We start from the raw sequence: 71,937 nt of genomic DNA on the forward strand, positions 1-71,937 counted from the left end.
TGTGGGCGTTGATGCTTATGTTGTCTTTAGTTCGAGTACTTTGCATCTTTGTGGCATGGTGGGATGAAGCGGCTCAGGCTAACTTTACATGACCGCGTTCATGAGACTTGCTCCACGTTCGACATGCAACTTGTATTGCATAAGTGGCTTTGCGGGTGTCTGTCACTCCCATCATAGTGAAGATTCAATTTACTCTTTCTATTGACAACACTAGTATCACCGTTGTGGTTCATGTTCGTAGGTAGATTAGATCTTACTCGAAAACCCTAAACCACGTTGATGGCGTGTATTTCACACGTTCGTTGGGCAACCCCAAGAGGAAGGTATGATGCGCACAGCAGCAAGTTTTCCCTCAGAAAGAAACCAAGGTTTATCGAACCAGGAGGAGCCAAGAAGCACGTTGAAGGTTGATGGCGGCGGGATGTAATGCGGCGCAACACCAGAGATTCCGGCGCCAACGTGGAACCTGCACAACACAACCAAAGTACTTTGCCCCAACGAAACAGTGAGGTTGTCAATCTCACCGGCTTGCTGTAACAAAGGATTAACCGTATTGTGTGGAAGATGATTGTTTGCGAGAGAAAATAGTAAAAACAAGTATTGCAGCAGATTTGTATTTCGGTATTAAAAGAATGGACCGGGGTCCACGGTTCACTAGAGGTGTCTCTCCCATAAGATAAAAGCATGTTGGGTGAACAAATTACGGTCGGGCAATTGACAAATAGAGAGGGCATAACAATGCACATACATGACATGATAAGTATAGTGAGATTTAATTGGGCATTACGACAAAGTACATAGACCGCCATCCAACTGCATCTATGCCTAAAAAGTCCACCTTCAGGTTATCATCCGAACCCCCTCCAGTATTAAGTTGCAAAACAACAGACAATTGCATTAAGTATGGTGCGTAATGTAATCAAAAACTACATCCTCGGACATAGCGCCAATGTTTTATCCCTAGTGGCAACAGCACAACACAACCTTAGAACTTTACATCACTTGTCCCAGGTGTCAATGCAGGCATGAACCCACTATCGAGCATAAATACTCCCTCTTGGAGTTAAAAGCAAAAAACTTGGCCAGAGCCTCTAGCTACTAGTAACGGAGAGCATGCAAGATCATAAACAACACATATGTAATAACTTGATAATTAACATGACATGGTATTCTCTATCCATCGGATCCCGACAAACACAACATAGAGTATTACAGATAGATGATCTTGATCATGTTAGGCAGCTCACAAGATCCAACAATGAAGCACAATGAGGAGAAGACAACCATCTAGCTACTGCTATGGACCCATAGTCCAGGGGTGAACTACTCACTCATCACTCCGGAGGCGACCATGGCGGTGTAGAGTCCTCCGGGAGATGAATCCCCTCTCCGGCAGGGTGTCGGAGGAGATCTCCGAGAATCCCCCAAGATGGGATCGGCGGCGGCGGCGTCTCGGTAAGGTTTTCCGTATCGTGGTTTTTCGCATCGGGGGTTTCGCGACGGAGGCTTTAAGTAGGCGGAAGGGCAGAGTCGGGGGCACGACGAGGGGCCACACCATAGGGCGGCGCGGGCCCCCTAGGCCGCGCCGCCTTGTGGTGTCGCCACCTCGTGGCCCCACTTCGTATGTTCTTCGGTCTTCGGAAGCTCCGTGGAAAAATAGACCCTGGGTCTTCGTTTCGTCCAATTCCGAGAATATTTCGTTACTAGGATTTCTGAAACCAAAAACAGCAGAAAACAGGAACTGGCACTTCGGCATCTTGTTAATAGGTTAGTTTCAGAAAATGCACGAATATGACATAAAGTGTGCATAAAACATGTAGGTATTATTATAACCTATATAAAAGCTGACTCCATTTGCTGCAAGGAGAGCATTTTGGGTACTGTTTAATTACAGATTTTAACGAATCAGTTGAGGCCACGTTCACTTTTTTCACTGTAGAGGAGCGATCAGGGCCTGCAGATGTGCGATGGTGGTTTTGCTCCACCTTTTTCTGCGTGTATACAATGGGTGGTTACCGGGAGGCTTCCGGTTGCTCTACACAGATGCATCCGGTTATGTAGGGTTTCTGTTTATTTTTTCCTCTATTTTACCTTAGATGTCCGGTCTTGCCGGTTCTGTCACACGATCGTGATCTTCCTCCCTCTAGAAATAACTACCGTGTGGGCCTCATCTCCCACCGCTTTGACCGAAGAGCCTACGAGACCAAATTCTGGAGCGCCTCTTCCCATCGCCCAAACTCTCGCCGATATATCCGCCTCCCACGTTTTGCTTCTCCTACCTCTCTTCGCCGTCCTCCATAGCCGATCTCCTTCGTCGGTACGTGCGGTGGCGCGGCAGCCATCGGCGAGGAAGAAGGCCCTCCATGGCCGCTGCTACGGGAATTTCTTGATGTCATCATCTGCCGGTATGATCATCTCATCGCCGCCGCCGAAGACTACAGGAGACCACCATTCACTTGACTGGACGCCCGTGCCGCTAATCTTCATGCGACCAAGGTGCGTTCAGCTGCTGCCTGCATATTCATGATTTCACGCCTCTACATATTTTTCCTCTTTTCTCACTGATTTGTTTATGCAGTAAAAAGAATGAATTTTGCATCTGCCTGCCCTGATAAGGATTGGTGGTTGGGCCGGAGGTAAGAGAAGGTCGGGTTCTCTTTCTTAGATGTGTTCCTTCTTGATCGTACCAGTACATGCATTCACCAATTTCTCCAACTCATCATTTTGTTTTCTTGACAGATTTCTTTGTCTGGTTCGGTGATGTGCTCTCATCATGGATGTTCTTGCATCTTCATCAGGCAACGTGGCCTGGAAACCATCTAGACGATGACCAGGGTGCCCATGATGTTGTTGAAGAAGAGGTGAGCGGTGCTCGGCTGCTTCGTCCCCTCACCAGCCGCTCTAGCCTCTCCAGCATTGGAGAGGCTGAGATTCCCGGTCAGCCGCGGCCTAGATTCTCATCCTCGCCACCTTCTCTGTTCCCTACTTCGCCTGGTTAGAGAGGTGTCCTCATCCCGGTTGTTCTTCCATCCGCATCAGGTGATGGTAATCTTTAGTTCATTTGGTTTTTTAGCGATGTTTTAATTTCTCTTCTTTTTTTGTTGGTGTAGCTCCAGCCTGAGCCCCACAACTTCTTGGTTATCGACGCCGCCGTGATTTCTGGGTTGTCGGAAAAATCGTACTCGGCCACTGACGCAGGTTGCTCCTCGCCATCGCTCGCACTTATTGGACTACAGGGTGAGGTGGCACATGTCACCTTGCCGGCTGTCATTTTCACGGCATGGAGTTTTCGACCACTGCGAGTGACAGCGGTAACGCTAAATCAATCTGCTTGCTGCGTTGACCGCTATTTTGATGCCATGAAGTTTTAAGCCACCGCAGCCAGGCGGCGCCCTCTTCAGTAGAGGTATATATCGCCTCAACCTTTCCAGGTTTTGCACTTCAGCGAAGGACATGTTTTTTTCTTCTGAAAACAGCAATCTAACTGCAGGTCCTAATGTCAAATTATCTATGTTCAGACAAGTAGGCAACTGAAAGACATGTGTTTTTTCTTCTGAAAACAGCAATCTAATAGCAGGTCCTAATGTCAACTTATCTATGTTCAGACAAGTAGGCAATAAGAAACTTATGTTCAGTGTAAACATACATACAAACATGAGTATAGGCATGATGTACACGTGTTATAGTTGCATGATAAGATGTTCTGAACTGTGTTCTAATGTTCCCCACCCCCCGGCACGATGTGCATTGATGTGTTTTCTTCTTATATGATCATTTCTTGCTTTCTAGCTTTAGAATAAGGCCTTTGTACTGCATGTCTTTACCTGTGTTTCATTGCATTGTTGCTCGCCTAGATTTTGGGTATTATGCATTGCCAGTGCTCCTGCTTTGCAGATTCAGATATGCATAGTGATTTGGGTTGGCTATATTTTAACAGTTTTCATTGCCTGGTTTCGCTTTGATTGAGTTTGTTTTAGGTATAACTGCAAGTACGCACAATGGTAAGAAGTAAAGCTATTTATCTATCTGCAATGTGATTGACTGTTTAGGTCTTTCTTGAGTAAACAATTAACCATATAAATAAGACAACAAATTTTCTGCATGGGATTTTGTTCTTTATTACAGGTGTTGCTTTCAAACAAATTTTTTGTTTCTTATTTACGGATGTGTTTGCTGAGCAGTTTCTACAAGGTTTAATATAATTAGCCATTCATATTATTTTACGTGTCAAATATGAACATAATGAAGATATTCCATGTTTACCTATGTTCTAGACTTAGGCATTGCTCGAATGACCAGCCTAGACATGTATTACTTTTGGGTTCCCTTTTATTCTTATATACTATACAGTCTATCTGATTTACACACAGAGAAGTTAAATTTAGCATGACTCAAAATTTCAGGTGCATTTCACTTTATTTTAATAAGATGTTTGGAAGGCTCAGGTAATTTATTTGACTTAAGACATATAAAACCTTATTCATGCAGGTATTTCATTGTACCTTGGAGAGGACGACAGAGACGAGCGCAATGATGACAATATCACCCAGGAGTTCGCCGACTGGAAGTACCACATGCTCGGCAAGTTCGGGCGCCGCATCATCCTCCATCATCAAAGCACCGACAACCTGCCCTGGAACCTCTACCGCCTCCCCTCTGCGCCCCTCTTGGAGATGGACGCTGCCGGTTTCCAGCCAGACCTGCAGCACCGCAACAATTTACAGCAAGTTATTTTCTCTACTACGAGCTTCCATATATTGATCACAGAAATTTTTCAGCAATACTTTTCAAGTTGCATACGTTGGGACAACTTCTGAATTTTGCATTTACCATACTATCTCCAGAGCAATTGATCATTATTTTTTTGGATTTAGTCCTTGGCTAAAAAATACTCTCAACAAAAAAAAAACGAAGGAAAGAAATATTGTGTTAGCAAATCTACTGCTACAAATTTATACCAAGGTATTGAACAACTGTGATAAGTTTCAATCTTTTCGTGCTAAAAAAACCTATACTTGGAATTTTTTTAGTTAGCATAGATGTTGTTTAAATTTGTGAACCAATGTACTGATAAATATAGATGTTATAATCTGTCTCGCTACTTTCCTTTAGACAACCTTAAAAAGGAAACGAGGGACCATAGAACTCCGTTGGACAAGATAATACACACACCGCAAACAAAGAAAACATGCTCTTAACAATTTAGGCAAGAGAGTTATACCAATTAATATCAGATCGGCCCAACTCAGCTTTCGTGGTTCTGTATTCAATGTAACTATATGCTTCCCCTTGCTCTTCTTTATCCACAAGCTCACTGGCAAAATCAGCAGCACCCCCCGCCACAGCACGTAGAGGCTCTCCCAGGCCCAGCCAGCGTGGCGGCGCTCTCCCGCTCCAGCACTACCCGCAGCTTCATCTTGAGCCCGTGCGGTGGTGCGGTTCGAGCTTCGGTGGCGCCTCGTGCTCCAGCCAGCGACGGCAGGACTAACAGATCTCCCTGTCCAGCTCGGTGCTTCTGTTCTTCTCCATGGTTCGCCTTCCACCCCTCACTTCTATAACACCAGCCAAGAAGAGGAAAAATCAGGAGCTAGCCACTGAGTCGACTAAGAATAGGTAACTGTCTAAAATTAGTGGTGCTACAAGAGTGTAACTGATCACACCTATATAATCAACTTTTCAGCTGCCTACCCTTCGCAGTGCAATGCATGATAAAAAAAAGTAAACAAGGAGCTATTCGCTCCCAAAAAACAACATCGTTTGCCACATAAGCACTCCAAATATACGCCTATAGGACAAATTACAGGAATCATCGCAATATAGTAACACAGCTCTGTTCTTTTCCCCAATCAGATGGCAAACTCCATTAGATCAGCCTGCCCCAGACAAAGACAACAAAAGCAAGAGCAGAACCAATGAAGAAGCAATTTCGTTTGAAACTTTTGTTCCATCAATCCCAATTATCAGAAGAAGAAGAATGCAATGACATTGTGAACCTATGTACCTTTCTTTTAGTATTCTGTAAAACTAGGTACCTACCTATCCATGTATAATCATCTCAGTTATGCTACTCTGTTCCTATATGACTCTGTTTGCTAAAACTAGAAGCTGCCTTCCTTATGAAAAATTATATCCATGAAAATCACATGTACTTACTAGGCCGAGGCACTCCAACCAGAATCTACTTCACTCACAAAGAAACTGCATGCAACGAATTATAAATATACCAATAATCTATCTGTTTAATTGTTTACATATGATATAGAAATCCACACAATATCCAGTTGTGCTATCCTTCTTTTATGCTGCTCCATTTTCTCTAAATAAATAAAACCATGTTGATTTGGTTCGGTTACTGCAGCTGTTACTAAATTTATCAACTCTCTGCGTTGTTGTTTAAAGCGTCTGTGTAGTAATGCTAATGTAGCTGTAGGAAAACTGGAAAAGTACCTCCTTTTGTCTGTGTTCTTTATATTATGTGGGTGTTTTTCTAAAAGATTTAGTGCATACAGACTAAACACAGTATGTCAAAATTAATGTGAAGAAAACGCGAGAGGCTTCTGTTCATCCACTTAGATTTGAAGCACACAGCTGATGTAGCCAAATTATTAGAGGACAAATTACACAACAGCCATATCTTAACACACGCTCAACTAAATTTGGGATACTTCTTGCTATTTTTGTTTCAGCATATTTACATAAGCACAGAGATCAGAGGCACGATACTCAAAACGAGAATGAAACTGTGAACTCCAGCCACTTACGTATGCTAGGGAGGAAAAGAGCAGCACACCAGCCAATGTGCCGAATCTTGGCCGAAGGTAGATCTCCACCACCACATACACCGTCAAAATCGAACTTCTCCCACTCAATACTCGACTCCCCCCGCTCTTCCCAGGTATCGGTCGCCGACCTCGCCCTCCCCAGCAGCTCGGCTCTACACGTCGGCGCCACACCAGCGGCAGCGTCACTCTTACCTCCGGATCCGCGGGCGGAGTTGCCGCTGCATCACACAACGGTGGTGATGGAAGACAACTCGCGGTCAGCACCCGCGCAGGGATGCCGTTGGTCTGTCGGAACGAGGTCAATCAGCGCGCTCGGCGCTCCTCTTGCGTCTGGCGCAGCCACACACTCCTTCTCCCGCGACCAGCTAGAGCCGCCCCAAGGTACACCACTCCACCTGGGTCTGGCCGTGCGCCGATTCTGCAACTCCGTCCTGACTCCACTCTCATCTTGACTTCAATTATTGGATTTTGCAACGACGCCTCCTGCTATGGCTTATCCTCTGCTCCAGGCTTCTCACTCTCTCTGCTCAAGTTGACTTCTTATTCTTTCTTTTTCCTTATTCACTCCCCTCTGCGTGTTTCAGTCAATCATTGTGAGCACCTGTGGTTGTACTCTGTTTCTCAAAAAAAAAAAATTAATCATTGTGCCGTATAGTGGTACGACACATTACTGTAGGCTAAAGTGTGTAACACGGCCCACCCATCAATAATGCCGAACCAATAGAATAGTATAAGGTAACCGTTTTTGGGCCGACTAGCGAACATGAGCCCTCTGTTGGCCTCTTAATTTCTACACAAGTATTTTTTCTTTGCTAAAGAAAATATAAGTAATTCCTTTATACCCTTAAAAAAGTAATTTCTTTACCTAAAAAAGTAGTACCTATGTCCGTAAAAAGATGTCGCAAGTTTATCTAAATTTAAGTGTATTTAGATACTTTTAGTGTATAGATACATCTGAATTTAGATAAATCTCTAACATCTTCTTAAGGACGGAGGAAGTATTTTTTTTCAGAGACTCAAAGTTATCATTTTTCCTTTATAATTAATCATATTTTTGCAGTTTAATTTGCAGTATAATTTTTTTAGGTACAATCTAGCAATGATAAACAACAGCATGGGGTTGCATCAACATATTTACTATGTACGACATGACCGCAATACACGGGAACCTTATGTGCAACTTCGCCTCACATGGGAACCTTTTATAAACAAATCAAATCCTCTACGATATAAATAAATCCTCCAGAAGCAATCTCTTCTTTCTTAAGCTCATCAATAATATGTCTCTCATACCACCATCAGCGTTCCTCCTCAAACAATAAAATCCATCAATGATAAAATATGTATACCACACCGTAGACAGCACGGGCGCGGCGTGCGCCGCGCCGCACACTTCCTAGTCATCAATAATATGGCATAGAACATAAGAAATTATCGATACGTCGGAGACGTATCAAGCATCCCCAAGCTTAGTTCTGCTCGTTCCGAGCAGGTAAAACGATAACAAAGATAATTTCTGAAGTGATATGCCATCATAACCTTGATCATACTATTTGTAAACATATGTAGTGAATGCAGCGATCAAAACAATGGTAATGACATGAGTAAACAAGTGAATCATAAAGCAAAGACTTTTCATGAATAGTACTTCAAGACAAGTATTAATAAGTCTTGCATAAGAGTTAACTCATAAAGCAATAAATCAAAGTAAAGGTATTGAAGCAACACAAAGGAAGATTAAGTTTCAGCGGTTGCTTTCAACTTGTAACATGTATATCTCATGGATAATAGTCAACGTAGAGTAATATAACAAGTACAATATGCAAGTATGTAGGAATCAATGCACAGTTCACACAAGTGTTTGCTTCTTGAGGTGGAGAGAGATAGGTGAACTGACTCAACATAAAAGTAAAAAGAATGGTCCTTCAAAGAGGAAAGCATCGATTGCTATATTTGTGCTAGAGCTTTTATTTTGAAAACATGAAACAATTTTGTCAACGGTAGTAATAAAGCATATGAGTTATGTACATTATATCTTACAAGTTGCAAGTCTCATGCATAGTATACTAATAGTGCCCGCACCTTGTCCTAATTAACTTGGACTACCGGATCTTTGCAATGCACATGTTTTGACCAAGTGTCACAATGGGGTACCTCCATGCCGCCTTGTACAAAGGTCTAAGGAGAAAGCTCGCATTTTGGATTTCTCGCTTTTGATTATTCTCAACTTAGACATCCATACCGGGACAACATGGACAACGAGATAATGGACTCCTCTTTAATGCATAAGCATGTGGCAACAATTATTATTCTCATATGAGATTGAGGATATATGTCCAAACTGAAACTTCCACCATGAATCATGGCTTTAGTTAGCGGCCCAAAGTTCTTCTCTAACAATATGCATGCTCCAACCATGAAGGTGGTAGATCTCTCTTGCTTCGGACAAGACGGACATGCATAGCAACTCACATGATATCCAACAAAGAATAGTTGATGGCGTCCCCGAAACATGGTTATCGCACAACAAGCAACTTAATAAGAGATAAAGTGCATAAGTACATATTCAATACCACAATAGTTTTTAAGCTATTTGTCCCATGAGCTATATATTGCAAAGGTGAATGATGGAATTTTAAAGGTAGCACTCAAGCAATTTACTTTGGAATGGCGGATAAATACCATGTAGTAGGTAGGTATGGTGGACACAAATGGCATAGTGGTTGGCTCAAGTATTTTGGATGCATGAGAAGTATTCCCTCTCGATACAAGGTTTAGGCTAGCAAGGTTATTTGAAACAAACACAAGGATGAACGGTACAGCAAAACTCACATAAAAGACATATTGTAAACATTATAAGACTCCATACCGTCTTCCTTGTTGTTCAAAACTCAATACTAGATGTTATCTAGACTCTAGAGAAACCAAATATGCAAACCAAATTAGCAAGCTCTAAGTGTTTCTTCATTAATGGGTGCAAAGTATATGATGCAAGAGCTTAAACATGAGCACAACAATTGCCAAGTATCAAATTATCCAAGACATTTTAGAGTTACTACATGTAGCATTTTCCAATTCCAACCATATAACAATTTAACGAAGAAGAAACTTCGCCATGAATACTATGAGTAGAGCCTAAGGACATACTTGTCCATATGCTACGAGTGGAGCGTGTCTCTCTCCCACAAAGTGAATGCTAGGATCCATTTTATTCAAACAAAACAGAAACAAAAACAAACCGACGCTCCAAGCAAAGTGCGTAAGATGTGACGGAATAAAAATATAGTTTCGGGGGAGGAACCCGATAATGTTGTCGATGAAGAAGGGGATGCCTTGGGCATCCCCAAGCTTAGACGCTTGAGTCTTCTTAGAATATGCAGGGGTGAACCACCGGGGCATCCCCAAGCTTCGAGCTTTCACTCTCCTTGATCATATTGCATCATACTCCTCTCTTGATCCTTGAAAACTTCCTCCACACCAAACTCGAAACAACTCATTAGAGGGTTAGTGCATAATAAAAATTCACATGTTCAGAGGTGACACAATCATTCTTAACACTTCTGTACATTGCATAAAGCTACTGGACATTAGTGGATCAAAGAAATTCATCCAACATAGCAAAAGAGGCAATGCGAAATAAAAGACAGAATCTGTCAAAACAGAACAGTCCGTAAAGATGGATTTTATTAGGCCACCAGATTTGCTCAAACGAAAATGCTCAAATTGAATGAAAGTTGCGTACATATCTGAGGATCATGCTCGTAAATTGGCTTAATTTTCTGAGCTACCTACAGGGAGATAGACCCAGATTCATGACAGCAAAGAAATCTGGAACTACGCAGTAATCCAAATCTAGTACTTACTTTTCTATCAAAGACTTTACTTGGCACAACAAAACATAAAACTAAGATAAGGAGAGGTTGCTACAGTAGTAAACAACTTCCAAGACTCAAATATAAAACAAAAATACTCGGAGTAAAAACATGGGTTGTCTCCCATAAGCGCTTTTCTTTAACGCCTTTCAGCTAGGCGCGTAAAGTGTATATCAAGTAACATCAAGAGACGAAGCATCAACATCATAATTTGTTCTAATGATAGAATCATAAGGTAACTTCATTCTCTTTCTAGGGAAGTGTTCCATACCTTTCTTGAGAGGAAATTGATATTTAATATTACCTTCCTTCATATCAATAGTAGCACCAACGGTTCGAAGAAAAGGTCTTCCCAATATAATGGGGCAAGATGCATTGCATTCAATATCCAAGACAACAAAATCAACGGGGACAAGGTTATTGTTAACCATAATATGAACATTATCAACTTTCCCCAAAGGTTTCTTTTTAGCATTATCAGCGAGATTAACATCCAAATAACAGTTTTTCAATGGTGGCAAGTCAAGCATATCATAGACTTTTTTAGGCATAACAGAAATACTTGCACCAAGATCACATAAAGCATTACAATCAAAATCCTTGACTCTCATTTTAATGATGGGCTCCCAACCATCCTCTAGCTTTCTAGGAATAGAAGTTTCAAGTTTTAGTTTCTCTTCTCTAGCTTTTATGAGAGCATTTGTAATATGTTTTGTGAAAGCCAAGTTTACAGCGCTAGCATTAGGACTTTTAGCAAGTTTTTGCAAGAACTTTATAACTTCAGAGATGTGGCAATCATCAAAATCTAAATCATTACAATCTAAAGCAATGGGATTATCATCCCCAAGGTTGGAAAAAATTTCAACAGTTTTATCAAAAGCGATTTCAGCGAGCTTTAGCAGTTTCGGGTAATTTTGCGCGCTTTGCACTAGGAGTAGAAACATTGCCAACACCGATTATTTTACCATTGATAGTAGGAGGTGCAGCAACATATGAATCATTAGCATTGCTAGTGGTGGTAATAGTCCAAACTTTAGCTACATTTTTCTCTTTAGCTAGTTTTTCATTTTCTTCTCTATCCCACCTAGCACGCAGTTCAGCCATTAATCTTATATTCTCATTAATTCTAACTTGGATGGCATTTGCTGTAGTAACAATTTTATTTTCAATATCCATATTAGGCATAACTTTCGATTTCAAAAGATCAACATCGGAGGCAAGACTATCAACTCTAGAAACAAGAATATCAATTTTATTGAGCTTTTCCTCAACAGATTTGTTAAAGGCAGTTTGTGTACTAATAAATTCTTTAAGCATAGCTTCAAGTCCAGGGGTGTATTCCTATTATTGTTGTAAGAATTCCCATAAGAATTAGCATAACCGTTACCATTATTATAAGGATATGGCCTATAGTTATTACTAGAATTGTTCCGATAAGCATTGTTGTTGAAATTATTATTTTTAATGAAGTTTACATCAACATGTTCTTCTTGAGCAACCAATGAAGCTAATGGAACATTATTAGGATCAACATTAGTCCTATCATTCGCAAGCATAGACATAATAGCATCAACCTTATCATTCAAGGAAGAGGATTCTTCAACGAGAATTTACCTTCTTACCTTGTGGAGCTCTTTCCGTGTGCCATTCAGAGTAATTAACCATCATATTATCAAGGAGCTTAGTTGCTTCACCAAGAGTGATGGACATAAAGGTACCTCCAGCAGCTGAATCCAATAAATTCCGCGAAGAAAAATTTAGTCCTGCATAGAAGGTTTGGATGATCATCCAAGTAGTCAGTCCATGGGTTGGGCAATTTTTAACCAGAGATTTCATTCTTTCCCAAGCTTGAGCAACATGTTTATTATATAATTGTTTAAAATTCATTATGCTACTCCTCAAAGATATAATTTTAGCAGGGGGATAATATCTACCAATAAAAGCATCCTTGCATTTAGTCCGAGGAATCAATACTATTCTTAGGCGAGAGATAGCAACCAATCTTTAGCTCTTCCTCTTAATGAGAAAGGGAACAATTTTAATTTTATAATGTCACCATCTACATCTTTATACTTTTGCATTTCACATAGTTCAACAAAATTATTGAGATGGGCAGCAGACATCATCGAACTAACACCAGAAAATTGCTCTCTCATGACAAGATTAAGTAAAGCAGGTTTAATTTCAAAGAATTCTGCTGTAGTAGCAGGTGGAGCAATAGGTGTGCATAAGAAATCATTATTATTTGTGCTAGTGAAGTCACACAACTTAGTATTTTCAGGGTTGGCCATTTTAGCAATAGTAAATAAGACAAACTAGATAAAGTAAATGCAAGTAAACTAATTTTTTTGTGTTTTTGATATAGAGAACAAGACAGTAAATAAAGTAAAACTAGCAACTAATTTTTTTGTGTTTTGATATAATGCAGCAAACAAAGTAGTAAATAAAATAAAGCAAGACAAAAACAAAGTAAAGAGATTGAGAAGTGGAGACTCCCCTTGCAGCGTGTCTTGATCTCCCGACAACGGCGCCTAGAAAATATGCTTGATGGCGTGTATTTCACACGTTCGTTGGGCAACCCCAAGAGGAAGGTATGATGCGCACAGCAGCAAGTTTTCCCTCAGAAAGAAACCAATGTTTATCGAACCAGGAGGAGCCAAGAAGCACGTTGAAGGTTGATGGCGGCGGGATGTAATGCGGCGCAACACCAGAGATTCCGGCGCCAACGTGGAACCTGCACAACACAACCAAAGTACTTTGCCCCAACGAAACGAGTGAGGTTGTCAATCTCACCGGCTTGCTCGTAACAAAGGATTAACCGTATTGTGTGGAAGATGATTGTTTGCGGAGAAAATAGTAAAAACAAGTATTGCAGCAGATTTGTATTTCAGTATTAAAAGAATGGACCGGGGTCCACAGTTCACTAGAGGTGTCTCTCCCATAAGATAAAAGCATGTTGGGTGAACAAATTACAGTCGGGCAATTGACAAATAGAGAGGGCATAACAATGCACATACATGACATGATAAGTATAGTGAGATTTAATTGGGCATTACGACAAAGTACATAGACCGCCATCCAACTGCATCTATGCCTAAAAAGTCCACCTTCGAGGTTATCATCCGAACCCCCTCCAGTATTAAGTTGCAAAACAACAGGACAATTGCATTAAGTATGGTGCGTAATGTAATCAAAAACTACATCCTCGGACATAGCGCCAATGTTTTATCCCTAGTGGCAACAAGCACAACACAACCTTAGAACTTTACGTCCACTGTCCCAGGTGTCAATGCAGGCATGAACCCACTATCGAGCATAAATACTCCCTCTTGGAGTTAAAAGCAAAAACTTGGCCGGAGCCTCTACTAGTAACGGAGAGCATGCAAGATCATAAACAACACATATGTAATAACTTGATAATTAACATGACATGGTATTCTCTATCCATCGGATCCCGACAAACACAACATAGAGTATTACGGATAGATGATCTTGATCATGTTAGGCAGCTCACAAGATCCAACAATGAAGCACAATGAGGAGAAGACAACCATCTAGCTATCGCTATGGACCCATAGTCCAGGGGTGAACTACTCACTCATCACTCCGGAGGCGACCATGGCGGTGTAGAGTCCTCCGGAGATGAATCCCCTCTCCGGCAGGGTGCCGGAGGAGATCTCCGAATCCCCCGAGATGGGATCGGCGGCGGCGGCGTCTCGATAGGTTTTTCGTATCGTGGTTTTTCGCATCGGGGGTTTCGCGACGGAGGCTTTAAGTAGGCGGAAGGGCGAGTCGGGGCCCGACGAGGGGCCACACCATAGGGCGGTGCGGGCCCCCTAGGCCGCGCCGCCTTGTGGTGTCGCCACCTCGTGGCCCCACTTCGTATGTTCTTCGGTCTTCCGGAAGCTCCGTGGAAAAATAGGCCCCGGGTCTTCGTTTCGTCCAATTCCGAGAATATTTCGTTACTAGGATTTCGAAACCAAAAACAGCAGAAAACAGAAGCTGGCACTTCGGCATCTTGTTAATAGGTTAGTTCCAGAAAATGCACGAATATGACATAAAGTGTGCATAAAACATGTAGGTATCATCAATAATATGGCATAGAACATAAGAAATTATCGATACGTCGGAGACGTATCACACGTAAAATATGCAAACCAAATTAGAGGCGTCTAACTTGTTTTTGCAGGGTTTGGTGATGTGATATGGCCATGATGTGATGATGAATATGTATGAGATGATCATTATTGTATTGTGGCAACCGGCAGGAGCCTTATGGTTGTCTTTAAATTTCATGTTGAGTAGTATTTCAAAGTAGTTGTAATAGTTGCTACATGAGGTGAACAATCATGAAGACGGCGCCATGGACCTTGACACTACGCCGACGATGATGGAGATCATGCCCGTTGATGATGGAGATCATGTACGTGCTTTGGAGATGAAGATCGAAGGCGCAAAGACTAAAGGGCCATATCATATCACATATGAATTGCATGTGATGTTAATCCTTTATGCATCTTATTTTGCTTAGATCGCGACGGTAGCATTATAAGATGATCCCTCACATTAATATCAAGATAATAAAGTGTTCTCCCTCGTATGCACCGTTGCACGGTTCGTCATTTCGAAGCATCTCGTGATGATCGGATGTGATAGACTCAACGTTCACATACAACGGGTGTAAGCCATGTTGCACACGCGGAATACTTGGGTTTGCTTGACGAGCCTAGCATGTACGGACATGGCCTCGGGACAACGGAAACCGAAAGGTTGAACACGAGTCATATGGATGATATGATCAACATGTTGATGTTCACCATTGAAGCTACATCATCTCACGTGATGATCGGTTTTGGTGTAGTGGATGTGGATCGTGTACCACTTAACAACTATGAGGGATGTTGTATTAAGTGGGAGTTCATTAGTAATTAGATTAAAACATGAACTAATTATCATAAACATAATCTGAGTAGTATTTTGAATTAATTTGTAGTATTGGCATCCGTTTTCTACCAAGCGCTAGTCTTGTAATTGAGATAGAAATACTGTTAAAATCTGACAAGAAACTTTACGGACTGGTACCGTATTGTTAAAGAATCAAGAAATGATTAAGTCCTATTGCAAACTTTTAGTAAACCTCACATTGTTGATTCAAAGAGCTATGGTTTCAATTAGTACCTAAAGTTATCTTGTCTCCGTGAAACTTGAAGTTCAAATCTGTTTGAAAAGTAAGGAGCTGAAAATTTTATTTTCAGAAATAATCAAGGTATGAGATATATATGATATCTAAGACATTATTGCAAGATGATAGAATATAATTTGGTGAGACTACATAAACTCATAAGTTTTATGGGAATGTAGGAAGGTTGAAGACGCAAGGCGTCCCAATCCTCCAACTATTGGGGCACTAACGATATTCGCATATCCATGAAGTGATCGTCCTTAGTATGCACCGTTGCTAAGACTCGTCGTTTCGTAGCATCACGTGATGATCGGGTGTTATAGATTCTACGTGTGCATACAACGGGTGCAAGCCAGATTTGCACATGCGGATACTGAGGTTAAACTTTACGAGCCTAGCATGTACAGACATGGTCTCGGAAAAGTCTTCATGATATGATGGATAAAATTATGAGTGAAATTGTTCATCATATTACAAAGTTATTAATAGTGAAATCTGAAACACTTGTCATATGATGATCAACTTCAAAGTAAGAACCTCAAGGTTATTGGTATTTGACCAACAAACCTAGAAGTTATTGAAGGTGAAGTATTTTCTGAATAATGAGGAAAGCTAAAAGAGAAACTACAAAAGATATTTTGGCCGAAAGAAAAGAGAAGACTAGAAAGTCTAGCTCAGGTGTATATACATGATATACATGTTATGGTTGTATTCCTAGTTTGGTCACACAATGAAATTCTTGGGTATTAGTACCATATTGGTTGGTATGAAATGTCATACAAAACAACGCAATACAAGAATACAATGGCCTAAGTGACTGACAAGGAATATGATAGGAATGCACTTCTGGAACAAAAATAAAGTGTTATTATGTTCGTCATTGGCATCCTATCTAGCCCTTAGAATTTATAATAAAGAACTTGATAATTGATATTTTGCTCTGGTCAAATGAAAACAATGAGTTGTTCAAATTATGACATTACTCCATGCACGATGGATAAGTTATTATAAATCTTAATGGTGAAACACACATACATAATACTGACGCTAAAATGCCATAAGGCAAATGATTTGAATTCCACTTATTTGTGGAACCGCAATTTAGGTCATATTAGAAAGGAACGCATGAAGGAACTCCATGCAAATGGATTTTTGGAGTCATTCGATTTTTGAATCGTTTGGCGCTTGCAAATTTTTTCTAAAGAGAATGACTGAAATACCGTTCATAGGCCAAGAGTTGAACGGGCAACTAACTTAGTGGAAAAGTACATGATGATGTATGTGGTTCACTGGGCATAGGTTGTGCGGGAGATTCTTCTACTTCATGAAAACTTCCAACAATGAATTGAGTATATATATGTGGATATATTCGATAAGGAAGAAGTTTGAAACATTTGAATGGATTCAAATAAATTTCAGCATGAGGTGGAAATCATCGTAATAGAAAAGTCAAATATCTATGATTGGATCATAGTGGAAATATTTGAATTACGAGTTTTAGCGAACATCTAAGAGAGTTATGAAATTGTTCTACAACTCACGTTTCTTAGAGTATCATAGTGATGATGGAGTATCCGAGAGATGTATCCAAACCTTGTTGGGTCAATGATGAGATAAAATATTGATGCTATTATATTTTTGTGGATTATGCTTTAGTGATTACCGCTTTTACACTAAATAGAGCATCATCATGATCCGTTGAAATGACACCATACGAGTTATGGCATGGGTATGAACCCTAATAGTCCTTTCTTAAATTTTGGAATGCATAGCATAAAGTAAATAAGTTTACAACCAAAATCGGATGAATGTCTTTGTTGGTTATCCCACAGAATTGATTGGGAATTCTTTCCACTATGGAGACAAAGACAAAAGTGTTTGTCGATGTTTCTTACTTATTTCCAAGAAATTGTTTTTAGCGAAGTATTTGAGTGGGAGAACAATAAAACTTGATAAGGTTTATGAACCTGAGCATAATGATCAGAGTAGCGCAGCATCGGAATTGGTTCCGGAAGCGGCCACGACGATCATGGCTCCCATGTCTACAGAATGTTATAGTCATGGAGATCGAAGTACTTATTGAACCTTGTAGGTATGGTTTACTTTGTGATCAAATAAATGATTTGTGAACAAAGGATTGTTTTTGAACAATGATAAACCAACTACATACAAAGAAGTTATGATGGGCCCTGACTCCGTTAAAATGGCTATACGTCATGAAATCCAAGATAGATGAATACTTTTTGAAAGTAAACGGATCTATAAAATTGATGGACTTGGATGGAATATCCTTGAATAAGCTCGACTTGTCGAAAAGTTGTTTACGACAAAGTTCAAAGAGTTGACTACGATAAGATTAGATCTTCCGTAGCAATGCTTATAGTCTATGTGGATTATTCTAGTAATCGCTACATATTTCTTTCATGAGATATGATAGTAGGATGGCAAAATACATTACTTAACATAAGTGTGTATTAAAGGTGTATACAAGATACAACCAATTGTTTTGCTAGTCCGTGGAATACTAGATAGGTAAACAAACTTCAATTGGATGAAGTGAGTATCACGGAGTTGGAATCTTCACCTGGATGAAATAGTCAAAGAGTTTTTGATTTCATCAGAAACGATGAAGAGGCTTGCATTTGCAAGAAATTAAGTGGGAGCGCTGAGACATATTTATAATACTTTATGTAGATACATATAGTTGGTTATAAATGATGTAATTATATACTTGATTATAAAAGGTTTCATTGAGAATTAACTTCAATGAAAGGATATGGACTGAAACATATTTAGTGTCAAGATCTATGAAGATAGGTTGAAACACATAATAAGTTTAAGTCAAAGTACATAGAAAGGATATTGAAGTAGTTCAATATAGAAATATTAAGAAAATGTTCTTGTCATGTGAAGTTTTAACAAAACTTGAGTGTATCTGACACTCAATGAGTAAAAACACATGAGTGATTTAGATCACAATTAATATGTACACAATCTGATGTCCTGTGCTCTAAAATGTTAGGAGCATATACCGAGAATGATTCATGTAATAATCATTGGACAAACGAGTAAGAATATCCCTGTGTACTTTAGAAGAACCAAGGATATATAAATAGTTTTGTATGGAGAAATGACAAACAAATCGCTGTAAGGTGTTGCACCGATATTGGTTTTGTCACATATAAAAATAAAATTTCAATCTCAAAATTAGGCTAAGTATTGTTTAAAAGGTAGCACACTGCTAGATTTAGAAGAGTTCTAAATGTTGTGACGGATTCTACAAACGAAGGCAGAATATGTCGTTGTTTTGACAATGACTGAGGATGTTAAGTCAAGAGGTTCTTTGAGAATTTGGTGTAGTTCCGATAGTGTCAGAACTTTGAAGCTATATTGTGTATGACAATATTAGTGACATATTTCGGACCGCGGAATTAAGGTTCCACCAGAAGACCAAACATATTTAATGCCGACTCATTTGGAAAATGAGTGATGCGTGAAGACGCAAATGAATTGCAAAATACATACGTTTCTGAGTGTGTCAGAACCGTTGACTAAAGCTCTCCCTAGGGCAAAGTATGGCCAACACCAGAATGCCATGGGTGTTAGGTACATTACAATGTAATATAGATTATTGACTCTAGTACAAGTGGGAGACTGTTGGAGATATGCCCAAGAGGCAATAATAAAAGTGGTTATTATATATCTTTATGTTTATGATAAATGTTTATATACCATGCTATAATTGTATTAACCGAAACATTGATACATGTGTGTTATGTAAACAACAATGAGTCCCTAGTAAAGCCTCTTAACTAGCTTGTTGATTAATAGATGATTAGTTTCATAATCATGAACATTGGATGTTATTAATAACAAGGTTATATCATTATGTGAATGATGTAATGGACACACCCAATTAAGCGTAGCATAAGATCACGTCATTAAGTTATTTGCTATAAACTTTCGATACATAGTTACCTAGTCCTTATGACCATGAGATCATGTAAATCACTTATGCTGGAAAGGTACTTTGATTACATCAAACGCCACTGCGTAAATGGGTGGTTATAAAGGTGGGATTAAGTATCCGGAAAGTATGAGTTGAGGCATATGGATCAACAGTGGGATTTGTCCATCCCGATGACGGATAGATATACTCTGGGCCCTCTCCGTGGAATGTCGTCTAAATAGCTTGCAAGCATATGAATGGTTCATAAGAGACCACATACCACGGTACGAGTAAAGAGTACTTGTCGGAGACGAGGTTGAACAAGGTATAGAGATACCGATGATCAAACCCCGGACAAGTAAAATATCGCGTGACAAAGGGAATTGGTATCGTATGTGAATGGTTCATTCGATCACTAAGTCATCGTTGAATATGTGGGAGCCATTATGGATCTCCAGATCCCGCTATTGGTTATTGGTCGGAGAGAGATCTCGACCATGTCTACATAGTTCGCGAACCGTAGGGTGACACACTTAAGGTTTGATGTCGTTTAAGTAGATATGGAATAAGGAATGGAGTTCGAAGTTTTGTTCGGAGTCTCGGATGGGATCCGAGGACATCACGAGGAGGTCCGGAATGGTCCGGAGAATAAGATTCATATATAGGAAGTCATATTCCAAGTTTGGAAATGATCCGGTGCATTTATGGCGAGGTTCTAGAAGGTTCTAGAAAAGTCCGGAAGAAATCACCATGGAAAGTGGAGTCCCGAAGGGACTCCACCTTGCATGGCCAGCCAAACCCTAAGGGGTGGAGTCCCGTGTGGACTCCACCATAGGTGGCCGGCCACCCCACCTAAGGGAAAGGTGGGAGTCCCACCTTGGGTAGGACTCCCCCTTGAGTAGGTTTCCCACCTATGGGAGGTTTTGTTGTTGGGGTCTTATTCGAAGACTTGGACTACAACTCTTGGGGATTTCCACCTATATAATGAGGAGGAGAGGGAGGGGGCAGCCACTCTTGGCCGCACCACCTAGGGCTGCCCATGGCCGGCGCCCTAGCCACCCCCTCTCCCCAAACCCTAGCCTCTCCTCCTCCACCACTTCTCCCGCATACGCTTAGGCGAAGCCCCGCCGGAGTTCTCCATCGACACCGCCACCACGCCGTCGTGCCGTCGGGATTCCGAGGAGGATCTACTACTTCCGTTGCCCGCCGGAACGGGGAGAAGGACGTCGTCTTCATCAACACCGAACGTGTGACCGAGTACGGAGGTGCTCGCCCGATTGTGGCACCGTCAAGATCTTCTACGCGCTTTTGAAAGCGGCAAGTGATCGTCTACCGCAAGCAACGAGAGCCTCCTCTCGTAGGCTTTGGAACTCTTCAAGGGTTAGTCTCGTTCATCCCCTCGTTGCTACCATCTTCTAGATTGCATCTTGGCTTGGATTGCGTTCTCGCGGTAGGAAAATTTTTGTTTTCTATGCTACGTTATCCTACAACCACTTTGCTGTCACGGAGGGTGGCAGTGAGGAGCGGCGCTGCGCTGCTCCCACGCGCCCCTCGGTGTCGCACGTCTGGTCCCTAGAGACGCGGCTAATGGTCATATTTTCCCTGCACCGCGTTCTCCACGTCTTCCTCTATCACTGAAGGGAAGAGGTTTTTACACTATCCTTTTACGTGCTTCGTCAGTGTTAGTTCTTGAGTGCGTATTCGATCATTTACAAAACTGTGTTGGAAGGGTAGTGTGATAGTCTAGAAGTGTATAGCAGGTTATGTATCTTCTTAGCGTCCTCGGGGATGGGGAGACCTTGATAGAGGTTCCCCTTAAGGAATGGTACCAACGCTTTTGAGAAAGGAACAATTCAGGACCTCTAGGTCTGACAAAGGGTTAACTTCGTCAATGCCCATGATGATAGACTTAGGGTTTCAGGAAGGAGGACACTAGCGAATCAACAAATCAGTTAGCCAAACTTAGGCAGTCGACGAGTATTATTATCAAGGGCGAATCGCCGAGATTACAATATGTGGAACTAGTGTTACAAGGTGTTTGCTCTGATCCAATCTCCCCCCTCTCGGTGGCTCCTCCCAGCCCTTATATAGCAGGCTAGGTCTCAGAGTCCACCTCGAGGTTGAGTTACAATGTAGGTCGGTTTACCCGATATGGTCTTTACTTTCCTAACTTGATATCTTCGAATTCTTCTAGGTTTCCTCGTGGGCTTTCATCTACTCCTTCATGGGCTTTGTACTAGTGATAGCAAGGCTTATGACTCGATATGGTATACACATGTCATTAGCATCCGAGATTCTACTCGAATCGCAAACTTGGGTCGAATCTCAAAACCTTTGATTTTCTCTTTCTTTAATCATGAAGCAATATTTCATTATTTTATGTACAAACAAATATTATAATCGTAGGTATATTGGTAAACCAGCCTGATGCATCCGAACGGATCGGGAATCAATTATTTGCCTGAGAAAATACGGGGAACCTTCTTCAAACTCGCGTCCATGTACATGAATTCGGAAACCCGGCGTAACTCAGCTCAGGCCGCAGAGGACTTATCGAGTTCCGAGTTCCAGCATAAGAGTTATACCTAACGCATCCATCATGATTTTTCATCACATTGCTGACAATGCGGGTATTTCTAGCAGAGCGTAGTCTGTGACGGTGCTAGGCCTCACAGGACATGATCCCGAGAGAATCTCGATGGTCTTACCTTCATGCTCTAGCATGGCATCTGGAGGCTCACGACAATGTGGCCCAGGCTTTTGTATTTATTTACAAATAGGATACCAAGTTTGGGTGTTGGATTGCCTGAAATTATCGGGTTGAATTTCTTCTAGATGCATGCACCCCCGATGAGTGTAAAGGACAAAGTAATGTTTGTTAAGTGTTTACCACTTGAATATGCAGTCGAAACTTTGCTCAGTCTTGTCATTAAATTGTGTTCTCCATCTTCTTTGCTTTCTATCGGGTGCGCGTTCAGCGTTCCTGATGGGAGCAACCCCCGAGGCTGTACTCGAGTACTTGTAGTCGAGTATAGGCTCGAAGTATCTTCATCTTCATATAGCTGCAATTTTTCATCGAGTGCGTGATCAGCGTTCCCGATGAGAGTAGCCTCCAAGGCTATTGTCGAGTACATGTAGTTAAACATAGGCTCAAAGAGCTCTGCACACAAAGGTAACTATGATACAAATGAAAGACTTACTTGTTCCTCCTAGATGTTGTCTATTTCATCGGGTGCACGTTCTGCGTTCCCGGTAGGAGTAGCCCCCGAGGCTATGGTCGAGTATGAGTACTCGAGCATAGCCTCAAAGAAGCTTCTTCGAGTATTCCTTACGCTGAGTATACACTCAGTGTTCCCGATGAGAGTTTTCTTGTTACGTAGACACTCGATGATTTTTCGTTGCATGTCTTGAATTTTGAACAAACCATGACGTCAGTGCTAACGATGATGGCGTGCTCGACTGTGTTCTGGCGAGACATCGCCAATGTAAAAGGGTTAACTTCGTCAATGCCCATGATGATGGACTTGAGTTTTAGGAAGGAGGACACTAGCGAATCAACAAACCGGCCAGCCAAACTTAGGTAGCCAACGAGTATTATAATTAAGGGTGAATCGTTGAGATTACAATATGTGGAACTAGGGTTACAAGGTGTTTTCTCTGATCCAATCTCTCCCCCTCTCGGTGCCTCCTCCCATCCTTTATATAGTAGACTAGGTCTCAGAGTCCACCTCGAGGTCGAGTTAAAGTGTAGGCCGGTTTACCTGATATGGGCTTTACTTTCCTAACCTGATATCTTCGGATTCTTCTGGGTTTCCTAGGGTTTCCTCGTGGGCTTTCCTCTACTCCTTCGTAGGCTTTGTACCGGGGATAGCAAGGCTTAGGACCTGATATGGTATACCCATGTCAGGTCCAACATTGAACTCACACGTGGGCTTCCATACCATAATGCGAACTCTTACAACGGCCTCGAACCTGAACTCGCACGAAGGACATCTTCGATTGGGCGCGAACACCATCCATCAGCGAACCCTATTTATCACTCACTATCAGGAGCGAATACTTATCACACGTACGCGAGAGGGGTGGGCGCTAACCCGTTAGCGGATGGTAGGCTCTAGTTTTAGGAACAGTCTAAAAGGTTATAGCGGGTTTTTTCTCTGTTTCTTCGCGTGTTCTTCGGTTCTGTCATCCTTTTTTCATTTTTTTGTCTTTTTTCTTTGTTTGATTGAAAATTCTGAAGTTTTAATCTGAACATTTTATATTTTTAAATTGAAAAAATGTTCAAATGTGACAATTTTAAGATATAAATAATTTTTAAATTTGAATAATTTTGAGATTTAAATAATATTAAATTTGAAAAATTCAGATTTGAGCAATTTTAGTTTTGAAAATTTTCAGGTCTATTTTAAACTTTTACAAATATTTTATTGGAATCTGAATATTTTCCAAAGAATATACAAATAATAGAAAAACCAAAAAATGCGGCAGGACCGTTTCTGGGCCGGGCCAACAGTAGCTCCCGCACGCACGCCTGCAGGCTATGGGTGTCCCCCACCCAGCCCTTCCACGTGGCAGCCCCCACAGCTCTTCGCGCCATTGCTCGCCGTTACCTCCCGCCAAAACATATCGGTGCCCGACCCGGACCCGGTAAGGTTATAAACGCCTACCTAATGCGAGATCTTCCACAGTAATCCTCTCCTCGCCCCCGAATCCCGACCGAACCCTCCTCGACATGGACGCCGCCACCCCATCCAAGCGGGCCAGGACCACCGCGGCGTCGGCTTCCATCGTCAGCACGCCGCAGAAGCCCAAGATCGGGGCGGCCGCCTTGTTCGCCGACCAGGTCGCGACGCCGGAGAAGCCGGCCAAGAAGGCCCCGGCGGCGGCGTATCCGATCTGGACTCCGGAGAAGACGGAGCAGAGGCGGCTGCGGCGGAAGGGATGCGCGGCAGTTGCAGAGGAGGATGAGGATGAGGATGAGGAGGAGGAGGAGGATGAGGATGATGATGATGAGCTCAGCATCGGCGCCAGCGCCAGACGCAGTCCCGTCAAGCGCAGACCCGAGGTCAAGCTGCCCGAAAGGTAAATGACGCAGATTTTGTGCTTCAGAGTTTCGTACCGTTCGATTCCTCGTTCACGCGCGCCCTCCAAAATTGGATCAGTTTTACCTAGTTTTGGAGCCTTAGACCATCATTAGTCTAGGAAAATTCAACCTTGATATGTGAATTTCGTTTCTACGATGCTAATTTGCTGCGCCCAGAGTTGGAACCGTCCGTAATGTACTTCAGATACTCTGTAAAGTAGTTTATTTTCACACCTTAATATAAAAAACGATCCTTGTGAGATAAGGCCACATTTGGCTAGTTCCGCAAGAATTTTAACGGATTTATCGTTTCCAGTGCCTGAGTAAACATGGAAAGTGGACTGCAATTTTTGTATACATATATGCACACTGATCATCACAACTCTAAAGAGCTGCAAGCAGTTGTTCCTGAAGATTAGAAAATGTCAAGTTAGAACCACAGACTTTAATTCTAACGGTGACTAGAGTCATATCTGCATTAGCTTGGGATCTAAATCTGGTTTCTGTCCTTGGTCAGCTACGAGATGCTCTGCGAGTTCTTCAACTGCTTCGAGAGCTCCACACGGCTCCTCCGCATGAAGGGATCCAAGGCGACGTTCCCCAACATCTGTGCTATCATTCAGAAATTGACTGACCGGTACTATACCCTTCTGATGAACCTAGTCAGTTAACTGCCGCTGTGTTGTTTTTTCACTGATCATCAGTCTTAATTCTCACAATTCTCTATGCAGGAGGTTTACCTACGGAAATTTGGCACAGCTCAAGTACATAATGCCCGAGGCGTTTGCGATCAACAAGGTCCTTTTGCGTGACGAGAGTACCTGTTGTATGAAGCCTGATCTTCAGGTCAACCTGTTGGTTAGTGCGGCTAAGGGCAGTGTGATGCAGAAGGGGGAAACCCGCTACTCGGCCTTGAGAAGGATCTTCAGGCAGAGGGTTTTGGATTTCTTCAAGAACCATCCTCAGGTATGATTATCTTGTATCTTTAAATTATGTTCCTGTGCAACAGTGCAAGTTTATTGTCGAATAAAAACTGATTAGGAACTGTATGTCTAGCATTAGTTCAAGATGTGCTTCTTGGTGCATGCCTAGTTGATATTTAAGTATTCATGGTGTCTTTAGTTTTAGCTGAACCATCCTTAGAGCATGTCTAACAGACCCCCTATTTTTCTGCCCCGTAAAACGCGAGTAGAGGGCCCTGTATTCACTTTCCACCGGTCGAAAACTCGTCCGAGCTAGCAGACCCCGTATCCCCACCCCTTATTTTGCCCCGTATTTAAAAAAATGCAAAACCCGGGAGAATTCATAGATAGTTCTTCACATAGATCATAGATAGGATGTACAAAATTGCGCGATCCTACTGGATCGCGACTTCTACAATGCTAGGGATGCGCCTAGTCGCCGAGGATGATGATCGGAGTGGTGGCAGCGGCCTCCTGAGCCTTCAGCTCCTCGACGGCGGCGATGGTCTGCGCCACCTCCTCCACGTCCGCCCGCGCCTTGTCGGCAGCGTCCTTCTTGGACGCGGCCACCGCCTCCAAGAAGAGTGGGTCCTCCCCCTCCTTTGCCTCCTCTTCCTCGTCGCTGGCTCGTGGCGCTCCTCCGCTGGAGCTCCCCTCCCACGCGGCCTTCCACGCGCGCTGCTGCTCGCACGCGCTCTGCCACTTCTCGAATTCGCCGCCGCTCATCGGCTTCAATGGCGGGTCGACCTTGTGGTAGCGGGTCGACCTTGTGGTAGCGGCCGCCCTCCGCGAAGTCCCGGAGCGTCGGCGGCATCCACTCGGACCCGACGTACTTGCACGCCCCACGCCGACTCCCGGCGGTGGAGAATTGGCGGCGCCACGCCTCCTCCACCGTGGCCGGCTCGTGGGAGCGCTTCGATCCGGCGGCGGGCGAGAGGCTGGTCCTACGCTGTGCGCTCATGGCTGGCGGCGGTGGAAATGCGGCGGCGCGCGCGTGCGAATTGCTCGCCGGAGTGGTGGCGGCGCACAGCGGGGCTAGGGTTGTGAGTGAGGGGTTGGACCCCCACTTGCACCTTCACCCTCTATTTGTAGGGGGCGGCGGGGTGGGATTGATGGGCCCCGTATTCTGCCGATACGGGCTGGCCCGAATACGGGGCCTGCTAGACGGCCCATCTTGCCCTCACCCCCTATCCCGCCGGAATAATACAGGGTACCAGCGTTTTGAGGGGCCTGCTAGACATGCTCTTAGGTATGATAATCTTGTATCTTTCACACTTTCAGCATAAGTACTTTTGTGAGTCTATAGTCAAACAAATGAGAACGGTTCATGTATGACAAGTGTTGTCAAGGAAATATACTAGTTGATCTATGCTTAGTTGGTATTAAGTACTCATGACCTCTATGTAATTTATCTATCAGGGAGATGACATTCCGGAGCATGAGCTGCCGCATCCCTTTACTGAAACAAAACCAAGCGTGGCTCAGATCTCTCCGAGAGCTGTTCCTATAGCTTTATCTACAGGGCCATCTCCATCTATGGCTGAACAGCAGCCTGTTGGGATGTCGCACATGCCGCATTCCTTCAAGAGAATTTTCTCGCAGAGATCTTCAACCTGCCCTGCAACTGCCAGCGCAACCAGTTCACTGGCAAATGTTGAGTCTACCGCTTCATCTCTATTGAGTAGGAAGTCGGTGCCAGGTTCTGTCTCTGGTGGCATAGATCTCGAGTCCCATGTTGCACTCAGGTTTGGTGCTTCAGAAGGAACTCCTGCCAAGTTCGCCTCTACTCCAGTGAGATTGCTGGCAGATACACCAGGCCTTCACACCCCAAAAATGCGAACCTCTGCTACAATGTGCGACAGTCCACCTCTGACAGTGGCCAAGCGATCAGCCAGGGCCAAATTGTTCATGACACCTACAAAGGATGCAAGCAGTATGCAAGAAGAGAACCAAAGCACTAGCACGTCTGTTGTTGATGGCGATGATGAGTTGCTCAGTTTTCTTCCTAAGTCCCTCTTGCAATCGGTAAGTTTTCGCTGATTGTGACCATGGTTTTCTCAGTTTGCTCTGAACAAAGGATAACACATGTGTTACTTGCAGGTAAAGCAGAAGGAAAAGAGGGTTTTAGAGGACAAGGTAACAGGCTTCGCCGATCAAGTTCAAAGGCAGAAGCTTATATCATCCCTGCCAAGTACCTTTGACACTATCTTCCTGATTTATCAGTCGAGGCAGCAGTCTGTATTGACAAAGCAGGAACTTCTTGACAAGATAATTGAAAGTAACCCAAAGATTTTGGACAAGGGTAAGTGTGCACTGTGATTTCAAATCTTTTGTTGCTTGAACTCAATCTTTTGTTGTCTGTAATGCAAATCCTGATGTTCGGACAAGGGTAAGTGTGCGCTGTGATTTCAAATCTTTTGTTGCTTGAACTCAATCTTTTGTTGTCTGTAATGCAAATCCTGATGTTCAGCTACTAAATCTATCTATCTGCAGGTGAGATTGAGGAGCAACTGAGATTACTGCAAGAGTTTATTCCAGAGTGGATCTCTGAGAAGACTGCGCTAAGTGGAGGTATCCTCTGCTGGTAAGCATTTACCGTCTGATGCGTAAATGTTTTTATTATAGCAAGACTAAACAGCTATACTCTTCCACAATTGCATCCTAATTTGTGCTACCGTTCTTTTTCAGCGTCGATACATCACTAAGCCAGTCAGAGATTCGACAAAGGTTGAACAGCGTCGAGTAGGCCGAAACACAAAACCAGAGTACCTTGTTTAGAAACTAGCAATATCATAGTGTAGTTTTGTGCCTGGAGGCTAGAGGACTGCAGAATATACCATGATTGTCCATGAGAATATCTTCAGTTCTGTTGAAGTTCAGACAGCTCTTGACTCTGCGGTGATTGACATGTGTAGCTGAGCTTTCCTAACAGCCGATTGTGTTTTTTTACTTCTTATTGTGTAAATCCACTGTCTGTGATTCTCTGGAAGAAATGATGTGTATATGTTACCTTGATGTGCTGCTAAATGCTGATGTCCTATTTTGTTTGTTTGTTTCCCTTTTCACCCTTTGTGATCAAAGCTTGTCTGATGGAAGAAAAGTCATATCAGAACTCAACTTACACAGGGTACACAATGAATTTGAACTTGTAATCTGTTGACATGTTAATTGTAATGTTCTCGTCATAGAATCATAGGTAGGAGTAGTAGCTTCATAGTTTTGAGTTTGCTTCCTGCTTTCCGCACCTTGTTGCAACACGGCGCCTGTTCATGTTGTGTTTTGAGTCATATGCTTGCGAAATTCAGATATACATTAAGCTTGTTGCCTTGGGTTGACCTGGTTCTGGAGGTGTTTCAGAACCGCACCAATGCACTGCTTTAGTTGCCTCTAGAGTCTGAGATAATTATGTCAACTGCATTATCGTCAGTGCAAATGGTTATATGTATTTTTGCATGTACTTAACTGTGGTTTTCCTCCCGTGGATTCTGTTACATTGTCCCTCAGTTGAGACTTGTGTTATTACTGCACTAGAGATTATAATTCAGATTTTATTCACTCTCTTCATCTCCTGTAGATGATGCAACACTTGTACGAGTAAGAATAAAGGTTGGTTGCCTGACTCTCACAAAATAATAAAAGAAACACGCCAGTGCCTATATTAGTGCACTGTGATTCAAACCATGGGTTCAGAGCTTTTATCAATACTGGGGTCTTAATTTGGGAGCGCAACGCCGAACTTGGCCTGCAGGAACTTGGTGAACCCGACAACCTCGTCCGTCTCCGGCAGGACGGCCTTGGCCGCGTCGACACCCACGAAGCTGCGGCTCCACTTGCTGAGGAGCGGCGTGGTGGCCTCGTCCAGCATGGCGGCGCCGCTGAGCCGCTCGCAAGCCCTGAGCGCGGGCAGGAAGCAGCCGAGCGCGATGTCGAGGAGCCCCGGCGCCTCGCCGCCGGAGAAGAATGTCCCGCCGCCGCTGCGCGCCGCGAAGGCCTCCTCGAGGAGCAGCAGCGCGGCGCGGGCCTCGGCAGCCGCCTTGGCCCTGGCCTCCGGCGTGGGCGCGAGGGAGGCGGCGTCGAGCGCCGGCCAGAAGGTGCCGTCCACGTAGGCGGTCCAGAAGCGGTGCATGGCGCGCTCGTAGGGGTCCGAAGGGAAAAGGGTGGAGGGGGTGGCGGCGGGCCAGTGGTCGGCCTCGTGGACGTAGTGCGCGATGACGGCGGACTCGCAGATGGCGCGGCCGTCGGGGAGGAGGAGCACGGGGATCTTGCCGTAGACGGGGTTGGCGGCGAGGAGGCGGTCGCTCTTGCGCGGCTCGAAGCGCTCCTCGACGAGGGAGTAGGCCACGCCGCGCAGCTCCAGCGCCATGCGCGCCCGCATCGTGAACGGGCTCATCCGCCCGCCCAGCACGCGCACCGCCGCCGCTTCCTCGTTGCCGCCCGCCGCTGCCGCCGGTGCCATTGATGATCGATCTATGCTGTGTGCTGCTGCTTCTGCTTCGGATGCTTGGCTTGATCGGGGGTCGTCGCTGCTATTTAAGCTGAGCGAGGGAGTCTGGTTGACTGCTGGGAGCACGCGCGCGAGCTAACTGGTTTTAGGTGAGACCAACCAAAAAAAACCCGTGGATGCGTGCTGGTTAGTTCGCGTGGGCTGCTGAGCGCCTGTCCGCTCTGCCCTCAGTTTTTTTTTTCTTAGGGTGAAATCTGACACTTTATTCAAATCTCATAATGTTTGGAATACACAGACCCTATTAGCCAGATCTGACGTCCAAACTCAGCAGTAGTTGCTGATCGTGTCATCCTACGAGCCTCCTGGTTCGAAGCTCTATTCTCATGCCTAAACACAGCCTCATCAAAGTGATCAGAGGTTGCTTTTATTTCTTAAAGAATCATGCTGTACTTCCCAACAAAAGATCTCTACGTATCATTCAGCACAGCAAGGCAATCAGTCGCTATGGTGATCCTTTGTAGGTGCAGGTCCTAGACAAGTACTAGGGCTTCCCTACACGCCAGCGCCTCCATCACCGCTGGGTTGGCAATGCCCCGGATGGTTAGCGTTGAGGCTCCCAGGAAATGGCCGGTCTCATCTCTGCAGACCACACCAACAGCTCCACCTGGCATGGACTTTGCCATGGCGGCGTCGACATTCAGCTTTGCACATCCCGATATGGGAGGAATCCACCTAGGGTGTTTCGGCTGAGCGGTTCCTGGAGCCACTTTAGTCGCAAAGTTGACAATATCAAGGTCTCTAAGGTAGGCCTCAATGAATAGGTGGGTCGATATAGGTCTTTGAAACTCGTCTTCATGGATCATCTTCCGACGCCCGTACCAGATCGCCCACAAAGTGACCGCGACTCTAGCGAAATCACTCATCGGTAGCGTCTCCATCAAAGCAAAAAGCCACACTTTCGCTGAGGGGGATTCATTCATGCAAATATGCTCGGCGATCCCTTCATCCGCCAGTTCTCAAACCGAGCGCGCGATAGTGCAACTAAGAGCATCTCCACCGGCGCCTTGATAGCGGCCCCGATAGCAATTTGGGGGCAGGGAGCGAAAATGGGCTCGCACCGGCGCGCCCCAAACGGCGCCGGCGATTTTTCGAGCCCAATAGAAGCGCCGGCAACCCCGTGCCGGTCCCTTCGCCAAGGGCACGAATCGGGCGCGCCGGCGCATTGCGAGGCTGAAAATTTTGGGCGTGGGAGCCATCTGTTAGCCACACAACGACAAAATATACATCTTCTCCCCCAAAACCCCATCCCCTCCGTCGCTCATTTCTCTCGCCAGCCGCTCCATCTCCCATCCAGCCTCCAACCCAAAAAAACCCTCGCCGCTGTGCCATGCCACCGAAGAGAAAGGCTACGGTGAAGGCAGCGGAGCCGCCGACGAAGGCGCCGACGAAGACGTGCACATTCGCGCCGAAGGAGAAGCCGGCGACCATGTTGCAGGAGGAGTGGGACAAGGAGATGGAACGCCGCTCCCTCATCACGACCGACCGCAGGAGGCGTCGCATCGCCGCCCTCGATGCAAAGAAAGCGGCGGCCTCTACGGAAGCGTGCCTGAGCTTGGGCGGCGGCTTCAATAGCATCTCGAGCTCCCCGTCGTCGCCGGGTTACTACACGGGGTACACCGCGGACGCGCCGTCGATCTCGCAGATGCGGCTATCGTAGATGGACGGCCGCGCCCGCTACTCCCCCGAGTACGGGGACATCGACATGACCGTCGACAACAACACGCCGTTCTCGCCGGGTTCAGCGGCTCGGGGCAGCGGCGCCTTCCGCTTCCCCGACCTGAACTCGTCACCTGACCTACGCCGCACCGAGGGCCATGTGACAGACGGCACCGGCCTTCCCTGCCACCTCTTCGCCAACGACGGCAGGCACACCCACCAGGTGTTCGTCAATGCGTCCGGCGTGTCCATGGGCGAGGATGAGGTGTGTTTCCTTACTTTTTATGTGCTGTGTGCATCATAGACACCAGCGGCGACTGAAAGTTTGTAACTTTATGCGTAGATTGCCGGTGAGGAGGAGATCCTGAACGGAATCATACGCGGCCATGCCTACGAACCCCCCGTCGATGACTATGAAGAAGAGGCCGACAAGGACGAAGGTAGGAGGAAGTTCAGGAGGAGTTGATCGACGCCGACACCGGTGTGACCACGACGACGACGCGCAGGTGTTCCGCCGGCACTCGTGGTCCGAGGTGGAGTTCCTTGGAGGATGAATGCATCATCGAGCCGTGGAAGTGAGTGAACTTTTGCCCCATCACCGGTGCAAACCAAACCGGGGGCAAGTACTACAAGCGCATCCTCGATTGCTTCAACGAGAAGAAGAACTATGGTGATTACGCCATGATAGAGATGAACCGGAATGAGTGCGCCCTCTCTCACCGTTGGAACTTGATCAAGGCGGCGTGTAGAAAGTTCCATGACTACTATGAGAAGATCAAGGCACGGAACAAGAGCGGCAAGACGATGGTGGATTGGGTATGATCTACGCCTATCTTATTTGATGATCCATCTTGTTACATATGAAATGATGATCCATTTTGTTACATATGAATTGATGAACCATCTTCTTACATATGAAATGATGATCCAACTTGTTCTATAGCTATTTGATGATCGATCTTGTTACATATCTATTTGATGATCCAACTTGTTCCATTGTTTTGCATCATATCTTGTTAGATGCTCCAAACTCTCGAGATGTACAAGCACCAACACGAGGACAAAGACTTCCCCTTCATGCATTGCTACAACAAGCTCCAAGGTTGCAAGAAATGGGACGACCTCCTCCACACTCTATTGAAGGACGGGGAAGATGGGCCGGTCGATCCAGCCGGCGCCTCCACCGGGCGCCCCATTGGCAACAAGAGAGCCAAGGCCGAGAGGAATGATGTGCCGTTATTGGCAGCCGTGGATGCCTCCCTCGAGAAGTTGATCAACTCATTCTCGGTTGAGAACAAGGAAGCGTCGGATAGGGCCGCCGTCATGTGGAAGGCAATCCTCAACAAGCACGACATGAAGATCGCGTTGGAGAGGGAGAAGGTGGAGGCGGCAAAGCTGGAAGCTCACGCCGCTGCCATGAAGGTCATCAACGAAGCGACGCAGCTATCGTTGGACAAGATGTCTCAAGAATCCAAAATCTTGATGGTCGACATGGAGAAGATGGACCTGTTGGCGCAGGCATGGCACGAGATGTACCGCGAGCGCATCGGCCAAGAGGTGATGGCGGCGCGAGCTGCGTCGGCGTCTCCCCCGGCACCGTCCGCGTTCATGTCTACCCCGGCACCGTCCACGTTCATGTCTCCCCCAGCACCGTACACGTTCATGTCTCCCTCGGCACCGTCGACGTTCATGCCTCCCCCGGTGACCGTGGATCCTGTTGCAGCGACGGAGCTGCCGCCGGCCGTCGATGAGGATGTCGTCGAGGTTGAGCCGCCCGTGACCTCCTTCATTTGATCATCTGGCTTGGAAGCCTCTTTTTTTTTGCACCGGGGACGACGATCTGGTGGCCGTGTGTTGGCCCAAACTTCTTATTCTAAAACCTATTCGAATTTGGTGGCCGTGTGTTGGCCCAAACTTTATATTCATAAACTTATTCGAATTTCTATGCTTGTGTTTGAGTTTTCAAATTCAAATTGTCTATTGAGGCTGTCGTATGAGGTGCGCCGATGTGGGAGCAGCTTCTCGAAATAAAAAATGTTGTGCCAGCGTTTCCCATACGATAATGCCGACACCCCTACCGGCGATTATTTAAAAGCGTCGGTGGAAATGCTCTAAGACTAGTCACAATGCATAGTATCATATAGAAGTATCATGCGTATGATACTACTACATGTTACTATCTCCACAATGCATGGTATCATATACTAGTATCATAGTCTCTATATATTAATTATTTTGTAGAATCTCAATGCAAATATATGTAAAGGATTTACTTGATATTAATTTTTCTAGTAGTATGTGCTATGGTACAGTATCTACCTATGATACTAGTACCCTCTCTCTCATCCTTAATTACACTGCCACATCAGCATTTTGCATGCATAGAATGCATAATACTAACTATAATACTCCCATTTTGGGTAGTCTAAGAAACGAGTGTCTCGAGGAGTCCTCCGCTCCACAAAGCGAACATGCACTCGTTTCGGCCATGTGCCTATGGCATGGCCATCTGGCCTCAGCTGGATCCGTATCCGCACCGCTCTGAGATGGGCCGGTCGCTCGCTTTGCTTTGCTGCTACCATGGGCTCAGGCCCTTTTACACCTTTCCATCGGGCCGTTTATTCGTTCGCTCCAGGAAGGGTTATGCTATAGGGCTATATGCCGACCTGGTCGGCGCCGAAACACGTCTCCGCACACCCCCTGTCCATGTGGGCTTGGGCCCATTAACGCGAATTCGTTTCCTCCCTCGTAACGTTAGGTAAGTTCTCTCAAAAAAATGTAAGTTCTGTTTCGCTACTGAATTTTCGAATCTGAACAATTGAATTTGAACAATTTTCGGATCTGAACAATTTCAAATTTGAACAATTTTCGAATCTGAACAATTTTCGAATCTGAACAATTTTTGAAATTTGACCAATTTTTGAAATTTGAACAAATTTCGAATCTATTTTTTCGAATTTCAGAATTTGTAATCTTAATTTTTTTGATTTTTTTTGAATCTGAACAATTTTCGAAATTTGAACAATTATCGAATCTAAACAAATTTCGAAATTTGAACAATTTTCGAATCTGAACAATATTCGAAATTTATTTTTTTTGAATCTGAACAATTTTCGAAATTTGAAAATTTTCCGAAAATATAAATATTTTTTAAAAGAATAAAAGAAGAAAAACGGGTCAAAAAACGAAAACCGGGCAGAAATCCAAACAGAAAAAGGAAAAACCAACTGATGCAAAAGCCAACACAGTAATGGGCCTGGCCCAATTAGGGGTGTGCGGTGTCCGGTCGGCACCGACCGGTGCGGTGTATAGGATTCGCCCTCCAGGAACGTCCCTAGCGACAATCGCCCCGTTCGTTCTGGGCTAGCAATTTTTCTTCACTGCCTAGCTACTCTATCGTGCATGGGCTTTGCGCTGGGCTTCATAAAGAAAACCAGCCACAATGACTTTTTTTTCTCTGTTTTCCGAAGAAAAAAAACATTCACATCGGCGAATGAATTATATACGTGTATGTGTATGTGGGCCATTGCTCATGCATGTAAGAATGAATACAAATCGCGTAGTGCTGTAGTGTGATCTCATGGCCCCGTCCAACACAAATAGAAACTAATTAAGGAGCAGCGACCACAAATCCGACAAGCTCAAGGTCATCGGTGTCGCCACAACGAGGCCGCCGTAGATACACCGTGGATGTGATTCGATGTTATCGCCATACATCTTCCACTACTTCCCATCCCGCGGGCCTTAGGCGCTTCACTAACGGGTGGCAATGAGAGAGCTAGTGTATGGAGAGAGGGCGAGCTGGTTGGTGGATGGAGAGAGGAGGGAGAACTGGTGGGGCTGTTGTTGTAGATCCATATCAAGCTCGGGAGTAGACCGGTATATATGGCCACTAATATGATGGGGGTGCATCTAGCTTTAGGAATAACGTAAGTGGTGTGTGTATATCTATATGGTCATGCACAATTACAAGAGCGATGTGCTCACAACTGCCCAAGCTCCGGAAGGTGAGGAAGAAGAAAGAGGGCCACCATGTGAAGTTGGGGGCTTGAAGATCGAGGGCCACATACATGTGGTTGCGGATTTTGACATGATGGAGCGAGTCGACAGAGGCGGGAGCAGGCTCGGGGTCAGCAAAGGGATTCATGCCTTAGGTGGAGGAGTGAGACGAGGCCATGACGGCGGTGGGAGAGGTGCAGGAGTGTCATATTAGATTGTTTTAGAGACGCAGATGTGTGATACCATGTAGATTGAGAAATTGGATTCAACATGTGATTGTATTGATCTTGGGTGTATTTACACCACATGATGGTAACAAAATCGATCTGCACCTAACCCTAGTGAATATCAACCTTTTATACAGATTTAGAAGGAATAAGGAAGGATAGGAACCGAGTTGTACTTACAATATTTTTTTTTTTGAATTAAGAAGCATTGCTCACCATTTCATTGATCATGAAACCCATAAAACATAGTCGTGCCCAAGAAATTCCTTGGTACATGGTGACCTACTTTTACAAATTATATTACGAATTTCCATTGTGAAGACCGGATCGACAATCTAGCTAGAACGACAGAAGGCGTTAAGAGGGAGTGTAAACTAACAACTCCGATATTCCCCCACTTAATTTCTCCTTCTTAGCTCTAAATACACGGCCTTCGCAAGCGAGCGTGCAAATCAAATCAATCCCTTGATTAACTATCACACCTAAAATGATTAAGCCCTACCCCTACGTACCTAATAAAGCGTAATTAACCTCAACGGCTAGTTACACGCACGCACACTCCACGCGCGCACACACACGCATGCATGCACCTGGAGTACAACCACAGCCATGGCTCAAAACAAAGCGTACTTGCGCCTACAGTATCAAAGAACAAACAGAAGTAAAGAAGAACATAAATGCGGTACAAGGACAGACCACCAAACTTGGGTCGATGCATGTGATCGCCATGAAATCCCACCAGCACCATTCGTACGTACATGTTCATCGCACAATTCGTTCGTATTTTTTAATTTCATAGATCATCAACAACAATAAAAAGAGCCCGAAAATAATAAAAAATATAAATAGATACTTAGACCACATAGCAACGACTATAAACACTAGCATACCAAAAGCCAGCCGCCATCCTTGCTCCTCAATCACTGAAACCGACTAAAATTTATTGCAATAGAGTTTGTCATGGTAGATACACGGAAAGTTGTCGTGCCAAGGCCCAAAAAACTAACACATCAGAGCGTTAACCATTGCCATGATAACAACCGTAGCAGATCAGATCAGAAGAGACTAACGTAAAACCACATCAATAAAGACAAAACCGACTGTATCTTAGCAGATCGGCTGGACACACGACTCCACGCGCTATACGCCGACCCTAGACGCATCACCAAAAGGATAAGGTAGGACGAACACTATGCTAGCTTTAGGATGTCGCCACCGCCTTACTATCGTGAAGAAAGCAAGGAAAAAACCTAAACCAAAAATTAAAACACTCCCACCGGTAAGATGCCATATTAATCCCCATGGATCCCATGTTGTTTAACACCACAACTAATAGCCCTCCAATGGACCCCCGCTAACCAGTACTGCAACAAGAGCTCTAAGCCCAAAGTAGTTTGGTCTGAGCAGTACGTGAGATGTTCACTCAGTTAAGTGCTCTCAGGTCCACACGCCATGTGCAGTGTTGCACCGAAACCTCTATAGCTGGACAGGATACGCACGTACGGTCAAGATGACCTGTGCGCGCACCGCATCATGGACCCTTCTCCGACCTCCCTCTCTAACAGCCATCTATCCTCGCATCAATGCTAATTATGCCGTGGACAAGCACTCACGCAGACCTAGTCGATTGCTAATTACTACCTCCGTTTCAAGGAATAAGGTGCACGCGTATTCCAAGACGAACTTTGACCATAAAAATTGAGCAACAAAATCTTGATTATATGATATGTAATTAGTACCGTTGGATTCGTATTGAAAAGAACTTTTTAATGGTACTAATTTCATACAAACAATTTTGATCTATTTGAAGTAATTCTTGGTCAAACAAAAAGCTCGTAAAACGAGGGCGCCTTATTCCTTGAAACGGATGTAGTATGAAGCAAAGGGACAAGGAGGAGCGACGAGAGAGTGAAGTTGTGTAGCTGCACTATACTGGATGGATGCATGGCCGCTGTCCTACAGTGTAGTATGCCCTGTAGCCCATCGACAACAGATTTGTCGTGTCGCCCTCCACACGTGTAGAGGCTTGCCCGGCCATGCTCTATCTGTTTGTCTGTCCAGGACGTGAATGTACCAGCTACTATATCTTTCTTTTTTTTACTTACTCTGCCTTTAATTTAGTTTGATTCATCGAATTTATATAGGAATTGTGTAGGATTTAGTTCCTAGAAAAACTTTGTATACATGTTGTTTGATTTTTAAGGAGATATCCTATAAGAATTAATCCTATAAAATTTTGTAGTGTAAATTCTATAAGGAAAGACATTAGGTCATACCTCTTGGAAAATTCCTTTGCTACAATTAAACACACTTTTTCTTCTCATAGGATTCAAGTATGCATGACATCTCAATCCTATACTTCTCTTATTCCTATTCTTTTTCTTATCCTATGAATCAAAGGAACCCTTATAAACCTAGACCAAGTATGTAGATAAAAATATCAACAACAATAATACCGAATATGTACTGCATTCCCTCCTTGGGAGGAGGGAAATATACTTCTAATGCACCACTCGGTAAGGAATTAGTATGAGCTACCATATCATAGATTCAGTATAATGGTATCCTTAACAAAACATGCTAGGATTGTATTTTAGAGGTCGGAGTATGCCCCTATTTTGAAAAAAATACATCTTTATAATAATATATTTTGTGATGATTTTAATACCATTGATTTTACATTATAGATGTTGAGAATTTTCCTAAATAATTGATTAAAATTTATAAAATTTTGACTTCAACTAAACCTAAAAGTCTTATCTTGATTCAATCACACAAAACTGGATTGACTGGCACACCGCGCATCTAGCATGCAGTTGAAGGGGGATTATAAATGGATATATATATCTTTGATTTTCACCGGAGATTGGAAATGAAGGACTTTCGTTAGGATCTATTTTATTGACAATATTTATCACTACTTTAGCTACTTTAGCAGCTAAATTTCAAAGTGTGAACGAAATTATTAGTTTCATCCACTTTTTTAGCCCGAGATCATATGGGTCAATTCTCATTCTTAATTATAGAAAGCCCTTCTCAAGGATGTGAGCCACTCAACCTCGGCCTCGAGGATCCTCCCCGTTCATTACCTAGAACTTCCACATCTCGTGACGTTTTCTTGCCACATCTTGCTACCGGCATCTCGGCGTGGCATACCATTTCTCTGGATGAGGTGGTAACGAATTCCTCCCCTTCGAAGGATGCGACCATGGCAGACACTTCGGGCGCCCACTCTGATTGGCCCTAACTTTTGGCCGATATTTGGCTGCCGATGGCTCAATCCGGGGGCCTGGGGGTGGTGCCATCGTTGCCTCTAATGACGGATAGTCATTGGTAGATCCAAGATCCACTTGCACCGACACCTTGTGGTATGTCAATTACGGCTATTAGTTGCGGTTACCATGTTCCGGGCCGAGGTGATTATACCAAGGTGAGTCGATGGTGAAGGTTCTCCTTGCTCATGTTGAGTAAGATTTTGGCGGTGACAGGGTCACAAGGATCAAGAAGGATGGGGTGACAATGTATGTGTACCTAGTGATCAACACTGCAACAATTGTAGTAGTTATTGCCAAGTGGTGGTGAGAATGACATACGTAATTATTGGTGGCTCTATTGGAGTTATGTGTCTCATTGTCTGAGGTGAAAACCCTAGGTCCGACCGTCGGTGGTTATACCTGGCAATGATGACTCCCTAGTCATCTCCTTGTTGAAGCATTATCTGGAGTTTGGACGTTCTCTAGGGTGAAATACATGGATCTAACCATGTTGCTTAGTCCGGATGACGACACATTTTGTGCACCGTTATCTTCCAGAGGCGTCGATTTTGGAGAAGCTTGTTTTGAGTCGAGGGGCCGTCTCCACTGGTGGTGCTATTGCTACCGCCAGTCTCTATTTGCTTCTACCAGGTCTTTGTTTTTCTCCTCTTGTCTTTAGGTTGTGTGCATCCGAGTGTGGTGTTTCGGAGGTTGAGATACATGTATCCCTTTATTTTCAAATTCTTAGAATTCATATTCAAAGTTTCAAAAAATTCCGAAATGAAATTCTAAAGGTAGCCAATGGTGTATTGTACGATGGTGTAAAATCTCAATGCAAACTGATTTGTACTGTAGGCTATATGAAATTAACAAATCCGACAACTATAAAATTTGTCAGATTTTATCATTTTTATGTAGCCTAGAATATGATGTAGTTTTTTGAGAGAAGAATATGAAGTAGTTTATATTGAGATTTTACATCAGTAACTATCTCTAGAATTTTGTTTTGGATTTTTGGAAATTTGCAATACGAATTCCGAGTATTTTCAAATAAATGACTACGTGTAGTTGGGCATCTGTTTTAAGTTTTCCGCGTCCATCGTTATATCTAGAGTTGCTCTATCATTTTGTTGTTGCAGATACTAGATGTAATTGATTATTTTTAGTATTAATATATTTTTTTTATCGAAAAAATTAAATAAGTACCGGCGTTGATAGATCTCATGTACGGCTCAGCACCCTGCAAAAAGGAGAGATGAAAGGTTGGCATGGAGATAAAAAAACTCAGGGTTTCAGGTGTTGGATGCTGTTTTCTTTTATTCGTTTCAATCATAGCAAAAAGCTAGGACCGTTGACCCATTTCAGTTAAGATTCCCTGCTGAAGCTCTAATTCTATTTTCAGTTTTTGTGATGAATGCTCTGCATGTTGTCCTTCCGGTGATAGATATCAGAAAGCCGGCGCATGTTCTTGGGATGATTCTCTTGGGACCAACTTGAGCTCATGGATGGTGATTCTCTTGACGAAGATCAACCCGAGCTGGCAATCACCATCTCATCTCACCCAAGTTGATGGATCGATCTCGAGAGAGAATCAAATAGGTAGATTATTCCTAGAAAGATGCAGGAAGCATCCCGTTGAAGCCGACAGAGATGGAACAGGGATACAGGGGGAGCCCTCCTGTTCACTGATTACAGGCTTGAAAACGCAGCAGCCTGACCTGTCATGATCCCACTGCCCATGTATGAGACCAGTGGCATGCATCCAAAATCCCTCCATGCTGTTATAATAATCAACCAAGAAGATGGAGTCAAAACTGCTCTCATGGTCGTAGCACACCGACAGCGAGAAGGAAAATGAAGGGGAGAGGACATGATGAACATTCGGAATATAAACCATTACAAGAGGATGTTGTGATCTTGCAAGCAATAACTATGTAGCGCTGGCTTTCCATGAACAGGTTCAGTTAACATCTGGTATTTATCAGTTATAACGTCCTGTAGATCACAGCTCAGTTCACACACATCCTGGGAAAATAACTATATAGTAGATGGTATATTACTACTATATATGCATGTGAGATCTCATGAACCGAATAAAACCATGTTTGTGTGGATGGTCAATGAAGACACAAAACAGTTAACAAGATTCTGTTGTGCTGCTGCTGCTGCTGCAGCTAATTAATCCGGCGTGAACGTGACGTAGGTATAACGGATCAATTAAGGCGATGCATCATGGGCTTGATGCAATTAGCTAGCTACTAGGTGATCAATCCAATTGTTCCCAAGCTACTAGAGCGACGTTGCATTCATGCACTTGCCAGGTCCCTTTACCAGGACCATGTCTGCCCTCTGATGCGCCAGGACAACCAGAGATAGGTAGGATGAGAGAGGATGTGCTACTAGCAGCAACAATGGCGAGCACTATATATACCCCTGCCCTCTGAAACTCCCCTCAACAAAACCACAAGCAGCAGGCAGCATTGCAGCTAGCAGCACTTCGTCTCTAGAGAAAGAGAGGGAAAGATGGGGAGGGATCATGTTCATGGGGAGAAGGTGAAGCTGTTCATGGGGGTGCTGGCTCTGCAGTTCCTGCTCGCCGGCTTCCACATCGTCAGCAGGGCGGCGCTCAACATGGGCATCAGCAAGCTCGTCTTCATCGTCTACCGGAACATCATTTCCCTCGCCTTGCTCGCCCCCTTCGCCTACTTTCTCGAGAAGTGCGTCCATTTCTTTTCTCCTTTTAAGGTTTCAGTTGGACAGACAGCAACAGTTTCTGAATCCTGGTGTCTGTACTTTTGTTTTCAGGAAAGACAGGCCGCCGCTCACCTTCTCGTTGCTGGCAGAGTTCTTTGTTCTAGCACTCATTGGGATCACCGCGAACCAGGGTTTCTACCTGCTGGGCCTGTACCACCTGTCCCCGACGTATGCCTCGGCGATCCAGAACATGGTGCCCGCGATCACCTTCGTGCTGGCCGCCGTGCTCCGGCTGGAGCAGGTAGACCTGGGCAGGCGGCACGGGGTGGCTAAGGTTGTTGGCACGGTGGTGAGCGTGGGCGGCGCCACCGTGATCACGCTCTACAAGGGCCTGCCGCTGTTCGCCGCCCACAACCTGCACGTGCAGGCCTTCCTTACCTGGACCTCCGAGAGCCCCATCTTCAACTGGACCCTGGGGTGCGTCTTCATCCTCGGCCACTGCCTCTCCTGGTCCGGCTGGATGGTCCTCCAGGTGCCGGTCCTGAAGCGGTATCCGGCGAGGCTCTCCGTGATCTCGCTCACCTGCGTCTTCGGCCTGCTCCAGTTCCTGGTCATCGCCGCGTTCACGGAGGAGGATTTGAGCAGGTGGAAGGTGCGCTCCGGCGGGGAGCTCTTCACCATCCTCTACGCTGTAAGCATCTCAACTGTCAAGTGTCAACTGACATGCTCACATGGAAGGATGATGCATGCTTCTTGATTGATGCAGATGATTAAAAATGCATGGCACTTTGTTTTTTTAGGGGCTGGTGGCGTCGGGGGTGGCGTTTGCTCTGCAGATATGGTGCATCGACAGGGGAGGCCCTCTCTTCACCGCCGTCTTCCAGCCCGTGCAGACCGTTGCCGTAGCCATCATGGCGGCCATCATCCTCGGAGACCAGCTCTACACCGGAGGGTAAGGACACGTACACACGAACACAACAAGACGAGTAGTTCTCCATTTTTCTGACGAATTCATCTCTCTACTTGTGCAGGATCATTGGCGCCGTTCTGATCGTCATTGGCCTGTATTGCGTGCTATGGGGCAAGAGCGAGGAGAAGAAGACCAGGGAACAAGATCCAGAGATGACAAGGCATCTGCTCGGGCAAGACGGTCAAGCTAAGGATCAAGAGGTTAACACTGACCTGCTGGCATGATACGGAGGTGGAAGCTACTAGATTTGGGAATGTGCTGTTGTTGGGTACTTGTAATTTTTAACTATTTCGTTCACGGCGACCAGGATCACCTAATGTGACGATGTGAACTGCGAAACACTAGTCATATTTGCCATATATATATATCAATCTGTGTATAGGTCTGTCTCGAGCTGTGTGTATATCCATCGTCGAGAAAAAAAGTAATTCATCCAAAATTATATATGTCCAAAAGGGTGATTAGTTAGTCTGACGGAAATTTCATAACCACATCAGATCAGTCAACTAAAACTCTAATAAATTCAGTCGACTGTACAAATAAATACGGTTGCACTTGTTAGGTTAATATGCGTGTTGTATTACCAGGGGACCAAAGGCCACAATATATAGTACATGTACAGGTGCACATATGCAGAAAGCCCCCTAACATATAGGGAAACTACATGTTAGGGGGCTGGATCATGAAGACTAGAAGAGAAACCAGCAGCAGTCACCACAGAGGCGAAGCGCTCAAACCAGGCACGAGGGGCCTGTTTGAGACCATAGAGAGAACGTCGAAGACGACAAACCATCCCATCGGGAACAGAATACCCAGGAGGAGGCTGCATGTAAACCTCCTCACTCAACTCGCCATTAAGAAAAGCATTCTGAACATCAAGCTGGGAGACAGACCAGCGGCGAACAGAAGCAACAGCAAGAAGAGTACGCACAGTAGTCATATGAGCCACATGAGCAAAAGTCTCATCATAGTCACGGCCGTGCTCCTGCTGAAAGCCACGAGCCACAAGACGCGCTTTATAGCGCTCAAGAGATCCATCAGAGCGAGTCTTAATTTTATAGACCCACTTACACGTGATAGGACGAACACCAGAAGGTGGAGAAACAAGATCCCAAGTGCCAGTGCGCTCAAGCGCAGCGATCTCCTCAGCCATGGCAAGCTGCCATTCAGGATGACGCTCGGCATCCCGATAAGAAGTCGGCTCGGAAACGACAGAGAGACCATACTGACTAGGAGAGTAACGAGCTGGAGCACGACGCTGACGGACAGGCCGTGAAGGGGGAAGGTCATCAGCAGAGGACAACTCATCAGAAGAAGCGGAAGAAGAGACAGCATCAGAAGGATCCGAAACCGGAGAAGGAGGAGTACTAGGTTGACTAGACAGAGGAGAGGATGGCGCCGAAGGGGGCGCATCAGGACTAGGAGGGGGAGGAGACGGGATAGCAGGGGGTGCATCCGGAAAGAGAAGAAAAGAGATATCATCCACCGGGTAAGTACCCGAGGTGGGACGAGGATAGAAGGGACGCGTCTCATCAAACGTGACATCACGAGAGATGCGTATCCGACGACCAACGGGGTCCCAACAGCGATAGCCCTTATGCTCATCACTGTATCCGAGAAAACACACTCAACAGACTGAGCGGTCAGCTTGGTGCGATCGCGAGGAGGGAGAAGAACGTAGCAAACGCAACCAAATAAACGAAGTGTCGAGTAATCTGGAGAGCAACCAGAAAGACGCTCGAGAGGAATGCCACCTTGATGGGCAGCAGAAGGCTGAATGTTAATGAGGTAAGTCGACGTAGCGACAACCTCAGCCCAGAAATGCGGCGGAAGAGAGGAAGAAATCATCATAGCACGGGTAGTCTCAAGAATATGACGATGCTTACGCTCGGCGACACCATTTTGAGCATGGGCGCCGGGACACGAGAACTGGGCAAGGGTGCCCTGCTCAGCAAGAACACCACGCAGGTGCTGGGAGATATACTCTCCTGCAGAGTCAGCACGAAACACACGAATAGGCGTGGAATACTGAGTACGAACCATGGCTGCAAAACGCTGATAAATAGAAAGCACCTCACTGCGAGAGTGCATAAGAAACAACCAGGTGTAGCGCGAAAAATCATCAATAAAAAAAATATAGTATCGATGACCCCCTTTCGAAGGAAAGGGAGCCGGACCCCGAACATCCGAATGAACTAAATCAAAAGGTCGCTGAGATACAGACGCACTAGTAGGATAGGGAAGCTGAATCTGTTTGCCTAGCCTACAACCCTGACACGAATGCAAAGACACATCTCCTGAGACAGACTCCAGAAGACCACGACGAACTAATGACGATAAACGGGAGCCACAGAGGTGACCCAGCCGATGATGCCACTGCTGAAAAGATCCAATGACGAAGCGCGCAACCGCAGGAGAACCGGCGGACGAAGTGGCGATAGGAAGGAACGCGAAGCCGGTCTAACTCCCGAGCCTCGGGGACTCAAGGCTGCGAGGGCCAGCTCCAACCGGGGCTCGTGTACGGTGGTCCCGAACAGCACAAGAATCAGCGTCAAGAATGACGCGACAACCGAATCGATGAGCTGACTAGCGGAAAACAGGTTCATCTTAAGACTAGGAACATGAGAAACATCGAGAACAGAGAAAGATGTAGTAGAAAGGGTGCCTCGACTGGAAACGAGGGAGAGAGGTACCATCAGCCGTGATAACACGAACAGAGCGAAACAAGAGAGCGAAGAGCAGAAAGAATAGAAGACGCAGAGGTCATATGAAAAGAAGCTCCAGAATCCAGATACCACGGGGATGACGTACCTGACTGTGTGGAAGATGGTGGTCGCGCGGTGCCAGAAGAGCCAGGCACAGAACCAGCAGTACCCGTCGAGGAAGAGCACGTACCAGCGAGCAGACCACGGATAATGTCCCGATCGGATAGCGCAACAGCAGAAGATCCCGAAGAACCAGCTCGACGACGAGTAAGATGCGGCGGGCGTAAGCTGGGATCCCTGCGCCGGCAAGTAGAGATAGTGTGGCCAGGCCTGCCACGGTAGGTGCAAGGAGGTGACGTCGAACCACGAGGCTGCCGGGGCTGACGCCGACCCCGGAATGGAGGAGTAGGAAGTATCGGGCTGTGCCGGAGGCCGCAACGAAGCCGGCGGCATAGGAGGTCCACGAGCGGACGGCACGGGAGGGCCACGAGCGAGCAAGAACAGAGGGAACCTCAAGAAGACCAGCACCACGAAGACGAGTCTCCTCAGCACGAAGCTCAGCAAGGACCTCAGAGAGCGGAACACGACCACGGCAAGCAGCTGGGCACGGCGCGGCTCAAACTCCTTACGGAGCCACGACAAGAACTCAAAAACGCGCTGAAACTCCAGATCCGCGCGCACAGTCAGACAACAGGGACAGGTAGCACACACAGCTACATGCGAAGAGAATCAAGGCGACGCCAAATAGCAGCACTCGAGTGTAGAACTCATCAATAGTAGAATCACCCTCGTTGAAGGGCATGCTCCTGGCGGACCACGAGACGAGGTAAAGAGCATCACCGGACGGCTGATAGCGGCGACGAAGAAAAGCCCAGCGAGCGGCAGCGGTGGGAAGACCCATAAACTCAGCAGCATGCGAGGCGAGAACACTGGAGGTGAGAACAACAGCAACACGAGCATCCTCATCTATCCACTGAGTGTACTCAGTCAGATCCAGCCGGTAAGTCGCAACGGCAGTAGAGTGGTCCTGGACCTTCCGGTCATAATCAGCCAGAGTAGTGTCAGCAGCACTCTTGGCTGCATCCTTATCCGCCTGAGTAGCATCAGGGGCAAGGGCAACAGTGGCGGTGCAACACACACCGTAGGAGCAACGGGGCGCGGCGGACAGGAGACCTCGCCAGAAAGTACACCCCAAAGACGAAGACCGCGCATATGGACGCGCATGAAGGCAGCGAAATCAGGGTAATTCGCTCCATCAAAGATCACCGGGCAGCGAGGGATCGCAACATAGGCCGAGGAAGACATAGCTCTATCTTTTTTTTTTGCTTTTTTTTTTTCAGATCAAGTCAACTACAGAGAAAAACGGATCAGCGAGCAGAGCCGAAGCGGGCGGCGTGGGAGAGCTGAAGCCGAAGAGAAAGAAGGAGTGGTGGCCACGCGCCGGTCTGGTGGAGAGCAGGGAGCGGGAACCGAGCACGGCCACACGCGACGCCACGAGCGGGACTGGCGGAGAGCAGGGTCACGCGGGAGATCACGCGGCGCCAGATCACGCGGGGTTGGAGATCGACCACGCGGTAGATCGGGCCGGGAGCAGCGGATATCGGAGCACGGCGAGATACGCGCGACGCCAGATCACGCGGGGGTGGAGATCGACCACGCGGGGGATCGGGCCGGGAGCAGCGGAGATCGGAGAGCACGGCGAGATTGGAGCACGGCCACGCGCGGATCGGCGCCAGCACGGGACGGGCGACGGAGAAGATCAGGGAAGAGGCTGAACACGTACTAGACTAGGACCAATTTTGCTCTGATACCATGTTAGGTTAATATGCGTGTTGTATTACCAGGGGGCCAAATGCCAAAATATATAGTACATGTATAGGTGTACATATGCAGAAAGCCCCCTAACATATAGGGAAATTACAATATACAGATATATACATCTAACAACACTAATTACACAAAACCACAACTTCGGGAGCAATTATAGAAGAAAACCACAGCTTTTGGACTTGGAAGCCACAACTCTAGAGCTAATAACCAACACACTACCCTAAATTAGGGGTGTTAACGGATCGGATGGGATCGGATTTCTCTCATACCATAACCTTTACCACATATTTTTCCTGGATTTGGATCGAAGCAGATATTGACCAGTTTTGGATTCGAATGCGGATATATCGGACTACGGATTCGAATCAGAAACAGGGCGGACTTAGACCGGAAACAAAAAAATCGGATATATGCTCTCATCGGTAGATAGATATAGTTCTTGCAAATCAGGAGAGGGATTTTAACTTTTAATATTGTGTAGTTAATAAAAAAGAGACACAATTTACGCTAAAATACAAGCATTTATAGAATTTAGAGCAAAACATGCTCGCCAAATAAATTCGGTAACTCAGTAACTAATAACCTTATTAGATTGGTCTTGGCTTTTGACTAAAGATCTGATTATCTAGTTCAAAACCTTCAGATTATCCTAATTAAAATTAGGATATTCTATGTCCGCATGCTATTTTCTATACAATATCCTATACCATATCCGGAACAACACTTCGGAATTGTATATTTTTATCCGCTGGATTTCTTTAGGATTAATTGGATATGGATACCTTAAAATGGATTCGGGGCCGGTCATATGTTTACACCCCTACCCCAAATGCCACTGCTTATTTAAGAGTAAAACTAACATATCTGGCCCATCCATCAGTGTTGAATGGCAAACGATTTGCTTTCAGAAAAATATAAGATTGTGTCTTAGAATAAGAATAGGTCCAAAAAACTGAAATATTTGCTCTTTTTTTTTCTTATTTTGTACTCGATGTAGATAACTCATATATCTCTACCATGTACTAATTAAAACTTCAAATATGTTGTTTTTTAAAAGTGTTAAGTGCATTTTTGGTCCCTGAAGTCTTTGAAAAGTTCAGCTTTAGGACATGCTTGGTTTAAAGCCGATGCTAGCCTTACCAAATGTTGGCAAGCCCGCGACCATAGGCTATCATTTGGTTTGAATCGATTCGTTTTTTTAGGCGACGACCCACGAGCCCTCGCGTCGCCCGCAGCGGGCGACTCGGGGGAGCCGCATCCGCGCCGCCGCCGGCATCCCAGGCGTCCTCCCCGCCCCCGCCGCTGCCGCTGGCCTCGCCGCGGTGGCGGCGGCTCCCGCCGCCGAAGGTGGCCGGGGGAGAGCTGCGGTGAACGCGGTGTGGATCGGCGCCCCGCTTCTGTCTGCTCCGCCTCGCGCGGCGGCTAGACGGCGGTGGTTAGAGCCGGCGGTGGATCTTTGGCGTCGGCGAGCGGGGCTGCGCGGCAGGCGTCGGCGTCAGCCCCTCTGCGGGGTTGCTGCTTGGTGGTGCTGCCGGCCTCGATCTGGGTTTGGGCGGGCCCGATCTGGGCCTGCTCGGGGTTGGAGCTCGCCGGTCGCTCACAGGCCGGGGCGGCGGCCCCGGGGACGCGGTGGTGATGGGGTTTGGGCGGCTGGCTTCTCCTCGGCGCGGAGGTCGCGTGGAGGCCGCTGGTTCCGCTGCGGAGGGCCACCGTGGGTGGCAGGTCTGGCACCTGCAGGCCCGTGGTGGAGGTGTGCCACGGCGCAAGGACGGCAGCGCGGCGGCGCTGCATCTGGTGGGCGAGGCGCCGGTTTCGGCGTCTCGCAGACGGTGGTTGGCTGGAGAGAGGTGCTGGCCTATCGCGCGTGGAGGCCGGAGCGGCGGCTCCGGGATACAAGGTGGTGCTGCTGGCATGCTCCTGGCCGCGTGGGCGGCAGGGCATGCTTCCTTGGGCGTGGGCGGCGTCCCTCTTGCCGGTGGCTCGCACTCGTTTGTAGTCTGGAGGTGCTGGTTGTGGGTCTCCAGACGAAAGTCTTGCCCGACTTGGTCGGTGCCGGCAACGGCGGCGCTCATGGGCGTCGTTCTTCCTCCTTGGAGGCGTTGTTGTGGAGTCTCGACACCCCTCACCCACCATTCCGGGGTGAAAACTCAAATCCGGCTTGCCGGATTGGATGACGGCGGCGTTTTTGGACGTCGTGACCTCCCTGGAGGCGTCATTTTTCGGATGGTTGGGAGACTCGTTGAGTTGCTTGGCCTACTGGTTGGGTCGACGTCCTCGGGTTCCGTCGGTGCGCGAGTGCCGCTGGCTTGCTTCTCGCGACCTGCCTCTCCCCATGAAGCTGGTTTGGCCTAGCCGTTTCCTTCGGCTCTGACTTCCTCTCCAGGGACGTGGACCGGGCAGCCGCGGTGCTCGCCGTTGCCGTTGTGCTGGTGTCTTCCGGCGGCTCTCCATACCTAGTTCGGCTAGGTTGTGTGGCCATGTGTGGTTTTCGCCGGTTTTTCCTGAAAAACTGCGCCGTGTTGGTTTTTCTTGTCTGGTTTTTCTCATAAACCGGACACGTCGGTGTCGTGTTTGTATCGGTTTTCGGCCAATTTTCCTTATAAACTGGTCATTTTCCCTCTTCTTAATGAAAAGGCAGAGCTCCTGCCGGTTGCTCCAAAAAAAAAAAATCATTTGGTTTGAAACCAAAATATTGGCTAGTCCAGCTCAATCAGGTCACATGCAGTTCATTTTTTGACAATGATTTGGCGTGGCATGGGCGGCTGATGGCTCCACCAAAAAATTGGCAGCCAAAAGTTGGTAGGACTAGTTGGGCAAAAACCAAACGTACTCTTAGTCCCTCAACTTATTCTGGTCTAAACCTGCCCTGTGCAGCGACTAAATTCCTGTTCCATGGATAGATCTTCTGTGGGGATGATGGTGGCTGAGATCAAGGATTTGAGTCAAAGCTTCGCGTCGAGCTCTTTCAGACATGTGAAGCGTTCTTTTAATCACGCAGCGCATTTGTTAGCTAAATCTAGTTTGGATGTAGACTCTAGTTGTGTTTTTCTTTCTGTTCCGGATTTCATCCGGGGAACATTTTGTATTGATGTGTTATAATCAATAAAGCGCTGTTTCCTCTCAAAAAAACACTTAATTTGGTCTAATTTCCGTCCCTCCGAGCGGTTTAAGAAAGATTGACTGTTTTTTTTGACTTTTCTTTTGCCACGGTGGACAAAGACGGGGCTGGTTTTACTTCATGTAGGTAGATTTATGGTTTTTTAGAGGATGTATGTAGACTCATCTGATGTGGAGATCAATGAAATCCCCAAATCTCCTCGCCCTTCTGATATCTTGTGACGAACCCTAGCTGTTCAAGATTGCACTAGTGGAAACATGGCCTTTTGCACCGGTTTTTAAAGGCCATATGCACCGGATGGCCAACCGGTGCAAGCCATCCGGTGCAAAAGGCCCCCCCTTTTGCACCGGTTGTCTTACGAACCGGTGCTAAAGGGGTCTCCACGTGGCCGGCTGTGGGGCGCTCGGCGGGGGAGCTTTTGCACCGGTTCGTAATACGAACCGGTGCAAAAGGGTTGGGCCGCGGCAACATTTTAGTGCCCTTCCCTGCCGCGGCAGACTCTGCCGCGGCAGGGAATTTCACTAAAACGCTGCCGCGGCACAGACTCTGCCCGATTCGAAATACGGTATAATATTAATGCAGACAATTCAAATATATATATAGGAAACCATTATATTACATATATCGATCAAAGTGACACACGTTCATGCATATATATATATGTCTACATCAAATTTGATATTGGATGTCGGCCACATAGTGTTCTCCGTCTGGAGCTATGACTTGCTCAAGTAAGAATCCCGCCAACTCTTCTTGAATTGCTCGTACACGCTCGGTTGCTAGAAGACCGTTCCGCAACCGTTGGATCTAATAATTTAAAGAAGGTACGGTGGTCAATATATATATGTGTGTGTATGTGAATGAAACAGAAGGTGATAAAATAAAGCCATGAATGTTGTTTACTTACATCAAGTTGTTCCAAAATGTCCCTCTTATGGTGGGTATTCTGGCGGATGAACTCGCAAACGTAGAACCCGCATAAATTATTCCCGTCCTCCTGCCTCAAGCACTTTACGAGAACAAAGTTCAATCAAAATAATATATATATAATCAAGGATGATAATAATGGTATTGAAACTAGAATCAAAGAGATGCGCGGCCTAGCCAGTAGTACTTACCGGTACATGTTTTATTCGAAGTTCTTTATTCTTTAAACCCGGAGACTTGTTGGTGAACCGTTTCCAAGCCTTGAGGAGGATATCAGCCATGTCCCCCCACGCCTCAAGGGGTTTACTCTTCGAGTCCATGACTTCTACTATCCCGGTGTCGGGTTCAATGACTAGCAGGATATAGTGAAACCTGCGGACACACATATATATGCATAACTCATCAATTACACTTAACACATGGAGTAAGCGAAAAAGATTTAATGTGTGAAGACAAGTAACACTCACGCGAAGTTGTAAGGAAATAGTATTGCCCTTTTGTATGAGTTTTTCCTTAAGACATATACCAAGTTATTCTCCGTGTCCTTGGGAGAGTGGTCGACAGTATACCCATTCACGGTATATGGGTCAACGAACCCAAGATCATAGATTTGCCCCTTGCGGCATTCGCGGATCTTCATTCCGCATAGTACAGGTGAGAGTATGGTTATATGCATGCAATGGACGAGCCGCGGTAGAGACTTAATTACATAAATAATACTTACGGACGGTAGGCACTCAGCAGAGATTTGTCGAGGGCGTCTTGGTTGAATAACTGAAATAATTCACAAAATTCGATGTTCATCACGTCATTTCGCCCGTAGTGCTCATCTGTGATTGCCACCATGATCCAGTTCTTACCATCCTTACATGTATCCATGTACCAATTATGCAGTCTTCGCAGTTGTGTTGATAGATTAGGCAACTCCTCAGCTCTGACAAGAGGTTGCCCGTACTTGTACTGGTATGCTATTTGGACATCATCACCCTTGAACAAGAATTCTGCATCGATGCGGCTTAAGTACTCAGGAATACTCATACCGGCCGCATCTGCCTCATCTTTGTATAGTTTTACCATCTGCGGATCAAGGCACGATAGGACATCGGGATACACTTGGAGCGGGGGGCACGAGTTTTTCTGGGTTCCAAGTAGGGGAACTGGTTTCCCTTCTACCTTACTTTTTTCCCACCGATCTCTTGCTAACACATTTGACTTGCGAATAGACCGGTCATAGTTCGATGAAAGACTTGGCTCAGAGTTGATGAAGGTTCTTCAGCAGTTTCAACTTCTTTTCCGGAGATATAGCTGGCTCCGGCTCAAGCCGGGGCTTTTTCGATTTCAACATTTGTTGCTTGTGCTTGTTCAGCTACGATCTTGGCATTTTCCTCAACTGTATAGTCATAAGGTCTCTTGGGAGGAACCTTAGGCACTCTTGGGAGGGGCTCTTGTTTGCGTCTCGGTGATTTGGTACTACTCAGTGTCGTAGCGGTCCGCCTTTTGCTCTTAGACTTGGGCTGCGGCGGGGAGAAGGCTCACGCGGCGGTGGAGAAGGCTCACGCGCCGGCGGGGAAGGCGCACGCGCCGGCGGGGAAGGCTCACGCACTGGAGATGGCTACATCGGTGGAGAATGCTGCCTCGGTGGAGACCTTGTTGGCGCCTTCCAACCCGGAATCACAATGAATTCCTTTCGCCATAGAACTATAGTGTTCTTGGCTTCTCCCAGCTCTAGCAAATCACCTTCACCGGCAGGGTGGTCAAGCCTCAGCGGCCCATACCCATCCATAACTTGATCCACCCCGGCAACAGCGTAGCCAGGTGGAACCGGATCGAAGTGGTATCTTTGATCAGGTACTGGCGGTAAGACATAGCCGACCGCCGCCTTGAGCGTTAAGTAGCCCATCGTTTGGAAATGTAGCTCACAAGGTGTAGACTCTGTGATAAAGTCCACAGGGTAGAGATCAAGATCCATCTGTGGATCCAGAGGGGAGGGAGGAGCCATCTGCGGATCAACATGTGCATCATCACCAGGCAGCTCCGTGGAAGCCACGCTGCTTTTCCGCTGAGATCCCTGGCCGGTAGCATCGAATGCAACTTCTTCTATCTCGCGGATTAGGTTGAGGTTGGGTGACCGTGGACCGAGCTCGACATTATCATCCTCACTTGCTCCTCTAGCTTAGCAACGCGTTCGTGAACCACATCCTTTTGCCTCTGACGGCTTCTATCGGGATATTTCTTCGTTTCTGTAGGAAACCCAATACACCACGGCTTGCCACCTGATGTGGTTCGTGTTCGTCCTGAGTGTTCAGGATTCCCAAGGGCGCGTGTGAGCTGGTCCTTCTCTCTTTCGGGATGGAACTTCCCCTCTTCAACTTCCTTTGCAACATTTCTAAAGGCTTCGATGGGAAGTGGGTTTTCCTTATGTCTTTGTGTATATATGCAAAACCCTTGTGCGTCCAACGTGCCCCCATGCGCGTAAAACCAATCCCTTGACCGCTGGTTCAATTTCAGTACCTCTGGCTGGATCCCCTTTTTAATTAGCTCGTTCTCCCATTTCTCCCACTTAGGCCTCGCCAGTCCTTGTAGCCTCCTCGCCCCATGGTATGGAAGTACATCTTATTAGAAGCATTTTTCATATTGGTGTCCGACCTTTTCTTTGCCTTGTCCGATTTCTTTAACTTCACAAATTCCTCCCGAGTGGTCTTTTATCTTCTCATAGGGGCCATTGAAATCAGGAGTCTTCCTTTTTTGACAAAGAAGTCTGTCCAATTTCTTCTTGTAGTCGTTGAACTGTACTGCCATCTTCTTAAGAGCCCACTTCTTAACTCTTCGCTGTACGCTATTCAGCTCGGGATCCTCGGGGTCCGGCTCTGTCATTCTCACTATCGAGTCGGTTGGCTCCGGAAAGGTGAAATTTACCAGCGAGCTTCCTAAACATCAGACTTTTTAATCTCGTGTCGACATAAGTAACTCCTTCGTCCCCCTTTCCGGGTTTCTTCCATTCTTGAGTGGTGATCGGGACGGTGTCCCTAACAATAACTCCGCATTGACTTACAAACTTTTTGCGTGAGCCTTGGGAGAAATCGGTTCGCCATCTATCGCGATTTCCGTGATGGTGCACCTTTAATGGTCTTCCATCCTTCCGGCCGCGCCTCGTTTAGTTCCGCCGGTAGAGTTTGTTGATCGGGAGGTCTAAAAGAAGAAACAACGTTAATACATGTATATGCACAAATCTGGAGGCTTGGTTAATTAATATATATACACCTCGGCGTCGTGAGCTTCTCCCTCGCAGTCGTCACATTCTCCCTCACCGGAGCCGTCTCCACGGTTGTCTTGCTCATCTTCCTCACCGGAGGCATCTCCACGGGTTCGCTCGTCTCCCTCGCCGGATTGGTTTAGGTAAAGAGAGGTGATATCCTCATCATCACGGATAATCTCCTCGACGAGGAATTCTTTTTCTAGGTCTCGTTCCATAGTTTCTGCAAAGACTTACAAGTTATTCTAATGCTAACGAAGCAGTAATTGTTATCACCAGAATTTGACCGGATCAGAGGTGGGCCGCGATTAAAGATGGGCTTGAAGGATATACATGGAAGAAATACATGAATCGGCCTTATATGCAAAGTTTGGGCTAGTTTGCCCGTGTATCTGTAATATAGTAGGATACGTGTCGGTTAGATAGAGTTTGGCTCGTGCCCGGTTGGGATTATTCCCACGTTAGAAAGTCTACGGACTATAAATATGTATCTAGGGTTTATGAAATAAACAACAATCACGTTCACCACAAACCAATCTAGGCGCATCGCCAACTCCCTTGTCTCGAGGGTTTCTTCCGGGTAAGCATCATGCTGCCTAGATCGCATCTTGCGATCTAGGCAAGTACTACGCTTATTCGCTGTTCATGCGTTGCTCGTGCTGAAGCCTTGTTGATGGCGAGCAACGTAGTTATCTTAGATGTGTTAGGGTTAGCATTGTTCATCGTATCATATGCTGTCGTCGTGCAACCCTTAGACGTCTAGCCGCCCTTACACCTATCTTAGGTGTAAGGGCGGCACCCCGCTGATCATTATTTAGTAGATCCGATCCGTTATGATTGCTCCTTGTTCTTCAAGGATTAGTTTAATATCTCGCATAGTTAGGCCTTACAAACGGGTTGAAGGATCCAGTGGCGCGTAGGGTGTAGTTTGCTAGCCCTAGACAGGATGTTCCGGGGATCAACTTCGTGTTGGTTTTTAGGCCTTATCTAGGGTCGGCTTACGATCACCGTGCGTGGCCGCCAGGCTCAATCACGCGTAGGATGTTCCGATTATGTGGTGAAAACCCTAAATCGTAGTAGGTCGTTTTAGCTTTATATTGATCAAGCAGGACCACCATATATTCGTACACCTCGTACGGATCATGGGTGGATCGGCTCTTTGAGCCAATTCACAGGATAACCTGAGAGCCGATCGAGGCTCGTATTTAATGTTTACGTGTATGCCATGCAGGAAACTAAGCGAGGCACATCCATCACCTTCCTGACCAGGTATAGGTCGGGTGGCACGCCCTTGCACCAGCATCGGACGTGCGTGCCGAGTCTTTGCGGGCCGTTGCTCGGAGGGACCGGGGCCAGCCACGATCCCGGGAGCCTCCCGGCTCTCTCGTGTTGCCCGTCGCTGCTCGCCGGTGGGTTTCGACCGCAACACATTCTAGCACGCCCGGTGGGACGGTCTTCGACATCAACCGCATCGCCATCTACATCCGAGATGGCGGAAGGCACTCCGAGTCACGTACGAGGATCCGACCGAGGAGCTCAAGAAGAAGTATGACGAGGTCAAAGCAATCCTCAAAGCCGACCTCATCGGCTCTTTTCACAGAACCCGCTCACATGGCATCAGGTGAAAAGGGTTCTCACCTGAAGGCACGCTCGATGGAGTGGACCTGTCCGCCCCGTCGAAGAATGCACCGAGTCCCTCGCGCCGGAGATTAACTTCATGGTAGCTCATTCGCTACACCGCCATTCCGAGAGCCCGGTGAACACTTTGGAGCGTGTCGCTCTTCGGGTGATCCAGGAAATCATGAGGCATCGGTACTCTCCATCGGGACCAGCTCTAGGGACTCACCAAGGAGAGATGCCACTCCGGTCCCGTCCACCGCTGCCATTCGCGTTGGCAGCACCAGAAGTGCCGAGTTCACCGGCATACGTCGTCTACAAGATCGGTGGTGACCCTAGTGACTACCAGTTCTTGCATGAGGCGCCTAAGGAGATCCCTCACGGATAGACGTGCACATACGTGCCGGACCGCGATGAATCGGGCACTCACAAACCGGACCGCAACAGACAGGGACTTCGGAACGGCGAGGAGGAACTTCGGGAACAGATCTTGAGAAGCGGACGTGGCTAGCTAAGTACGCCACCCCGACAAACCTCCGCAGCCCAGCTCCTGCGGTTGGCTCGAGCTTGAGAAGCAAGCATGGCTGGCTAAGTATGCCACTCCGGCGAATCTTCGTAGTTCGACTCCTACAGCCAGCACCGCGGATCAGATCAAGTACAATCTTGAGAGACCGGTTCGGCATGGTGCCGAAAAGGAGGACAATCGGCTATTCCAAGCCGTACCCCAACGAGTACGAGTTGATCCCACTACCACCCAAATATCGGCTCCCCGAATTCTCCAAATTTAGTGGATCGGATGGTTCCAGCTCCATCGAGCATGTGAGCCGATATTTGGCACAGCTGGGCACGATCTCAGCATCAGATGAGCTGCGTGTGAGGTTCTTCGCACAGTCCCTCACAGGATCGGCTTTCGGGTGGTACACATCGCTGCCACTAGACTCAATCCGGACTTGGAAGCAGTTGGAGGAGCAGTTCCACATGCAGTATCACTCAGAGGCTTCCGAGGCTGGCATTGCCGATCTAGCACAAGTACGACAGAAGCGCGGAGAAACAGTGTCAGAATACATCCAGCGCTTCAGAACCGTTAGGAACCGATGCTATTCGGCTCGTGTGACTGAAAAGAAGCAGTCGAGTTGGCGGTGGTGGGTCTCGCATCGCCGATCAAGGATGTGGCCTCCCAAGCAGACTACCCTTCATCGGCGCACATGGTGCAAAAGCCGTCATTATATGAACAGCGCCACCCGGATGTCTACCGGGATAAATTCAAGCGTGCGGTGGTCCTGGTTGAGGCAGACGAAGATGAAGGCTCTGCGGGAGATCAAGAGGTAGCAGTGGCTGAATGGACTCGGGGGGCAAGCCCCGTGTCCTGCAAGTGGGTTAAGTCACAAGGTCCTCCAAGAGGGTTTGACTTCGACGTCACCTAGGCTGAGCAAATTTTCGACCTCTTGCTTAAGGAGAAACAGCTAAAGGTACCCGAAGGCCACAAGATCCCCACGGCGCAGGAGCTGAACGGAAAGCCATACTGCAAGTGGCATAACACATTCACCCATGCCACCAACGACTGCAGGGTGTGGCGGCAGCAGGTCCAAATGGCGATAGAACAAGGGCGTCTAATTTTCAGCCAGTACGCCATGAAGGTCGACACACACCCCTTCCCCGCCGTTAACATGGTGGAGTGCACTTACCCTGGAGGGTGCCAGCCAGGATTCTCGTTCAGCATCAACATGGTAGGACCTGGGCACCACTCTGGTAAGGACAGAGACGAGCGCAGCTGCTCTCATGACAACGACAAAGAGGAAGCCGTTCCACGCGATCGGCTCCGTCACGATGGCAAGCGCTACATCACGGAGGGAGAAGTGAGGAATGTGAGATATCAGCGACCTCTCTCTGATCACCTCCTCAACAAATATGTGAGTCAATACGACCAACGCCAGCGATACAACGACGATGATGAAAGAGATCGTCCGGCTAGGGACGCCAGGAGACATCGTCGGCATGATCGCGACGAGGAGAGATATGAGCGCCACGCCAAGGAAAAGTCGAGAGAGCAAGACGACGTGGATAAGCACTGGGACTGTCCCTTCTTCAGACACTGCTGGGATTCAGGAATGAGCCGATTGCCTGCAATCGGCAAGCGCCTGAATGTAGACGAAGATGAAGGATGCAGCTAACGTGTCCGTGTTCAAACGTCTAGGGCCTCTCCCGCCTCGGAACAAGCACGCCGAGTCCTCTCGGGTGGAAGATCTCGAGGAACTAGAGGACGATGATGAAGAAGAAGAAGATAAGTACCACCGGCCAAGGTGGTGCCCTGATGGACTTAGCCGTTCCCAAAAGCGTAGGGTTCAGCGACTACGTGGTTTGGAGGAAGCCGAAAGGTTATACCTGCACACGTTAAGGAAGGCGCGGCCTGATCTGGCCGCGAAAATTCAGCGAACCCTGGACGAAGAAGGTCGGCCACAAAGGAAAGAGTGGCGCCCTAGACAAAAGAAATCCGATGATGAGACATCGGCTGGCACAAACATGGTGTTCATCCTTCCGACGGAGTTTAGTGCTCCAGGATTAGACAAAGCACATGTGGCACAACTTGACTGTGGCCCACGGCCGGTTATCTTTGAGAAGCCACGAGAAAGAAGCTACAGACACCTGAAGGCCTTGTACTTGCGAGGCTATATCAATGGGCAGCCTGTCAACAAGATGCTGGTGGACACCAGAGCGGCGATCAACATTATGACATACTCCATGCTACGTCGGTTGGGACGCTCTAGCTCGGATCCGATCAAGACCAACGTGACGCCGAGCGATTTCAACGGCCAAGCATCTCGACGCACAAGGTGTTCCGAACGTGGATCCGACCGTAGGAAGGAAAACCATCCCTACGACGTTCTTTATTGTCGATAGCAAGAGCACCTATGATGTCCTGCTAGGGAGAGATTGGATCCACGCCAACTGTTGCATTCCATCCACGATGCACCAATGCTTAATACAGTGGGATGGAGATGAAGTAGAGGTTGTCCACGCAGATGATTCAGCCGAGATTTCAACGGCTGGCATGAACGTTTGGGAGACAACAGGCCAAGAGCCACTCTCAGGCATCAATTTGGACGACTGCGAGCGCATCGACGTCACGAAGGACGGGGTTAGGCTGGTCTTATCCACCGGCCTGACCGTATAGCAAGAACAAACCTATGGACAAACGTGGCGAGGCCGATCCTTGGGATCGGCCCCAAAGATCTATGAACGAACATTGCAAAACCTTCATTGAGCGATTCAATCAACATGGAGGCCGATTCCAGCAATCGGCCAAAATTATCCTCACTATACGTTCTGCCTGTGTTCAACGTCGATCTAATGGGCAACGGTTTTACGTCGGCTGATGAGCTGGAAGAAGTCAACATTGGTCCTAACGGAGCCGACGTTCAAATACAGTGCCTTGGCTAACTACGGAGCCGATATCCGCAGTTACCTGGCAGATTCGGCTCGGGGGGCACCTAATCAGATGAACATGTGCGATACATGTGCAGTGAAATATTGGGGGCCGATAGAATCGGCCAGTAAAAAAAAAGATCCTCATGATGTACAGCCAATGCACGGACATCGACTTTAGAACTAAAAAACAAAGCCGATGCACAGCCATCGACTCTAGTACAAATTACATAGGATCTACCAGCTGCGTGTTCAAGGCGCAGATTTCGACCAAGTCGTTCTTCAGCTCAGCTTCGAGGCCTTCTGCTTCCTCGAGGGGATGAACGGTGAGAGCTTCCTCAGTTTCAATGAGCTGTTTTTATTGGCCGAACCTTTTCTTTGAGGACCTCCAACCCTTTGCGCGAAGTCGCTAGTTCAGCAGTGCCGTCAGAAGTGTCAATTATGGCGTACAAGACAGCCTTTTGCTCATCAAGCCGTGGGCATTTTGTCTGCAATATCGGCTTTCAACGGTGGAAGAGGCGATCGGCTCTGGTGTTTCTGCTGTCGGTTTGGCCAAGTCGAGCCGAGGAGAGGATGGAGCTGACCCTTTTCTTGGAAGCCGACGGTGGCAAGTCTGGCTGGCTCTGCATGGTGGCTGTCTCAGAATTGCCTGAGTTCAAAGCCCTTTGTCTGATCTGTGCGTCCTCACCGCTATGCTCGCCTTGACTGAGGCTCGGGGGGCAGCTGACCTGGTAGATGCTCTGTTTTTAGAAGCTGATTGGGGTGTCATCGGCTGGTCCTGCGTCGCAACCTTCTTCAAAGATGGTGAGTTCTTGCAGAAGAGGATCACTGGAGCTGGTGGGAGGAATTTAAGGGCTAGCTCTCTTGAAGGCAAGGGTCTTCCACATTATCCACCAGATCTCAAAGTCATCAGTCGAAGAGTTGAAGGATAGATTGTGAAGGACCGATGCGTTGCCATCGGCTCATTGAGCATTGGCTAAGTGAACAATCGGCAAAGTCAGTATGAGGGGAAATCGGCTAAATTAGCTTAAAGGAAATCGGCAAAATCAAATTGGGGGAAATTCTTCATTGATAAACGGGATTTCTTACATAAAGAGCTGATTGCTCTCAAAAGGAAGTACTAGGGGATACATTGCCCCATCTACTACTACTGATCCTATGCTAAGGGTCCTATCTACGGGCCGTCGCTGCCGTCGTCGTCGCCGTCGTCGCCGCTGTCGGCGCTACTCCCGGCGGGTTCGTCGTCGCTGCTGCAGCGGCCGCCGGCAGGGCCCTCGTTGTCCTCGTCTTCCTCGTCAGCATCGTCATCGTCGCTGTCGAAGTCGCTGAGGTTCCCCGGCCAGGGGCAGAAGCGCTTGGCCGGCGGTTCATCGGAGGAGGTTCGTCCTCCTCCTCCTCCTCCTCTTCCTCCTCCTCGGAGGAGGTGAAGTCGTCCCAGGAGAAGCGATCATCATCGCTCTCCTCCTCCGTTTCCCCGTCGGCAAGGAAGCGGAGGTCACTTTCCCCGTCGGTCGAGGACTTGTCGTCCTCAGACCGGACGGAGAAGTCGTGGCTGGACTCGTCCCCGTCTTCTATGGCGCGGCGGATGTTGGCCTCGTGGGCCTCCTCCGGGTCCCACTCCGGCGTCGGCTCGCGGGAGGAGGAGGACTGGGTGGAAAGACCCGACGAGGCAGAGGAGGAAGAAGACATGGTGGCGCAGGAGGGCTTTTGGAGTGCTAATGCGAAGGGGATGAAGAAGCAAACTGTTTGGAATGGTTAAATAAAAGGCGATATAGTGGAGATTCAATGCCACAGCAGTTTCCGAGGAAGTGGTGCCCAACAAAAAAAAAACTGCCAGGTCACGCGGAGAAGTGGAGGAGGCAAGGCATCATGATGAAGGATACTGCGACGGTTCTGCTCTGCCACGACATGACCCGACGAAGAAAAGCGAGTGATTTTGGAATTGTCATTTCCAAAACCAGGGGGCATGTGTTATCACCGGAATTTGACCGGATCGAGAGGTGGGCCGCGATTGAGATGGGCTTGAAGAATATACATGGAAGAAATACATGAATCGGCCTTGTATGCAAAGTTTGGGCTAGTTTGCCCGTGTATCTGTAATATAGTAGGATACGTGTCGGTTAGATAGAATTTGTCTTGTGCACGGTTGGGATTATTCCCACGTTAGAAAGTCTACGGACTACAAATATGTATCTAGGGTTTATGAAATAAACAACAATCACGTTCACCACAAACCAATCTAGGCGCATCGCCAACTCCCTTGTCTCGAGGGTTTTCTTCCGGGTAAGCATCATGCACGTTTATTCGTTGTTCATGCGTTGCTCGTGCTGAAGCCTTGTTGATGGCGAGCAACGTAGTTATCATAGATGTGTTAGGGTTAGCATTGCTTCATAGTATCATATGCTTTCGTCCGTGCAACCCTTAGACGTCTAGCCGTCCTTACACATATCTTAGGTGTAAGGGCGGCACCCCGCTTGATCATTATTTAGTAGATCCGATCCGTTATGATTGCTCCTTGTTCTTCAAGGATTAGTTTAATATCTGCATAGTTAGGCCTTACAAACGGGTTGAAGGATCCAAGTGGCGCGTAGGGTGTAGTTTGCTAGCCCTAGACAGGATGTTCCGGGATCAACTTCATGTTGGTTTTTAGGCCTTGTCTAGGGTCGGCTTACGATCACCGTGCGTGGCCGCCAGGCTCAATCACGCGTAGGATGTTCCGATTATGTGGTGAAAACCCTAAATCGTAGTAGGTCGTTTTAGCTTTATATTGATCAAGCAGGACCACCATATATTCGTACACCTCGTACGGATCATGGGTGGATCGGCTCTTTGAGCCGATTCACAGGATAACCCGAGAGCCGATCGAGGCTCGTATTTAATGTTTACGTGTATGCCATGCAGGAAACTAAGCGAGGCACATCCATCACCTTCCTGACCAGGTATAGGTCAGGTGGCACGCCCTTGCACCAGCATTGGACGTGCGTGCCGAGTCTTTGCGGGCAGTCGCTCGGAGGGGCCAGGGCCAGCCGCAGTCCTGGGAGCCTCCCGGCTCTACTGTGTTGCCCGTCGCTGCTCGCCGGTGGGTTTCTGACCGCAACAACTGCACAAGAGGCACTGCTTGTGACGGTAAAGCACACGTCCGTTGGGAACCCCAAGAGGAAGGTATGATGAGTACAGCAGCGAGTTTTCCCTCAGTAAGAAACCAAGGTTATCGAACCAGTAGGAGATGAAGGCTACGTGAAGGTTGTTGGTGAAGGAGTGTAGTGCGGCGCAACACCAGGGATTCCGGCGCCAACGTGAAACCTGCACAACACAATCAAAATACTTTGCCCCAACTTAACAGTGAGGTTGTCAATCTCACCGGCTTGCTGAAAACAAACGATTAAACGTATGGTGTGGAAAGTGATGTTTGCTTGCAGAAAACAAAAGAGAACAATGATTGCAGTAGGTTGTATTTCAGATGTAAAAGAATGGACCGGGGTCCACAGTTCACTAGTGGTGTCTCTCCAATAAGATAAATAACATGTTGGGTGAACAAATTACAGTTTGGGCAATTGACAAATAGAGAGGGCATAACAATGCACATACATATCATGATGACTACTATGAGATTTACTTAGGGCATTACGACGAGAGAACATAGACTGCCATCCAAGCATGCATCTATGCCTAAAAAGTCCACCTTCGGGTTAGCATCCGCACCCCTTCCAGTATTAAGTTGCAAACAACGGACAATTGCATTAAGTACCGTGCGTAATGTAAACAATACAAATATCCTTAGACAAAGCATTGATGTTTTATCCCTAGTGGCAACAAGACATCCACAACCTTAGAACTTTCTCGTCACTCGTCCCGCATTCAATGGAGGCATGAACCCAATATCTAGCATAAATACCCCCTCTTGGAGTTACAAGTATCAACTTGGCCAGAGCCTCTACTAGCAACGGAGAGCATGCAAGATCATAAACAACACATATATGATAGATCAATAATCAACTTGACATAGTATTCCATATGGACTGAAGAAATGGAGCAAGAATATTTCTAATCTTGGAAGCCTTATTACTCAATGCAATTTTACCTTGGCCCTCCTTGATGGATTGGAAGAACAAAGATTTCTTTCCACTGCAGAAAAGAATTTCCAAAGAATCTTGCAAGAGCATACAAGAAAATTGATAGAAGCTAGAAGAATTTATTGGAAAAATGGAGCCAAAATCAGATGGGCAACTTTGGGAGATGAGAATACTAAGTATTTCCATACTATTGCAACAAAAATCTACAGAAGAAATCTTATTACATATATTAAATCTTTTGATGGTGCTATGGTTTATAATCATGATCACAAGGCTACTATTATTTGGGAATCTTATAAAGAAATACTTGGTGTGAGTGATAATGCCACAATGAATATCAATTTGGAGGAAATTATACAGCCAGCTGAACTTGCTCATCTTGATGCACCTTTTACTAGAGAGTAAATAGACAATGTTGTGAAAGATTTTCCTATAGATAAAGCTCCAGGCCCAGATGGTTTCAATGGAAAATTCCTCAAAAAATGCTGGCCAATTATTAAAGAGGATTTCTACAAGCTCATAGAAGATTTCTACAATGAAAAAATAAATCTGGAAAGTATTAATACTGCTTTCATCACACTCATCCCTAGAAAAGCAGATCCAGAGAATATGAATGATTACAGACCCATCTCTCTGGTTAGTCTCCCCCTCAAGATTATTACTAAGCTCATGGAAAATACAATGCAGAAAGAGATCATCCCTTTGATACATCAAAATGAATATGGTTTCATTAAAGGAATAAATATATAAGACTACCTAGGTTGGGCATTTGAATATTTGCATATATGTCATCTTTCCAAAAGTCCTATTATAATCTTGAAAATTGATTTTGAAAAGGCATTTTATAAAGTGGATTACAATGCAGTTATTGCTATGCTTAAGGCTAGAGGCTTTGGACCAAAATGGGTCAAACTTATATCTAATATCCTCCACTCAGCCTCAACTTCAGTCCTCCTAAATGGGGTGCCAGGAAAGAAAATAATCTGCAAAAGAGGAGTAAGACAAGGAGACCCTTTGACACCAATCCTCTTTGTTAATACTGCTGACTTACTGCAAAGGGTGCTATTAACAAGGCTTGACAAAATGGATATATTGATTTACCAATTATGGATGACTTTGGTCAGAAATATCCAATTGTTCAGTATGCAGATGATACCTTAATGATAATGCCTGCTGATAATCAACAACTGATTTATTTAAAGGAAGTTCTACAAATTTTCAGTCAATCCACTGGACTACATGTGAATTTCCACAAGGGAACACTTGTACCCATCAATATTGACAGTGAGAGAGGAAATGATTTGGCTGATATTTTTGGATGCAAAGTGGAAAGCTTGCCTTTTGCATATCTGGGACTGCCTCTGGGCACCACAAGACCCTCTGTATCTAACCTTATGCCAACTGTTTCAAGAATTGATAAAAATCTATCTGAAATTTCATCTCTGATGTCTTACATTGGCAAACTCACACTATTGAATTCAGTGATACAATCACTACCCATGTTCTCATTCAAGGTGCCTATTACTATTATTGTTCATTTTGAAAAAAGTGGAAGACAATTTCTATGGTCTGACAGAGAAAATAGAATACAAGGGAAGTGCCTGGCAAGCTGGGAAATGATGTGCAGACCAAAGGATCAGGGGGTTTAAGAATATTGAATCTCAGACTACAAAATCAAGCTCTGCTTATGAAGAATTTGCACAAATTTTATAATCATGCAGATATACCCTGGGTTAATTTAATATGGCAAGCTTACTATGTGAACATAGGTACCCCTCAGACTATTAATCCAAAGACATCATTTTGGTGGAGGGACTGCTTGACATTACAGGAAAGATATAAAGAATTGACAACAGTGGACATTCAAAGTGGAAAATCAGTAGTCCTTTGGAAAGATAACTGGAACAGCTCCATAAGGCAGGATATATATCCTCTGATATGGGCATGGAGGCCTACGTGGAGGCCAATTTCAGGACTCCACCAAGCTAGGTGGTATGCCATCGAGGATTCAGGAGTGACACGCTAGGACGACCTACGCTATGTAATAATTAGGTCTAAGGTTGTGTCATTCATTCTATGTTAGGAAATAATGTAGCCACGTCATGTGGTGGGCCAAATTAGGGTTATTAGTGTGTCAGTTGGATTTGGGCCTGTCCAATCCAACTAGGGCTAGGCCCATTGTGGGGCGCCCCAGCTCAGTAAGGGTTGGCCGGCCATCCACCCTCTCATATAAGGTGGAGGCACGGCTAGGGTTTGGGGATAGACAAGTTTAGTTTCAAGTTTAGGTTATACCTAGTTGCGTGTGTTCACGTGTATCATCCCTCCGAGGGTACGGCGCTGCCATTTATCTTATCCGCTGCGAAGGTTCTTGTGTTCATCAAGGATTATCTAGCTCGAGTTTTGAGGCGTATCGTTCATCGATCCGTTGCTTGCTGGATTCGTTCCCTCTTCTCCAGGATGCGTTCATCGCGTTGTTGGGAGGATTTACTACCCGAGGTTCTCGCTGTGAAAGATCGGGCATCAACCTAGGTGGATCTAGTGGGATCCCCCTTATCATGTGGTATCAGCTTTCTGGGTTGCTCACGGCGAGGTTTTGTTGATCGATCTCTTCGGATCGGTTTACATCGGAGAAGATTGGCTCTAGATCGGAGGAGTTTGCCTCTCGGTCGAAGGAGGTTGGTTGGAGGAAGTTTGGAGATGTTGTGGGGCAGTTTATAGGTCATCCATGGCTGTTTCGGAGGTCAAAATCGCGAAAAATCGACGCTGGAATCGGGAAGAAGAGGCAGATTCGCGACGCGCTCCGGCACCAGGGCCGGCCGACCGGGCCCAGGACCGGCCGGGCCGGTTCTCTAGCCGGTCAATCGGGCTCCTGACCGGGCCTAGCCGGCCTAGACCGGGCCATGGGCTGATCTCAACCGGGCTTCATACTGAGGCTCCGGGCCAGGCAGCCGGCGGCCAGGCCGGTCAGACCGGCCGCTGGACCGGACCTGCCGGCGTGCAGGCCGGTCAGACCGGGCACTGGGCCGGTCCAACCGGTCCCCAGGCTGGTCCAACCGGGCCCTGGGCCGGGCAGGCTGCTGCTTCTGCGGTGAATTTTCCGGTGGTTTCCCCTGCTGCTGCGGTGATTTCTCCGGTGGTTTACCCTGCTGAGGATGTTGTTTTTCGTTCAGCGCAATCGTCCGGACTTACAATTCCGCATTCTTCCGGGGTGCTGTCATTTCCTAGTGATTTTCATGGGAAGCGGTGTGTTTCAGGAAAAAGATCTGGATATATTAGACAATGTGTCATTTGCCGAGACTAAGGTCAAGTGGAAACTTCATCATGATGCATCAGTTTCAGATTATGAGTTGTGGGAAAGTCATATACACCAGGGTTTGCAAAGGTGTGGTATTTATGAGTTCTTGGATGATTCTACACGGTTGGCACTTCCTGTTTGTCATGTGGATGAAGAGATACACAATTGGTGGAACAAGGAGATGCGTGTGAAGGGCATTATGACTGCAACTTGATTTGATTTTCGGGAATTCTTACGTGCGTGTTTTGTGTTGGGTGATGCGTGCAGTCGACACGTCCGTTGGGAACCCCAAGAGGAAGGTGTGATGCGTACAGTAGCAAGTTTTCCCTCAGAAAGAAACCAAGGTTTATCGAACCAGTAGGAGCCAAGAAGCACGTTGAAGGTTGATGGCGGAGGAGTGTAGTGCGGCGCAACACCATGGATTCCGGCACCAACGTGGAACCTACACAACACAATCACAGAACTTTGCCCCAACGTAACAGCGAGGTTGTCAATCTCACCGGCTTGCTGTAAACAAAGGATTAGATGTATAGTGTGGATGATGATGGTTGTTTGCAAAGAACAGTAAAGAACAATTGCAGTAGATTGTATTTCAGATGTAAAGAATAGGACCGGGGTCCACAGATTACTAGCGGTGTCTCTCCCATAAGATAAGCAGATGTTGGGTGAACAAATCACAGATGGGCAATTGACAAATAAAGAAGGCATAACAATGCACATACATATATCATGATGAGTACTATGAGATTTAATCAGGGCATTACGACAAAGTACATAGACCGCTATCCAGCATGCATCTATGCCTAAAAAGTCCACATTCAGAGTTATCATCCGAACCCTCTCCGGCATTAAGTTGTAAACAACAGACAATTGCATTAAGTATGGTGCGTAATGTAATCAACACAAATATCCTTAGACAAAGCATCGATGTTTTATCCCTAGTGGCAACAACGACATCCACAACCTTAGAACTTTTCGTCACTCGTCCCGCATTTAATGGAGGCATGAACCCACTATCGAGCATAAATACTCCCTCTTGGAGTCACAAGTATCAACTTGGCCGAGCCTCTACTAGCAACGGAGAGCATGCAAGAACATAAATAACATATATGATAGATTGATAATCAACTTGACATAGTATTCAATATTCATGGGATCCAAACAAACACAACATGAAGGATTACAAATAGATGATCTTGATCATGATAGGCAGCTCACAAGATCTAACATGATAGCACAATGAGGAGAAGACAACCATCTAGCTACTGCTATGGACCCATAGTCCAGGGGTGGACTACTCACACATCGATCCGGAGGCGATCATGGCGATGAAGAGACCTCCGGGAGATGATTCCCCTCTCCGGCAGGGTGCCGGAGGCGATCTCCTGAATCCCCCGAGATGGGACTGGCGGCGGAGGCGTCTCTGGAAGGTTTTCCATATCGTGGTTCTCGGTACTGGGGGTTTCGCGACGGAGGCTTTAAGTAGGCGGAAGGGCGGAGTCGGGAGAGTCATGGGGGCCCCACACGCTAGGGCCACGCGGGCCCCCCTTAGGCCGCGCCGCCCTAGTGTGGCGGCGCCCCGTGGCCCCACTTCGTCTCCCCTCCGGTCTTCTGGAAGCTTCGTGGAAAAATAGGCCCCTGATGTCTACGGGTGCTTCTATTCTTGTAGACAGTGTTGGGCCTCCAAGAGCAGAGGTTTGTAGAACAGCAGCAAGTTTCCCTTAAGTGGATCACCCAAGGTTTATCGAACTCGGGGAGGAAGAGGTCAAAGATATCCCTCTCAAGCAACCCCGCAATCACGATACAAGAAGTCTCTTGTGTCCCCAACACACCTAATACACTTGTCGGATGTATAGGTGCACTAGTTCGGCGAAGAGATAGTGAAATACAAGTAATATGGATGTATATGAGTGGTAATAGCAATCTGAATAAAATATGGCAGCGAGTAAACATGCAACGAACGATAAACAAACGGAATTTCAATGCTTAGAAACAAGGCCTAGGGATCATACTTTCACTAGTGGACACTCTCAACATTGATCACATAATAAAACCACTCTACACTCTCTTGTTGGATGATGAACACCACTAATTGCGTAGGGCTACAAGAGCACCTCAATGCCGGAGTTAACAAGCTCCACAACATTCGATGTTCATATTTTAAATAACCTTAGAGTGCATGATAGACCAACGCAACTGTACCGAGTACTAACATAGCATGCACACTGTCACCGACAGACTATGAAAGGGGGAATAAATTGCATCAATACCATCATAGTAATAGTTAACTTCATAATCTACAAGAGATCACAATCATAAACTACGCCAAGTACTACACGATGCACACACTGTCACCATTACACCATGGAGGAGGAATAGAATACTTTAATAACATCACTAGAGTAACACATAGATGATATTCAACTAGATCACAAAGAGAGAGAGATGAACCACATAGCTACAGCAGAGCCCTCAGCCCCGGAGGTGAATTACTCCCTCCTCATCATGGAGACAGCGATGGCGGTGAAGATGGCGGTGGAGACGACTCCGGGGGCAATTCCCCGTCCCGGCAGGGTGCCGGAACAGAGACTTCTGTCCCCCGAATTGGAGTTTCGCGATGGCGGCGGCTCTGGAAGGTTTTCTCGGGTTTCGTCAATCGTGATAGGGTTTTCGCGACGGAGACCTTAAGTAGGCGGAAGGGCAGCCTCGGAGGGGGCCTGGTGGGCCCACACACTAGGGGGCGCGCCCCACCCCTTGGCCGCGCCGCCCTGGCGTGTGGGGCCCCCCTGGCTCCTCTTCGGTACTTCTTCGATGCTCTGGAACCTTCTGGGAAAAATAGGATGTTGGGCGTTGATTTCGTCCGATTCCGAGAATATTTCTTTACTAGGATTTCTGAAACCAAAAACAGCAGAAAACAGCAACTGGCACTTCGGCATCTCGTTAGTAGGTTAGTTCCGGAAAATGCATCAAAACGATATAAAGTGTGTATAAAACATGTAAGTATCATCATAAAAGTAGCATGGAACATAAGAAATTATAGATACGTTTGAGACGTATCAGCCCCTGGGCGTTGATTTCGTCCAATTCCGAGAATATTTCCTTACTAGGATTTCTGAAACCAAAAACAGCAGAAAATAGCAACTGGCTCTTCGGCATCTCGTCAATAGGTTAGTGCCGGAAAATGCATAAATATGACATATAATGTGTATAAAACATGTGAGTATCATCATAAAAGTAGCATGGAACATAAGAAATTATAGATACGTTTGGGACGTATCATAAAGCATATGAGATGAATGCAGCGATTCGAAGCAATGATGAAGATAATGAGTAAACAAATGAATCATATAGCAAAGACTTTTCATGAATAATACTTTCAAGACAAGCATCAATAAGACTTGCATAAGAGTTACTCATAAAGCAATAAATTCAAAGTAAAGGCATTGAAGCAACACAAAGGAAGATATAAGTTTCAGCGGTTGCTTTCAACTTCAACATATATATCTCATGGATAATTGTCAACACAAAGCAATATAACAAGTGCAATAGGTAAACATGTAAGAATCAATGCACACGATTGACACAAGTGTTTGCTTCTGGGATAGAAAGGATAGGCAAACTGACTCAACAATAAAGTAGAAGATAGGCCCTTCGCAGAGGGAAGCATTGGTTACTATATTTGTGCTACAGCTTTTCATTTTGAAAACAAGGAACAATTTTGTCAACGGTAGTAATAAAGCATATGTGTTATGTATAAGATATCCTATAAGTTGCAAGCCTCATGCATAGTATACCAATAGTGCTCGCACCTTGTCCTAATTAGCTTGGATTAACACGGATTATCATTGCATAGCATATGTTTCAACCAAGTGTCACAAAGGGGTACCTCTATGCCGCCTGTACAAAGGTCTAAGGAGAAAGCTCGCATTGGATTTCTCGCTTTTGATTATTCTCAACTTAGACATCCATACCGGGACAACATAGACAACAGATAATGGACTCCTCTTTAATGCATAAGCATTCAACAACAGTTAATATTCTCATAAGAGATTGAGGATTAGTTGTCCACACTGAAATTTCCACCATGAATCAGGGCTTTAGTTAGCGGCCCAATGTTCTTCTCCAACAGTATGCATACTCAAACCATTTGATTGTGAGAACCGCCCTTAATTCAGACAAGACGAACATGCATAGCAACTCACATGATATTCAACAAAGGTAAAAGAGTTGATGGCGTCCCCAGAAAACATGGTTACCGCTCAACAAGCAACTTATTAAGAAATAAGACACATAAGTACATATTCTTCACCACGATAGTTTTTAAGGCAATTTGTCCCATGAGCTATATATTGCAAATGCAAAGAATAGAAATTTTAAAGGTAGCACTCAAGTAATTTACTTTGGAATGGCGGAGAAATACCATGTGGTAGGTAGGTATGGTGGACACAAATGGCATAGTTATTGGCTCAAGGATTTGGATGCACGAGAAGAATTCCTCTCAATACAAGGCTAGGCTAGCAAGGTTGTTTGAAGCAAACTCAAGTATAAAAGGTGCAGCAAAG

At 46.3% G+C, this 71,937-nt stretch overlaps 3 protein-coding genes and 1 long non-coding RNA gene across 4 annotated transcripts; 2 read left to right on the top strand and 2 right to left on the bottom strand.

Moving 5' to 3' along the window:
• Positions 1-1,728: 1,728 nt before the first annotated feature.
• On the bottom strand, positions 1,729-7,342 carry LOC124661302. The gene is made up of 3 exons (XR_006990138.1): positions 6,762-7,342; positions 5,222-5,552; positions 1,729-4,700 (listed from the first exon to the last, which is right to left on the bottom strand). It is a non-coding gene; the product is annotated as an uncharacterized LOC124661302 (long non-coding RNA).
• Positions 7,343-24,517: 17,175 nt separating this feature from the next.
• Positions 24,518-28,576, top strand: LOC124664542 (CDT1-like protein a, chloroplastic). The gene is made up of 8 exons (XM_047202038.1): positions 24,518-24,672; positions 24,772-24,867; positions 25,386-25,505; positions 25,600-25,834; positions 27,250-27,855; positions 27,931-28,132; positions 28,324-28,414; positions 28,519-28,576. Exons 1-8 carry the CDS (start codon positions 24,518-24,520, stop codon positions 28,574-28,576), a joined length of 1,563 nt encoding a protein of 520 aa, XP_047057994.1.
• Positions 28,577-29,542: 966 nt separating this feature from the next.
• Positions 29,543-31,834, bottom strand: LOC124664543 (probable glutathione S-transferase BZ2). The gene is made up of 2 exons (XM_047202039.1): positions 31,685-31,834; positions 29,543-30,409 (listed from the first exon to the last, which is right to left on the bottom strand). The coding sequence occupies exons 1-2, from the start codon at positions 31,832-31,834 to the stop codon at positions 29,543-29,545; spliced, it is 1,017 nt and encodes a 338-aa protein (XP_047057995.1).
• Positions 31,835-41,868: 10,034 nt separating this feature from the next.
• Positions 41,869-43,493, top strand: LOC124661046 (WAT1-related protein At3g18200-like). Its single transcript, XM_047198906.1, has 4 exons — positions 41,869-42,187; positions 42,276-42,855; positions 42,965-43,116; positions 43,196-43,493. Exons 1-4 carry the CDS (start codon positions 41,994-41,996, stop codon positions 43,356-43,358), a joined length of 1,089 nt encoding a protein of 362 aa, XP_047054862.1. The 5' UTR covers positions 41,869-41,993; the 3' UTR covers positions 43,359-43,493.
• The last annotated feature ends 28,444 nt before the right edge of the window (positions 43,494-71,937 follow it).

The sequence above is a fragment of the Lolium rigidum genome, chromosome 6, assembly GCF_022539505.1.
Source record: "Lolium rigidum isolate FL_2022 chromosome 6, APGP_CSIRO_Lrig_0.1, whole genome shotgun sequence".
NCBI lineage: Eukaryota > Viridiplantae > Streptophyta > Magnoliopsida > Poales > Poaceae > Lolium > Lolium rigidum.

What these genes read in the sequence shown, in the direction of transcription:
- LOC124664543 (XM_047202039.1), bottom strand. Translation starts at nt 31,834, where the DNA reads ATGCGACGCCTCCTGCGGTCGGTCGTGATGAGGGAGCGGCGTTCCATC. An exon ending in GCGGCTCCGCTGCCTTCACC is followed by an intron (nt 30,410 to 31,684) that starts GTAGCCTTTCTC and finishes AAAACCAGTTAG; the next exon opens with CTCGCGCGCGTGCTCCCAGC.
- LOC124664542 (XM_047202038.1), top strand. Translation starts at nt 24,518, where the DNA reads ATGGACGCCGCCACCCCATCCAAGCGGGCCAGGACCACCGCGGCGTCG. An exon ending in TCTTCAAGAACCATCCTCAG is followed by an intron (nt 25,835 to 27,249) that starts GTATGATTATCT and finishes TTTATCTATCAG; the next exon opens with GGAGATGACATTCCGGAGCA. An exon ending in CTAAGTCCCTCTTGCAATCG is followed by an intron (nt 27,856 to 27,930) that starts GTAAGTTTTCGC and finishes TGTTACTTGCAG; the next exon opens with GTAAAGCAGAAGGAAAAGAG.
- LOC124661046 (XM_047198906.1), top strand. Translation starts at nt 41,994, where the DNA reads ATGGGGAGGGATCATGTTCATGGGGAGAAGGTGAAGCTGTTCATGGGG. An exon ending in TCTTCACCATCCTCTACGCT is followed by an intron (nt 42,856 to 42,964) that starts GTAAGCATCTCA and finishes TTGTTTTTTTAG; the next exon opens with GGGCTGGTGGCGTCGGGGGT. An exon ending in GACCAGCTCTACACCGGAGG is followed by an intron (nt 43,117 to 43,195) that starts GTAAGGACACGT and finishes CTACTTGTGCAG; the next exon opens with GATCATTGGCGCCGTTCTGA.